General features: G+C 44.7%; 3 protein-coding genes across 3 annotated transcripts; 2 read left to right on the top strand and 1 right to left on the bottom strand.

The window, feature by feature from the left end:
• Nucleotides 1-16,761: 16,761 nt before the first annotated feature.
• ZNF550 (zinc finger protein 550) lies at nucleotides 16,762-24,518 on the bottom strand. Its single transcript, XM_044257493.1, has 4 exons — nucleotides 24,410-24,518; nucleotides 22,041-22,167; nucleotides 19,580-19,675; nucleotides 16,762-18,664 (listed from the first exon to the last, which is right to left on the bottom strand). The coding sequence occupies exons 1-4, from the start codon at nucleotides 24,434-24,436 to the stop codon at nucleotides 17,649-17,651; spliced, it is 1,266 nt and encodes a 421-aa protein (XP_044113428.1). The 5' UTR covers nucleotides 24,437-24,518; the 3' UTR covers nucleotides 16,762-17,648.
• A 12,130-nt stretch (nucleotides 24,519-36,648) lies between these two features.
• On the top strand, nucleotides 36,649-40,457 carry LOC122913385 (zinc finger and SCAN domain-containing protein 4-like). Its single transcript, XM_044260129.1, has 4 exons — nucleotides 36,649-36,662; nucleotides 38,267-38,642; nucleotides 39,479-39,644; nucleotides 39,730-40,457. Exons 1-4 carry the CDS (start codon nucleotides 36,649-36,651, stop codon nucleotides 40,455-40,457), a joined length of 1,284 nt encoding a protein of 427 aa, XP_044116064.1.
• A 20,230-nt stretch (nucleotides 40,458-60,687) lies between these two features.
• Nucleotides 60,688-66,964, top strand: LOC122913384 (zinc finger protein 154-like). Its single transcript, XM_044260127.1, is given in 6 exon segments — nucleotides 60,688-60,763; nucleotides 61,653-61,768; nucleotides 61,868-61,912; nucleotides 64,269-64,395; nucleotides 66,178-66,438; nucleotides 66,441-66,964. Coding segments are annotated over 6 exon segments (1,149 nt in total).
• Nucleotides 66,965-71,620: the final 4,656 nt, after the last annotated feature.

The following is a 71,620-nucleotide window of genomic DNA, read 5'->3' as shown; positions in this document are numbered from 1 at the left end:
AAATGAATTTAATTCTCCAACAAAGATGTCATTTTATGTGGAGAATTTCTACAATTACTATAAATCAGAGATAACTTTGAGGAGTCTCTGACTTATTAACAGCTGTGATCACTAGTCATTCCTATGCTCAAAGTGTAGTCATTCAAGGGCAAAAATAAGAGACTCATTTTATTCCCTTAATCAAACAGAATGGTGGCTGTGGAGCCATGGTTAGGGGCTAAATTATGTGCACTTTGCTTTCAGAGAAAAAATATTGAAAGTATATCATTATGTACTTGGGTAGAACTTTATATGTCAGAACAAACCAACCTGTCAATGCTACAGGTGTAAGGGGGTGAACACACTAGTATTTCATATTGATCAGAAAGGACAATGAAGTTCTGTTGAGGTAGAAAGATTTAATAGATAATTATAATTTCACATTGATTTTGAAATCTGGTTGTAGGTCAGGATAAAATTGAGAATCTGAGAATAATGAAGTCCCTGATGATCTCTGCTCTCTTAAATGTGGAATTTTTAGTCACTTTTCTCTTAAAAGAGCATATCTCCGGGATTTGGAGGTTTATACTCTTCCACCAATCATAGACTCCTTTAAACATACAGGCTCTCAGTGATTAAAAACGAAATCCTATGGCATAAATCTGCAGTTGCCACCCAATAACCAAGTGTCCATTCCCAGATGAGAACTAAAAATCATCATCTTACTGTTCTTTACTTCTGCTTAGAGATAAGCCTTTGCCCTGAATGTCATGAGGATTCTGCATGTCTGTTTATTCAGAGGCAAGAGGTGAAGATGTCAGGGTAATAGGGAAGAAGGAAGTACATGCTTGGGAGCCCTGAAGCAGACAAAGGAACACAACAGTGTATCTGGATCCCTCAGAAAACTCCCTGATGCTTTTTTTTTCAGCATAACAGTATTCATTATTTTTTCACCACACCCAGTGCTCCATGCAATCCGTGTCCTCTATAATACCCACCACCTGGTACCCCAACCTCCCACCTTCCTGCTACTTCAAACCCCTCAGACTGTTTTTCAGAGTCCATAGTCTCTCATGGTTCACCTCCCCTTCCAATTTCCCCCAACTCCGTTCTCCTCTCTAATTCCCCTTGTCCTCCATGCTATTTGTTATGCTCCACAAATAAGTGAAACCATATGATAATTGACTCTCTCTGCTTGACTTATTTCACTCAGCATAATCTCTTCCAGTCCCATCCATGTTGCTACAAAAGTTGGGTAATGGATAAGGAAAATGTGGTCTATATACACTATGGAGTATTATGCCTCCCTGATGCTTTTAATCGTAAGATCACTTGTTTGAATCCCATGAGTTTCTTACTAGGTTTTATGGAATACATTCTATTTCCTCAGAGTTTCTGACCCTTGTTTTTTGAAATAGCCACCTACCAAACAGATTGTATTTGCTGCCAACACCGTAGCTGCAGTGGCGACATCTGTATACATCTGTGGAGATGGGGACTCTGAAGCCTGAGATGATGATTGGGGATTCCATGATTTCACTTCTTGCTAGGCAGTGATTACCTCTTCACTTGTAATTGCTAGGAGAAGGTCTGTATGGGATTTAAGATTACATCTGAAAAGCATTTGTGAGTTGAGCAAATTATTTAAGGCTATTGATGTTAATTAACAAATTTATACAAGGAGGGGACGCCTGGATAGCTCAGTGGGTTAAAGCCTCTGCCTTTGGCTTGGGTAGTGATCCCAGGGTGCTGGGATCAAGCCCCCAATCAGGCTCTCTGCTCAGCAGGGAGCCTGCTTCCCTTCCTCTCTCTCTGCTTGCCTCTCTGCCTGCTTGTGATCTCTGTCTGTCAAATAAATAAATAAAATCTTTTAAAAAATTTATACAAGGAGAATGACTAAAGAAATAGAGAAGTTGGTGAAGTTGGCGGTTGGCTAAGTCTCGGTGGGGCACTGTAGACCTTTGTAAATAATTTGGAATTTCTCTAAGTGAAATGGTGAGCCAGTGTATACATAGTATTGGAATATAGAGGGGCATGACCCAACCTGTGTATTGAAAGGCTCAGTCTGGTGTCTGTACTGTATATGGACTAGGGGGAAGAGAGGAAGCAGACAGGTCAATGAGTCACTATCACACCATAATTTGAACAAGGAAAGCTTAAAGAAACAGAGAACTAGAGTAACAAAGTATTGGAGGATTAGAAGGATCAAGAACTCTGAATAGTATGGGATTGTCAGATATAAGGAACTCCAGGCTGGAGATAGAGTTGTCACACAGCCTATCCCAGGATGAAATCTGTACCCTGTGGGCGAGTGCACAGCTGGACCACGGAATGACAGAGAAATCTCCGGGAGTCTCCAGCTCTCAGGTCCGGCCGTGCATGCTAGCCAGCAGCTTTCCCAACACCACCATTCCCAAGAACTTTTAAAGCGGCTTACCTCTGACCCTCAAGAATAGTTTTCCCAGACACTCCCAACTTCCAGAGGACAGTTCCCAGAAGTATGGCTGGCGAGGCATCAAAGCAACTCTGTCATTCCATAAGTCACCACCTGCCCTCTTGGACAAGATCTTATAAAGGACAAGCTCTCTGGTAGGGTTGAGGGTATCTCAACCCCACCTGGACACACAGTCTCAGCCCAAAGGGTGGTCGCTTCTAATACTTGCTCTTCCTGTATGTTTTGGGGCTCTTTTTGTTTTTACTGACCAGTCTGTCATTATAGCAATCTCCTATTGGTCTTTTTTTTTTTTTTCCTATTGGTCTTTTATATTAAACTCTCACTGTGCAAATTCTGGTGTGGTTTCTCTAGTTGGCCCTGACTGACATTCACTTTGCAAGCAATTAAATATGAACTATAGCACCCTTTGTTGGTGTGTGTGTGTTGGTGTGTGTGTACACTGATGCGCTTGTCACATTTGCATGTGCCTGTGTGTGTGTTGATCAGAAGCCAATGCACTTTGAGGATTTACCTTTGAGTTCCATCCATCTAGAGAAATTGAGGGCAGAGCTCATTGGCCTGAAAGCCACGGAGGAGGGTGCTAAGGAAAACCCCCTGCCCATTCTGTATTTTAAAAAAAGAAAAAAGGTTTAAATTCTGCATCATCCAGGACACAAATTCTTTCCCAAACTGCCACTGCCTGAAGAATCCCTATAGAGAAAAGAATTAAGGATCTAGCTAGTAATAGTTGATTTAGAATAAGGCTTCTGGGTCTCATCTTGCATCCAGAAAGCAGAATGAAATGATTAAGACAAAGGAGTGAAGAATTACCCATGATGCCAAACCCTGGCAGAGGAAGAAAATCCCCATTTCCAAGTTGACAGAACTCGTCACACCAATATCTAGTGGAGCTTGATCTTAACTGAAGTCAGAAGAATTAAAAATAACAAGTATGTTATCATCATCCTGCCCAGCAGTTCTAGTGTTAAGCTCAACACAGGTTTCTCACTGTAAACGAGCATTAAGAGTATGTGTGTGAGGGTCACTTACTAATGTTGTGCTTTGGAAATAACGTAAACGTCGAGCAGAACAGGCCCTGGTTCACTGCAGCTGTAGACAAGGAGGAACTCCTCACTCCAAGTATGGAGTTACCTCCAGAATATATTCTTACATGGGAAAAAAGTGAGATGCAGACGAGCAGATGAAGTAAGGTCTATTTTTCTAAGAATTCAAAGAATACTAGTATAAATATAAGTATGAATATAAAGAAATATAGTTTGAAGAGGACTATGGGAGGATTAACAAAAACATAAAAATGATGTCCTCATGGACAGAGAAAGTTGGAGGCTAGACTTCTCTGAACTGACCTTGTATTATGTTATGACTGTTATAAAACTGGAAATACTTTGGGGCACCTGGGTGGCTCAATGGCTTAAGCCACTGCCTCCGGCTCAGGTCATGATCCCAGGGTTCTGGGATCAAGCCCCACATCGGGCTCTCTGCTCAGCAGGGAGCCTACTTCCCCCTCTCTCTCTCTGCCTGCTACTCTGCCTACTTGTGATCGCTCTCTCTCTGTCAAATAAAAAATTAAATCTTCTTAAAAAAAACTGGAAATACTTTGCATCTTTACCAAACAACATAAAACAAATGTATAATAGAATAACCCATTACTTGCAATGTCAAATGAATTTTAAGACATATGTTTGTGTGTATGTGTGCAAACCTTGTTATGTGTGAAGTTTGGGGCCAATCCACATAAATAATAACTTTTGAGAAACTTAAAAAAATAATTTTGTCTGTTTATTTTTATTGGGATATATTCAGACAAAACACCAGCCAAGAAATTGTGAACTGGTATCTAGTATCATATTCTTTAGTAAAATCATAGTTTTTTAAAATGATGGAATAAGAATACTAATATACTTGAGAACCAAGTCTTTTAGGAAAAAATAAAAGAAATAGAAAACCAAACTGTTTTAAGATGCTATATTTTTTCATTTCCTTGAAAAAAAATCAACATTAACCAATCTGTATTTGATGTAAAATATACAGAGAGACATGAACAAGTCTAGCTATTATGACCAACTCCTGAGCACCTCCATTCTACAGATTGTGACCTCTAAATGCAGTTTCTCACTAAAAAGGTATAAGACATCTTGACGAAAATTTGACAATTCCTAATCCACTGGGAAAAATGAAACATCTTGTTAAACCATCAAGCAAGAACGCTGTGAAAAACTTCTAGTGGGAGGCAGTAAGAAGGAACTATATTACCTCTGAAGTATCCTTCACAATAAATGACTATAATTTGAGTAAGCCATTAGCAAAAATCACACATTTCATGGCTGTCAGGGACAGTGTGTGAAACAGTATCAGTGGAATGCAATAAATTAATAGAATGTATTAAATTATTCTAGATCAATGATCCATTTATTTTTTATTAAAAATGAGGGGGAAAATAGGAGGACTTACTATTTGCCAGACTCCTAATAGAAAAACACAAATTAGAGAGGCTTTGGTGGCTCAGTCCATTAAGCATCTGCCTTTGGCTCAGGTCATGATCCCAGCGTCCTGGACTGGAGTCCTGCACTGCGCTCCTTGCTCAGCAGAGAGCCTGCTTCTCCCTTTGCCTGCTCCGTCTGCAGCTCCCCCTGCTTGTGCTCTCTCATTCTCTCTCTGATAAATAAAATCTTAAAAAAAAAAAAAAAACATGAATTATATGGGGATATTAGATCCTGATTTAAATGATTATTAGTGGGGTGTGGTTTTTTTGAGGGAATAAGGAAAACATGAGCTATTATTGTTATTTAATGGTTAAATGGTTAAATAATAATGTTAATTATTGTTTTGGTTATTGTACAATAATTATGAAGGTACTCAGGTCCTCCTTGTGAATGGAAACCATCTTTAGATCCCATATCATTGTGTTGAAGTATGTTCTTGATTATTTACTCAAGAATATAATGACATATATGAATTTATTTGTTAAGTAATCCAGTGTGGATAATGTGAATAGCAGTGTAGATGAAATGAAATGACTGTGTTGAAAGTGGTACTCAGTCTATGAGCCTAATGCTATTATCTTTCACACATATTTGGAATTTTCCATTGTGACAGTTTTCAAAAGCATTTTATTCTCAATAATATTTTCTAAGTTTTATGTCTTCAAGGCAATGTTTTTCAACCTGAGACAAAGTGCTTTTTATTCTTATTGTTTCATTGTTAAATTATGTTATTCTGACTATATTGAAATGTTTTTCTATCTTTAGACAGGACTCGAAAAATCAGATGATGTCTGTATCCAGAGGGACCAGATAAATGAGCAGTTTGGAAACTAAAGAAAGTAAAACCTGCCTAATATACAGGTGCTTGTGTGCTCATCAGTTAATGAAATGTGTCAGATTTTTACATAATTCTAAAAATAAGGAATCTAGGTTAATAAATAAGTTACCAAACTATTTAAAAGAAAGAAATAATCACGTTAAGAAAACTCTTTGGGGGCAGGTATCCAAACCAAGTCTGATTTGTATGAGCCTTTGTGGCAAGTCAGTGATTTCACTCAGATAAAAAACCTTATCGCTGATGGAAAAAGAAGCCAAGATCTAAAATATATTAATATAAGATGAAATTCAACAAGATTTTAAGGGGAGGCTTCCCAAGAATGGGTTTTCTTTAAGAAATACTCTGTTCGGTACTGAATGGAGAAATACGGAAATATTCCCAAATTGATCACAAATAAGAGGACTCTGCTGGTCCCTTATTTACTCACCAATTTCCTGGCATTTCAACAAGGCAGGGAAAATAGCTGTGAGATATATTTATTTTAAATGGAAATAGACTGAGAGCTGAAATTCCTGAGTATCTCAGAGGCACTATCGGACCACATAAAAGGTTAGAATTAACAACATAGTTTAACATTTACGTATATGCTATAAAAATAATCAGAAATCAACCAGTTTTCTGTATGTAGGAAATATTGTCTCTATAATTATAAATATAAATACACTAAATACAGTTTTGTAAAATACCAAATAGTCTACTAAAATATTCTTTAAAGGAAATAATTTAAGCTAAATAATGTGAAATATTAAAGCAAAATTAAAGCCCTATTAAAAGCTTAAAATCAGTACTAAAGGACTATTAAAGTCCTGATTATTCCTTTTGTCTGTCCCCCACAAACTTTTTGCTACCTTTGTGTATGTGTGTGTGTGTGTGTGTGTGTGTGTATTAAGATTTTATTTATTTGAAAGAGAGCATAAGCGAGGCAGCACAAGCAAGGGAAGCAGCCAAGGGAGAGGAAGATACAGACTCCCCACTGAGCAAGGAGCCTGACACGGGGCTTTATCTCAGGACCCTGAGATCATGACCTGAGCCCAAGGCAGCTGCTTACCCAACTGAGCCACCCAGGCGCCCTTGCCACATTTTTCTTACCATAAAAATTTTGTTTCTATCATGCAAACAAATGAGACAGTATTTTCTGTAAATGAGATATGAATGTTTACAAATGAGAGAAATTTCTAAACATGCTAGACTTTAGTTAGCACGACATGCTGCCTCCCTGATGCACCACATAGAGCAGCGTCTCCAGAAGCCCTTGGGCATCTACCGGGTGGCACTCAGACACTCACCATCTGGGGCTCCTGTTCTCTTACTGCTGACCACGCGCCCGCATGTTAAGTCTCTAGAGGGGAACCTGTGAGGTGCGGTGTGCTGTGGGCAAGTGAGAGAGAGTTTCACAAGGGCTGTAACTGAGGGAGAGGGGGCAGCTGGGGTGGCCCTGAGCCGGGTGGACAAGGGTGGCAAGAGCCTCTGGTTTCCTCAGCTGGGTTCCAAGAGCAGATGTCTCCTATGCCCCTCAGTCTTTTATGTTCGATTTCAGAAAGCCTCATGCTTTTAAGAGAATGGATATTCCTGGATCTCCGGAGATAAATTCCTTACTATAATGAAGAACTGGAAAAAAAAATAGCTACTCACCCAGTTGGTGTGTGCTGTGAGGCCAGTGGCTGCAGTGATGGTACCTGTGTGGGTGTGGAAATGGGGCTTTTGAACCCTGAGGTTAAGGTTTTGAGATGCCATGACCTCATCTGGTTTCTGAAGGTGATTATCATTTCACCTGTAATTGCACTGACAGTGTCTATGGGGGATTTAAGATTACTTCTGGAAAATATTTATGAATTGTGCGTATCACTGAACTATTAAAAGTGATTGATGGAGGTATCCAACAGGATACCATGCACAACAGCATGGGGAGAGCAAAAATCCTAATGTAATTGAACAGAAGACACTGAAATCCCCTAAGTGAAAGAACGAAGCTGAGCACATCTTACCCACTTAGTTCGGTATTTATATCCAAAATATTTCTCTTCCTTCCTCAGAGCCCTGAAGGTACTGAAATTGAAGGGAGAGACCCTAATGGATGTGTAGAGTTAGAAACAACATATGACGTTGCAAATGACGGGAACTCTGCTTTGTTCAGTGCTTCAGCAGATACTTAACAGTGTCCCTTATGTGGGTCAGGCACATTTCTAGGTATATGGTATGAGTGCACAGAACATAAACAAGGAGTGTTTCCTTATGGAAATTGCCTTGTGGTGAAGAGAAACAGACAAGCAATGGGTCTTGTTGAATTACTTGGTGTCTTGGAAGGTAATAGGTCTCATGGAAGGAGAAAAGAACCAGACTGCTTAAAGAAAGTGAGGGGGTGGGGAAGCATTATGATAGTAAATTGGGTCTCCGTAGTAGGATTCAGCGAAGATGAAATTTGGAGGAAAATGTTAAGGTGGCTAGCGATAAATTCCTCATTTATTCCTGCCCAAATGGTACATACCCATTTTCCTGTTTTACTGCACTAGACAAGAACACCAGTATTAATACTGGACACAAGTGTGGAGAGTAGGCATCCTGGTTTTGCTCACAATCTCAGGAGCATGTTTTATAGTGGACAAAGAGGTATGGCAGTTAACCGCATTTGCAATAGCACTTTTGTACAAGCTCCTTAAGAGGATCCCTTCTAAGTTTAATGATTCTCTCTGTCCTTGTCACACACGCATCCCAAATTTTTTCTTAAAAAATTGCTTTGGAGAAAAGTATTTTGTACAGAATGGGGAAAAACCCTCAACATAAGAAAATTTGTGGAAGGCTTCTTTTTTTTCTTTTTCTTTATTTTTATATTTTTTTAATTTTTTTTTTAAGATTTTATTTATTTATTTGACAGAGAGAGATCACAAGTAGTCAGAGAGGCAGGCAGAGAGAGAGAGGAGGAAGCAGGCTCCCCGCCGAGCAGAGAGCCCGACGCGGGACTCGATCCCAGGACCCCAAGATCATGACCCGAGCCGAAGGCAGCGGCTCAACCCACTGAGCCACCCAGGCGCCCCTATTTTTATTTTTTTAAACATTATTTATTTCACAGACAGAGATCACAAGTCAGACAGAGATCACAAATAGGCAGAGAGGCAGGCAGAGAGAGGGGGAAGCAGGCTCCCTGCTGAGCAGAGAGCCTGATGTGGGGCTCGATCCCAGGACCCTGGAATCATGACCTGAGCCGAAGGCAGAGGCTTTAACCCACTGAGCCACCCAGGCACCCCTTTTTTTTTCTTTTTAAATATTTTATTTATTTATTGACAGACAGAGATCACAAGTAGGCAGAGAGACAGGAGGGGAAGCAGGCTCCCCGATGAGCAGAGACCCCAACACGGGGCTCGATCCCAGGACCCTGGGATCATGACCTGAGCCGAAGGCAGAGGCTTTAACCCACTGAGCCACCCAGGTGCCCTTGTGGGAGGCTTCTAAAGCAGTAGTTCAAGGAAAATTTATCACATTAAACACTTACAGGGAAAAAAAAAAGGTCTCTGGGCGCCTGGCTGGCTCATTCTGTGAAGCATGTGACTCTTGATCTCAGGGTGGTGAGTTCGAGCCCCACATTGGGTGTGGTCAGCGGGTTGGGCCTCTGCCTTCACTCGGGTCATGATCCCGGAGTCCTGGGATCGAGCCCCACATCGGGCTCTCTGCTTAGTGGGGAGCCTGCTTCCTCCTCTCTCTCTGCCTGCCTCTCTGCCCACTTGGGATCTCTGTCAAATAAATAAATAAAATCTTTAAAAAAAAAAAAAAGAGAAAGGTCTCAAATCAAGGATCTCACCTTTAGAAACCAGAAAAAGAGAACTGAAATCCAGAGAAAGCAGAAGGAAATAATAAAGACCAAAACAAAAATGAATGCAATAGACAATGAAGAACTGTACAGAAAATTCATGAAACCCGAAGCTTTAAGATCAATACACTGATGAACCTCTATCCAAACTGATCATATAAAAAGAGGGGAATATACAAACTTCCAATGTTGGAAATGTTAGAATAAATAAATATATATTAGAAGTGATATCACTAGAGATTCTACAGGTATTAAAAAGATAATAAGGTGGGGCGCCTGGGTAGCTCAGTGGGTTGGGCTGCTGCCTTCGGCTTGAGTCGTGATCTCAGGGTCCTGGGATCGAGCCCCACATCGGGCTCTCTGCTCAGCAGGGAGCCTGCTTCCTCCTCTCTCTCTGCCTGCCTCTCTGCCTACTTGTGATCTCTGTCGGATAAATAAAATCTTAAAAAAAAAAAAAAAAAGATAACGAGGGGGTTGCCTGGGTGGTTCAGTGGGTTAAAGCCTCTGCCTTCGGCTCAGGTCATGATCCCAGGGTCCTGGGATCGAGGCTCTGCACCGCATCTGGCTCTCTGCTCAGCAGGAAGCCTGCTTCCCGCCCCGCCACCTGCCTCTCTGCCTACTTGTGATCTGTGTCTGTCAAATGAATAAATAAAATCTTAAAAAAAAAAAAAAAACCAGCAGCCCACACTGGGGCTCCAACCCCCGACCCTGAGATCAGGGCCTGAACCAAAAACAAGAGTCTGAGACTTAACCAACTGTGCCAGGCGCCCTGATGTCACAGCATTTTTGCATAAATACATTACCCTTATATTTCTGTATCTTTTCTTTGTTGGCGAAATTCCTGATTCCAGTTACATAAATACATGTACTTAATTTGTTTCAGTATTTAACAATAATATGATGAGTCATGAAATTTTAAGGCCCTTGCAGATATTTCTACCTTTATATATCACTAGTAATATACAGTCAGAACTTCTTTTTTTCTGTGTTGTTTGAATTATTACTCCTTTGTAGGGAAGCTCTACACTTATTGCACAATTAAGTTTATATACCTTTTTTGCCTTTGAATTTTATGGATTTTGATTTCATTTTAACATGGTTTGATAATGTTATTTCCAAAAATATTTATAGTTTTCCCAAAATCAAACATATAACATCTGGTCAGTTCATAACTAGTTTCTGTTCCTGTCTTTAAACCCTGGTCAGTGACTTTTCTAAAGCAGTCACACTCCTTTTAAAAAATTTTATTATTGGGGCGCCTGGGTGGCTCAGTGGTTAAAGCCTCTGCCTTTGGCTCAGGTCATGATCCCAGGGTCCTGGGATCGGGCCCCACATTGGGCTCTCTGCTCAGCAGGGAGCCTGCCTCCTCCTCCTCTCTCTCTCTGCCTGCCTCTCTGCCTACTTGTGATGTGTCAAATAAACAAATAAAAATCTTTTAAAAAATTATTATTATTTTTTTATTTGACAGAGAGAGACACAGTGAGAGAGGGGACACAAGCAGGGGGAGTGGGAGAGGAAGCAGCAGCCTTCCCGCTGAGCAGGGAGCCCAATGTGGGGCTCAATCCCAGGACCCTGGGATCATGACCTGAGCCAAAGACAGACGCTTAATAACTGAGCCACCCAGGTGCCCCAGGAGTCACACTTCTTACAATGGCTCACCCTTAAACAGTCTTTAAAGGCGACTGAATATGTAAGTACAAATGTACACATACACAAATATATTTGTGTGCACATGCATTTCTTTACATTTTTCTAAATTAAAAAAATCAGGATATGAGAGAGTATACTGAACCTTGACTTTTTTTCATCTAACAAAATATTTCCTATTTTCTCATTTCACATATAGCATTTAGAGATTTTTTTCATTCCATTTTAGCACTGTAGTTACTATGTAAATTATGAGTTCAGACTGTTAATTCAATCATTCCCAATTAATTAATTAATTTGGCATAAAGAGAGCAGAATTATTCAGAGCAGCAGGCAGGAGGAGAGGGAGAGGCAGACTCACTGCTGAGGGAAGAGCCCTGCTGAGGGGAGAGCCAGACTCAGGGCTGGGTCCTAAGACCCCAGGATCATGACCAGCACCAAAGGCAGACACTCAAACGACTGAGCTACCCAGGTGCCCCTTAACTAGGACAGATGTTTACTGATTATTTTTTACGTGGAAAACTAGATGCCATGTTATTTTCTGTATTTTCTGGGCATGAGGCTGCTTATGTAATTCAGTTGTCTTCAGATTCCTGTGACTGCTGTTAAAATGTGTTTGCTGTAAAGTTAATACCATGGGTTCTGTCAAGTTGGAAATAAGTCTCTTATACCAGAAAGTTGTGTTCACAGTAGGATGGTGACGTTAAAAGGGTACAAAGAAGTAAAGTGGAAGGAGCTCCCCTAAGCTAGGCCTGGAGAGTCAAGCATCACAATGCATGGCCCACTTATATGTTTAAGCATGCATCATTCCATAATATTAATTCCATGAATTAATAAAAATGAGTGAACAATCCATTGGGAAACTTACTTCCAAAGTCGAATGCCAACTAATAAATGTGGGAAGACTGATGGGACTTGATCATCAGTGGTGGCTGAAGCTATGGGCTGAAACACTGATGTGGATCAGTATAGTCACGCAGTTTCAGAACATCTTCTGAGTAACTACATACTACAAATAAAGGGAAATAAAACAACAGGCCCGACACAGAGTCCCTTATGTTAAGCCCTATATCACCAAACCAAAACTTAATTTTTTTTATAGATTTTATTTATTTATTTGACACAGAGAGAGAGATTGCAAGCAGGCAGAGAGGCAGGCAAAGAGAGGAGGAAGCAGGCTTCCCGCTGAGCAGAGAGCCGGGGATGCCGGGCTCCACCCCAGGACCCTGGGATCATGACCTGAGCCAAAGGCAGAGGCTTTAACCCACTGAGCCACCCAGGCGCCCCCAAGACTTAATTTAATTACAGTTTGGCCCTCCCAAAAATGGAACCATAAACCATCAGGATCTCCTGATCAGCACTAGTCAGGTACTTTGCCTGAGGGCCTCCAGCCATCTCCTAAAGGAAAGTGACCTTGTATGAACCAACCCATCTTTTGCCTAGGATCACTTCTTTTTTCCTACTTCCTTCTCCCTTATCAAAGTATTTCATTTTGTACAGCTCCTTGGAGTCCCCTTCTATCGGCTAGATTAGATGCTGCCCTGATTTGAATCACCTTTTGCTCAAATAAACTCTTAAAATGTTACAAAAAATAAAGGAAAATAGTAATTCTTGAGTCAAGAACACAAACTTACAGAAGTGACTGAAGTTACTATCCGTATTGGTAAATACGGATACCACGTACCTCCCGATATGAAGTACTATGAAAGATACAGCACCATTTCTGTGATTTCAGTGTAAAACAATGCAAGAGCAAAATATCACCATTAGGAAACATTAGAGAAACAGAGGGAAATTCTACAAACTATATGACGTGTCATGTCCATGGAACTCAAAGCCTGATTAACTGTTTCATTAAGTAGTGGAGAACAGTGACAACCAAATGCCTCATGCTGTTCTGGGTTTGCTCACAGACCCGTAGAAACCAAGGGGCAGAATTAGGACCAATGGTAACATCTGGACATGCCCTGTGGATTACTTAATAGTATTTTACCAATACTGAATATCCTGATTATAATATTCTGATCATATAAAATGTTCCCTTAAGAAACACGCACAAAGCATCCACTTGTACGGAGGCAATATATCTCCCCATTAATTTGGATTGTTCAGAAACCCACACATGTACATGTGTGGGGAGAGACTGATAAAACAAAAGACACAGAACAAACAACTGTTTAATCTGGGCAGAATTTATACATGAGTATCTCTTTTTTTAAAATATTTTATTTATTTATCAGAGGGGGGGGGAGAGAGAGCAAGCACAGGCAGACAGAATGGCAGGCAGAGGCAGAGGGAGAAGCAGGCTCCCTGCCAAGCAAGGAGCCCGATGTGGGACTTGATCCCAGGACGCTGGGATCATGACCTGAGCCGAAGGCAGCTGCTTAACCAACTGAGCCACCCAGGCGTCCCTATACATGAGTATCTTGTACTATTTTTGTACTAGAAGTTGAAAACTAGAATTTTTAAAAATTCAAAAATCAACACATTTTACCACTTCATACAAAATGTATGTATCATAATCAACTCAGATGACGCAAAAGATATCATTTGATGCTAATTCACCCATTTTTGGCTTTTTTTTTTAAAGTGTAGGATGGGTTTTCCTTAAACATTGAAAATATTCTACAACACACGCCATATGTATGATGTTAATATTTCACCTAAGATCAGAGACAAAAGAAAAAAAATTGGGATCACTTGGCCTTCAGCATTACTCCACAGAAACTACCTCATGCTGTACGGCCAGGAAAAACATACACATACACATTAGAAAGGAAGAAATAGATGGTTCTTTCACCATCTAAAATAAATGCCAGAACGCATCATCTGTACCAGCCCTAATGCAAACATCCTAATGTCAGGACTCCTCCCTTTTTCTTCACTGCCGTCCTGCTCTCCTCTTTTCCACAGAACCCATCCCCTTCTCACGTGCTATGGGAGTTAGGAACATGGCATTTCCTCACCCAGAAAGTAGGTTCCATGAGGGCAAAATTCCTTTGTTTTAACTGTCCCTCAGAACAATGTACTACTTAAAATAAAACCCATGAGCCTGGGTGGCTCAGTGGGTTAAGCCGCTGCCTTCAGCTCAGGTCATGATCTCGGGGTCCCAGGATCGAGTCCCGCATCGGGCTCTCTGCTCAGCAGGGAGCCTGCTTCCTCCTCTCTCTCTCTCTCTGCCTGCCTCTCTCTACCTACTTGTGATCTCTGTCAAATAAATAAATAAAATCTTTAAAAAAAAAAAAAAACAAACCATGAGAAATCAGTTACCAAGCATGTTTAGATGCAGCCTTAAGAAAAACATATACTGGCAACAGGCCTCTGGGGGAAGGGGCCATATACGGCTTTGAAGCCAAGCAGCAGGGGACGCCTGGGGCCACTCAGGCCGGAATGCCGCCTGCTTCATCCTCCCATATCTCCCCTTCCCCTGAGAGCACCCGTGGCTAATTTGATGAGCTATTTGAATGTGCTCCTCAACTATAAACTTTATACTGCTTGACCAGACGTATTTTGCCTTTCTTCTTGTTTATCTACAAGGCATATGATTAATATGTGGCCTTCTTCAGCCCTTCTGTTGATTACTGTCTATACCTAATAAAAACGGGACTGAGTTGTTCCGGGGCAACAGTCTTTTCTGCTATTGTCCCCTGCTCCCTTGCTCTTGCAGCTGACTTGTTTGTGCCTCATTCTTCTCCCGTGCACCGTCTACAAGCGGCAGTTTTGTGCAACTCATATATCTAAAAGAGTCCAAGACACTCATAAGATATACAATAAATTATTTCTTGGAGCACTAAATGTCACCTTCACTTTCTTTTTTTTTCATTTATTTATTTATTTATTTGACAGAGAGAAATCACAAGTAGACAGAGAGGCAGGCAGAGAGAGAGAGAGGGAAGCAGGCTCCCTGCTGAGCAGAGAGCCCGATGCGGGACTCGATCCCAGGACCCTGAGATCATGGCCCTGAGCCGAAGGCAGCGGCTTAACCCACTGAGCCACCCAGGCGCCCCACCTTCACTTTCTTATCCATTTATAAGAATCCACTCTGCTGCTTATCCTAACTTTACTAAGTTAGTAAAGTTGAGAATCCTGAGTACACTCACCAATGGAGAAGAATCCTGTTTTGGAGACAAAATTTTCAAGGTGGTTAAGAATCCGGCAAAGCCATGTGCTCAACTTCCTTGTCTTTTTAGATTCCAGTGTACTCTGCTCACCTACCCTAGGCATCAAGCTCCCTCTGTGCTCAAGGACAGGACTGCCACCTCAGTCACCCAGGCACCCCACTCCTCAGTGTGCCCAGAACACAGAAGTGGTCATGTGGAGGAAGGATGGAGATCTCAGGAGACCCCTGCCGAGCCAGCAGCAAATATATAGTAGGTCCTGGCACTGAACATGTTAAGACTATATGGGATGACCTTGGAGTTGAGGGAACCAATCCTCAGATGTCCATCTAGTGGAAAATGCATCACTCCTGCTTTGGAACAAACTGGGGTCAGCATTCCATGCATGCAAAGAAGAACCTTTGATAAAAACCATGATGTTTCCAAAGGGGTTTCTCCAACTCTCTTGAAGTAAGGCTCAGCCACAAGTACAACCACAGCTACAACATACACCATCCTCCAGAGAGAGGACAGAAGAGGGCAGGGGTCTTCTGAGTCAAATGTCCTTTCCAAAGAACAAAAAACCATGCACACTATCAAACAAAAACTCTTACGAACTCACAAAGAAGGCAATCATACTATGTGTGTCACAAAAAAGGCGCAGGCCCACTATGAACATGTGAACTGTGTATGTAGTCTTTTAAAATGATGTGAGGAAAGCTCCAAGTGAGGAAATGATCACTTTTTATTTTTTCTGTACATTTTTAACCCATTAACATTGATTACTTTGTGTACCTTGAAAACTAGTGTTGAAGGACAGTCCACAGGATGAATTTCAAATGACCACCTCCAATGCTGGCACCCAGGGAACAGGATGTCCACGGTGGCAACTGTGAAGCCCCCACAAACCCAACCCCTGCATGTACACAACTGGAGTCTCCTCTTCAAATCCCTGACACTTTACTTGAAACCAAACTTCACATTTATAAGATCAGACAATGAGAATACTGTTTTTCTGGGCATATCATGACTTTGCCTCAGCTGAGTGTTTCATTTCACTGATTTTAGCAATAATGTGAGCCCCAGAAGGCTGTGGAGAGGGCCTGGGGAATGCATAGTCCTCCCCACGGGATTAACCTGTGAAACCCCAACAACACAAAGGAATTAGGCCCTGGCTGAGAAATCCACATCCATATTTGTCAGGGGAAAATGAAGAAAACAGCAGAATGGAATCAAGAAATAGGGAGGGGGAGAGAACACTGGGCATTTAAAAACCACAGAAACAGGAGTTTTACTTATAAATACCAAAGCCTTAAGCAGTCCCAAGGGAGCATGTTTTAATGCGGCTGTTGTATGCGGACCCTGCTCTCAGACATCAGAGGCAAGTGGCAGGTGATGTTACTTTCAGACTTCTAACCTTCTAAGTTCAAGTACCTCATGACTCAGACTTGACATTTCTCACAAAGAATGATGCTCCTTGTGGGTAGAGATGGGTGCAACAAGGCTTCCAGCAAACGTCTCTAGAGTTGTCCTCACGACAGCTTCCTGACACAGAAGAGCCATAAACACACATAAAAATGAAGGGCTGAGACCCTTTCTCTCCAACATTCCCCACAACCAAAATAATAAAACTGATGAAAAACTGTAAGAGGTTTGGCAGGGAAATCTGACAGTTTGTGAAGACATTTGTTTTTTCCATTTATAGTCTAGATTTCCATCCCCTTTTCCTCCTCCTTTAAAAAAAAAAAAAAATGCTGAGATGGCTTTCTAAGCAACAACCAAGGGGAAAATGTGTGGTTGGAGGTCTTTGTAAGTGCACAGTACCCACTGCCTGTCTCCCACATCCTTCTCACAGTAAGGCCTACGCTGTGTCCCATTCCATCTGACTCTTAAGTGCTGAACTGTCACAGGTTTTCTCACAGTAATGACAAGGATGTGGTTCCCGTTTGTTACACATTCTCAGATGGTTAAGTAAGTATCTTCTTCCTGCTAAAATGACTCCTCAGTAGTTGCATTCAGAATGTGTTTCCCTGAGGCTTTCTCTGGCACAGACAGAGGTGGACCCATGAGTGACCTGCCTTCTCAAAATTCTTTCCGGTGTGAACCCCATGGTGAGTGGGCGGAGAGCAGTGGCTGGAGGCTTTCTCATGTTCACTGCATCACAGGCCTCCTTTCCAGTATGACCACTCATGTGCCTGAAGACCCAAAAACAACCTCTCTGACATTCTTTATACTAAGAGGGTTTTTGTTTGGTTTTTGTTTCCTCCACTGTGCTCCCCTCATGATGGACAGAAGAGCAGCAGCAGGCGAAGGCCTTTCTACATTCACGGCACCAAGAGCACTTCTCTCAAGTATGAACTCGCTGGTGCTGCAGGAGGTGTGACCTGCGTTTGAAGGCCTTCCCACACTCGAGGCACTTGTACGGTGTCTCCCCCGTGTGGATGACAGAGTGCTGAAGGAGGTACGTGCTCCGGTGAAAGGCTTTCCCACACTGGGCACACTCATAGGGCTTCTCCCCGGTGTGAATCCGCTGGTGCTGCGTGAGTTCTGAGCTGCATCTGAAGGCCTTCCCACACTCCATGCAATCGTAGGGCTTTTCTCCCGTGTGGATGATGTAGTGCTGAATCAGATGTGCTCTGTTGCTGAAGGATTTCTCACATTCTTTGCACTCAAAGGGTTTTTCTCCAGTGTGGGTCCTGTTATGCCGAATAAAAGTAGAGCGGTGGGTGAAGGCCTTTCGACACTGGCTGCACTCGTAGGGCTTCTCCCCAGTGTGAACTGGATGGTGCTGCATGAGGTAGGACCTGCGTTTGAAGGCCTTCCCGCACTCCACGCACTTGTATGGTTTCTCCCCCGTATGAATGAGGTAGTGGCGAATAAGGGTTGAGCTCTGGCTAAAGGCTTTCCCACATGCATTGCATTCATATGGCTTCATTCCAGTGTGAACCCGCTGATGTCGAACAAGGTACCACTTCCGGTTAAAACCCTTCCCACACTGCTTGCATTTGTAGACAATATTCCCGGCATGAATCGTACGGCCTTTACTGCATCCCTGTGGGTCACATTCATGGAGAACATGTCCCTGAGACACTCTTTCCTGTAACACCCAGGAGTGCAGATTATCCTCTGTCCCCAAACCACCATCTTCAAGGCTCATTTTCCCAAGATGGGTCTCTTTTTGAGCATCTGTCCCAGGCTTCAACTGACCTTTCTGCATTTGCACAAGCCCTTCCCAATCCTTGTCGTGCGCCAACCTGGAGTCCTTTGAAGATCCCTGAGTCAGGCTTCCCTGGAGCAAGACTCCCTCAGACAAAACCAGCTGAGGAGTGCTTGGGTCCCTCGTCTGAAGTCTCATGCTGTCACCTGCAGAGAAGCCAACACACAGACGGGAACTTCTAGTGATTCAATACGGAAGAAACAAACTCAACACTTCAGTGGGAAAGTGAGAGTGAAACAGCGCCCCGGGACTGCTGTGTTCCCCACCTCTGGATCCTGGGTCTCCCATGACTGTCTATGGTCCTTGTAGCCTTGACACCATTCAAGGGAAAAACCCGAGGACAGGCTGGACCAAGGAACCAAGGATCTGGAGTGGAGACCCCTCCTCACAGTCCAGAGAAGAGGAGGGAGGACAATTTTGAGAACACTGTCTGTGGGGTATTTGCTTCAAGAATTGGTATCTCTTGGTGTTAAGAGAGTACACAGAAGTGGCACCACATAGGACTGGGAAGAAAAAGAGGTCATCCTCCCAGAGAAGTGTCCCATGAGCTAAGTCCTAATGGAGAATTAGAATTGCCAGAGAGAGGAAGAGAAAAGGAGCACTGGGTTGGAATGGAAGGAACAAGCATGGGTAGGGTCACTCTTGGGGAGTGCTGAACAGTTAAAGGAAGAGAGGGCCCCAGATGCCTGGTGAAGCCAACACTGAAGGGTGATCATGAAAGGAAGAGAATTAAGACTGAAGAAGAGGGATGGAGGGACACTCCGAGACCAATGGTATACATGACAAGCTTCTGCTCTGCTGGGAGGCATCACGTGGTAGTTAAGAGCATTCTGCAGCCAGAAAGCCATTGTTCCAGTCCTGCCTCTACCAAGTGAGTGGTCTTGGATGGGTTACTTTCTTCTTCAAAGCACAATTTCCTCATCTGAGAGACTAGCAGACTCCATTCTCATTCAGTTCTCCAGGAATGTGACCAAGAGCTCACAAGTTCAGAGGCACTGGTTCCTCGCCTGCTGAAGGATCCCTAACCACCCCACAACCCCCGACCACCTGTCTGCTCCTACCTGAGCAGGTGCTATGGGAGAGGCCTCCCTTTACTGTCCACAGCTCCTGCCCATGCTCCAGCAGGTGGGCAAACTCTGCTTTGGGAACTGGATGCCCTGTTGATGGATAAAGAAACAGGTCATGGTGTATGAGAAAAAAGCAGTATTTCCATCCCATCTGGGACTTCATGGCAGGGCCAAGACCCGGATGAAGCTGTGAAGAAAATGCTGATGCGTGACCTGGAAACCAAGTGCACAAATCCCATTCTTGGCTTCAACTGCCACAGAAGGTAGTCCTGTCCGTCCAGACAACATCAATGTCTTTGAATCTCATCGGCAAAAGCCATTTCACACACAGCCATGGGACCCCAGGAAGGGGAGCCCCTCCTTCCAGAAGGGATTCTGTAATTAATCTAAGTCACTGTTCTCGAATACCCTGTGCTTCAGAAACACTTAGGGATGCTTGGTTCCAACCTCAAACAGAAAGAAACAAAAGTGCTTGGGCTGAGGCCTAGCCATCAGTATTTCTGGGCTCTCTCGCTAGGGAATTCTCTCTCCCCAAGAGAACTAAAACCTGCCAGGGGAAGAAATCAGTGAATGGCATCTCTGATGGGACTGGTAATCTGAGACAGGCAGGTAACCTGAGCTGAAGACAAAGCCTTTATTCCAGCACAAAAGGAGGCTGAACAAGGGGGCTGCTTCCCCAGTCCTAGCTGCAGCACCCCACAGGCCTGCAAGAGCGCCAGCCTGAGGAACAGGGAGATGCCTGGTCCAGGGAGAGGAGCATAGAGAACCTTCATATCACTGAGGACAGAACTATGTAACTGCAACCTCCAATCCAGGGCAGCCCCATCCTGGGGCTTCCCATTAGGCAAGATGGGGAATTTCCTTCAAGGAAAGCCACTTTCCAGCTTGTTTTTGTTTCATGCAGCCAGATACGGCTCAACACAGCCAGGTGGGTTCCGCACAGCATTTCAAGGGCTGAGGTATCAGGACCCATGGAAGTCTCCACTGGCAGATTCTGACCCTCAGGCTGGGACTCATTCAGGCAGGTCTCAGTAACGGTCACTGATGTGTCCTATGTGCCTGGCACTGAGCTCAGGGAGGGGCAGCAGCGCCTGGGTGGCTCAGTGGGTTAAGCCGCTGCCTTCGGCTCAGGTCATGATCTCTGGATCCTGGGATCGAGTCCCGCATCGGGCTCTCTGCTCAGCGGGGAGCCTGCTTCCTCCTCTCTCTCTCTCTGCCTGCCTCTCTGCCTACTTGTGATCTCTCTCCGTCAAATAAATAAATAAAATCTTTAAAAAAAAAAGAAAAGGTAAACCAGACGTTCCTTTGGCTCTGACAGGAGTTGAGCCCACTCTCCCCTCAGGGCCTTTTCTTATACGGTTCCTCTACCTGGAACCCCTCCTCCACCTCCCCTCCAAGCTTCAATGCTCAGTTCCAATGTCACTCTCTGAGATGCCTTCTTTGCAGCACCCATGATGGGTTATGACCACCTGGCTAAATACTCCTAAGTTCCCCTAATTCTCCTACAACTCATCACAACTCATCTAAGAACTGGCATCCACCTTCCCACCTAACTCAGAGTGACTGGTCTGTATTCTCACACACAGGGCGTCATTGTCACTGATGGCTTCTCTTTAAATGGACCCCATTTAATTTTTGTTAAGTGTTTTGTTCTCAAATGGAACTCTTGTTTTGCTGTGGTAAATGAAAATAGTCAAGTTCACTTTCCACAAATGACAGGTTACCATCAAAACAACAGAATCAAAGTAATGCCATTAGAGCCCAGCAAGTTCATGCAGAGAGCTCCGGACTGTGAGCCAGAGGCTGTTCCTTCTGCTGGAAAAATTACCCACAATTAGGGCACCTGAAATACTCAGCACTGTTCTGAGACTTTCTCTTGACACCAATCAGCATTCTAGACAGAGGCGGTCAAAGGACTGGCTTTCTCAAGGTGTCCACCCCTGGCATTTTGTGACATTCCTGTGCACTTTCTAAAGCATCTCCTGCTCCAGTGGAGGGCTGTGACCTAGGCCTCAGGAGAACATGTGATGATCATGAAGACACCACGGGTCTTTTTACAGAGACCGTGTTGTTCAGGAAAAGCCCTGGGGCACTGATGACAAATATGGGGATGTGCCTGACTTACCTCTCTCCTGAGAACAACACATCACTCATAGCTGTGCTAACTGGGCCCCGGACGCCTAACCCAAGAGACTCCTGTGTAGTCTAGAATATGGACATCAGACCGCAGCCTGAGTGTGCTGAGTCTTGGGGTGAGTCTGCGTTCAGAAGAAGGCTGTTTCTATCCAAATGATCCCTGATGCAGACCTGACACAGGGAGACCAGGTAGAAGGACAAGGACTCAGAAAACTGCAGGGTCTTTGGGGAAGACGGAAGATGGCTCCTGTGACCTTCTTAATCAGCCAGGAATCAAGAAGGCTGGGCTGCCCCACAGGGATGAGAGGTGAGCCCTTACCCAATGAGACCAGAAGCCCACAGGTCTCCAGCATCACCTCCTGGTACAAGGCCCTCTGGTCCAGGTCCAGATGTCCCCACTCTTCCTGGGTGAAGGTCACAGCCACATCCTTGAAGGTCACCAAAACCTGAAAAATCAAACAGAGGTAATGATGTTGACCTTGTGCTGCTGGATGGGGTCAGAACCCTATAACTTAGTCTCTGGTCGAGATATGGAGAGACCCAGGCCTGACTCACTGAGGCCTCCTGAGGGCAGAGCTCTGTGCTGGGCTCAAGGGGGAGATACGTGCAGCCTTTGGACATAATGCAGTCATGGCTGAGAGAAAACCTCCTCTGGGAAGCTGCTGGAGATAACAGATAGTAGCATTCCCAGGAAGACCATGGGGGCAGACAGTAGGTGATCTGGGACATCAGACTGATTGCGATGATAATCCCAACAATGAGAACTGCAGCAACAGTAGCTCAAGTCTCCCTGGTCCTCCCCTTGTGCCCGCCCCAGCTGAGGGCTTCACACGGAGATAAAGTGACTAAAAATCCCCTATTCTGGATCCAGACTCCCAGGTACTTTATTAAGACTCTTGAATCAGACACTTGCCAGCTGTGACCATGGGGTGGACATCCCATCACTTCTCTAAGCCTTGACTTCCACATCAGTACAATTAATTGTTCCCACTTCACCAGGCAGTTCTGAGAAGTAAAGAGAAAATGTACACATGGCAAACAGTGGAGTGCCTGGCCTGGAATGTGTTCAATTATTTTGTGACTTTTACTAACCCTCCCACAGCCCACAAGGTGAATGCCACCATTACTTCCAGCAGCCAGAGGCTCAGGAAGCTCTAGAAAGTTTCCCCCCGTCTTACTTTCAAGGAGCAGAGAAAGAATCTGAACATCCAGTAAAAGCATTACCAGAAAACAAGCACCTTAAAAAAGGCTATTCTAAGTGGTGACACGGATGCACAGGAGTAGAGAGTACAGGGCACAGACCTGCAAGGCCGTGGGGACAGGACCTGGGATGAAGGGAAGTGCAAGGGCAACGGCTGCAATATGGGAAGGACTTTGGCAAGTTCAGTACCACCCAACTGGGTGCAGTGAGCACAGGAAGATCCAAAGGGGAGCACTGAGGTAAGTCTCGGGGCAGATGGAACAGAGCCCTGAGGGCCACAGAGGGGGCTGCGTGCATTTGATATAAGTATGATGGGAGCCCCTGAGGGGGAGACCCATTCACTCATTCAACTATTTACTGACTACCTTTTACAAGCCCAGGCCATTCTAGGTCTTGGCATAGGGCAGCAACAGGCGCTCACAATTCAGGGCTGGAAACATATCCAAAATAAGCAACTAAAATCAGCAAGACAATGTCAGAGGGCCCTAAAGAATCTAAAGACAAGAAAATAGAGCAAAGAGACTAAAAAGATTGTAGTCCACTTTACATGGGGCAACACGGAAGGCATCTTTCAGGATGGCACACTGGAGTGGGTCTGAAATAAAGTGAGGGAGGGTGCCCGGTGGATGGGAGTGAGACAAGCGCTCACCATGATCAAGGCTATGAAGAGGGTACAACAGGGCTGACTGCTGGAGACTCACCTGGATCCCCTTGTGCATTTGTGTCCAATGGCACACGCTACTGCACACTATCATCACCGGCCATTTGAATGGACTCATTTTTCAAATCTAACTGAGTGTCTTAAACTGAGCGGAAACAGATTCACTACTGTCAGGGGAAAGCCAGCTCCATTTGCCTGCCTTCCTAGCTCCCCAGCCTGCCCTTCCGTCTTTTCTGCCCTAGCACAGCAGCAATTCCAAAAAACCACTCCTGCAGCTCCTCCACCCCAGCCCTTAGCTTTAGCGGCTACAGGCCAGGAAGGTGAGACTCCCACTGGGCTGAGCCAAGACCAACACAGGCTCAGGAGACATCTCCGAGGAGAGAGGTCCCAGAGTGATGCTCCCGGGACCCTGCGGGACACCGGGGACACACAACACCCACGGACCCTTTCTAGTTCCCTCAACCCAGGACGAGGAACTGTACATACTCCTCCGTTTCACACCTGAGAACACACGAGTCCAGCGCGGGAGAGGACCTCGCTCAAGGTCACGGGGTCGGGAAGGGGCGCGGCCAGAATCCGCGCTGGGCACTACAGGTCTGGACACTCCGGGCGGAGCGGGGCGGGAACCGGGGAGGACTGCAGGAGCCACACCTGTCCCTTCCACACAGCATTCCACCCACTGCCAAAGAGATGGGCGCTCCCCCCACGGGACCCCGACCCGCCTTCAGGAGCGGAGAAGGCCCCACCCCAAGCGCCGGGAAACAGCAGCCGGGGGAGCGGAGAGGCTCGGGGGCGCAGGACACCGCCTGCCCACATGCCCACTCACCTGCGCCGGATCCAGGGACGGCGCCATCCGGCCGCGGGGCTCCTGCGGGCTCGGCCCGCCCACCCCCGCAGGTATGCGGGCGAGGCCAGTCGCCGCCGTTCCCCGCCCACCCGATGAGCCGCCGGTAACTCACAGCCCGCACGCACCCCTGCTACGTCACAAACACGTCCACTCGCGTCGCCGGAAGTCCCGCCTCTGCCAGCGGACCCAGCGACGCCCCCTTTGTGCGGCAAGGCCTTCTGGGTAATGTAGTTTTGTCCTGCCTCCTACCCAATGAGGAATGCTCCTCAGCTCTTTCTAGAACCCGGGCACTGGGAGAGGGTGCGCTGAGGCTCAAGAGAAGAACGGGGCAGCATCGGATACTCGCAAAGGGGACGCAGGCAGACCATGTATAAGATGCATGGGGGAAGGGGCACCTGGGTGGCTCAGTGGGTTAAGCAGCTGCCTTCCGCTCAGGTCATGATCTCAGGGTCCTGGAATCGAGTCCCACATCGGACTCTCTGCTCAGCAGGGAGCCTGCTTCCCTTCCTCTCTCTCTGCCTGCCTCTCTGCCTACTTGTGATCTCTCTCTCTCTCTCTGTCAAATAAATAAATAAATCTTAAAAAAAAAAAAAAAGATGCATGGGGAATTGCTATGGGATAGAAAACACCAGCAACAAGACTGATCACAAAAGAGACACCCATACATTGGAGCAGACTTGAGGCAGTCACAATTTCTCAGCACTGTGTGTAGGGTATTAGGGCCAATTTAATGTTAAAACCTATTTAACTATTAGGGCCTGCTTAGCCAGAGCTACTTCATATTGCCTAGGTAGCCATATTGTTGTTTACATCCACGGACTTCACTCTGGGAATAAATGCCCCAGTAGTTCCTGCTATGGTTCCGGGTATTGATTCCAGGAGTAAACGCCTTAACAATAGAAGCCACGTACCTTAGGTCTGTAGGTATGCCCTACAAAACCAGCCTATGAGATCAGGAGGGGGTCGCTCTCCTCGAATGAAAGGCCTGGACAAACTTTACTCCACCCGAAAGTTGTTTGCGCCCGAAAGTGTTATCAACCGGCTACTTCTGCTTCTGTAAAAGTGCTTGCTCAATGCCCGGGCTAACTGGCTACTTTAGCTTCTGTTCGAATGCTTGCTTGATGGCGCGCGTGGGCTCCCAACACCAATCAACCAACGCCAGGTATGATTTTTTTTTAATATTTTATTTATTGAATTGACAGACAGAGATCACAAGTAGGCAGAGAGGCAGGCAGAGAGAGAGGAGGAAGCAGGCTCCCTGCTGAGCAGAGAGCCCGATGCGGGGCTCGATCCTAGGACCCCGGGATCACGACCTGAGCCGAAGGCAGAGGCTTTAACCCACTGAGCCACCCAGGCGCCCCTATTTTTTAAATTTGTTTGTACCCCACCCAAAACTTGTTTGTGCCTGCTTATAAAAACCCTGCACTTACTCTGCCTGGCACCTCGGCGTCACCGGCAACGAGTGCGCTGAGGTCCGGGTTCGAACTCGTAATAAATGACCCTGGCTGTTTGGCTTTGACTCGTGTCTCTGGTGGTCTTCAGAGGAGGGCATACAATGCACTCGGCATTACAGGAGGGGCCCTGGCTGGTCAGTCTGACTTCTAATGCTTGGCATAGAATAAAGCTTCACATAACTTTCACTTTGTCTCAGTCTCATTCCTTTGATATGGGCCTCAACATTCTAGGGGTTCGTCTGGGATCTACGACTAGAACTGAGTCAGCATCAGAATTTCTGGGAAAAGCCTCCGGAGGTAAGATCTTGAGATTTTATCCTGCAGGATATGGACTGTCTGTCTGATTCCAGAACTCCAGAGTATAGCCCACCAGGGAGAAGCTGGATGCAGCATTGCTCCCCAGTGCTGGAGTGGATGTGGGGATGCCCCAACCCTCCACTGGGAGATTTCCAGGGAGTTCGAATCCCCCTAGGTGGTCAGGGGACCTGCCAGGGGGTTCGAGTCCCCTTAGGCAGTCAGGGGGCCAAGAAAATCCCCACCAGCAGGTTGTATTTTTGAGTTGGGATTATATCTTGCACACCCTTAGACTTGATATCTGGTTGAGGAAGGGCTGCTGGGTCTGGTCTGCGGTTGTCTTTGTCTTGTCTTTTTCTTGTCTGTTGTGTTTGAAGAAATGTGGCAAGTGGAGAGTAAGGGACCTATGAAACCCCTAAGTCTTGTTCTCCAGCATTTCAAGGATTTTCAAGGTAAAACCACCCAGTTGGGTGACAAGGTTTACACAGGAAAACTCTCTAAAACTGGGAATCCTTTCTCTGCCTTCTGACAGCACTCCCCCTTCTGTTTCTGAACTGACTTGGGTGCGGCCTGCATAACTAGCCTCTAGACTATCCCCGGTGCTTCCTGCACCATGGCTCCTTCCCTGTTCACTGTCAAGGAGCAAGAAGAGCAGCCCCTGGACCTAACACCCCCCACTCCAGATCTTCTCACCCGTGTCTCAAGTAAGCATTAAAAGTGGAGTGGATCCAGGTGAAACGTAAATCAGTATTTTAACTAAGTTAAGTTTGTTGGTTTAATTAAGATAGACATGTCTTTAAAGTTACAGCAGTAAATGTAAAACTTCAATCAAAGTTTACTGAAGGTCAAATAAGCTCATGCTATTTGTTAAAAGCTATTAGCAAAGAAATAACTGAACTGATGGTTAATTGTCTATCTCAAAGTTTTAATGGGTAATTGTTAAAGTAAGTTTCAAAGTCTTTGGTAACCTGAAACTTTGAAGTTTTGGTTGGATGACAAATGGAATTAAATTATGGACATCTAGGTCTTAACCAAATGAGATAAAATACTAAAGCATTGAGTACTTGATGTAGGTTCATGCTTTTGACTTCTTACTGCGATTCTGTTGTAACTGTTCACAATTGGTTAATACTTAACCATCACTAGAAACTGAAATGTTTCTAAGAATAGAAAATTCTGCTAACTGTAACTAAGACTGACAGAACTAAGGGAAATAACCCTATATGTAAAAAAGTAGGATACACATAAGAAAGATGAGGAATGGGAATAGATTTTGTTAAAGAAAAAGGTAATTTTGTCCTAATTGAGATGGTTTGTTTGTAAGGAAATGGCTTGGGACAAAACCTGGATACAAAAGAAAGCTGTAAAAGATTTGTGAAGGGAAATTTTCAGAAAAAAAAAATTTAGGTATGATCAGGATGGATAACCAAAAGAAAAACGCCATAAGGTTTTTATTAAAAGTTTTAATGTTTTCTGAAAAACCAGAGAAAAGGCAGTTGACTGATAGTAAGTTTAAAAAAACTGTACACACAAATAAAGAGGGCCTAAGAGAGTAAATAGTTTTGTCTAAAAGTAAAAATGTCTGGTTGCACCAGAACATGAAAGGAGATAATAAAAACTAAACTTGAGGGTATATAGTAAGTCGTAGAAGGCTTGGGGAAAGTGACTTTTATTTGCCTTGGCTTATAGGTTTAAAAGGAAACAATGAAATATTTTGAAAATTTGACCTTATTAGATCAGTTTTGATGGATTTATTCACAAGAAGGAAAAAAATACTAATAAATCTTTTCCTGTAAAATGTTTCTGTTCAAATGAGGCATAGTATTTAAGGAAGGAAGACTAAAGCCCTCTGTCATGACAAATCTATATTGGTGATCCACTCAAGTAAATATGGATTAATTGATTTGCTGTTTAAAAAAGAGTGTAAATGGTTTTCTCTTTGCCTTCCCAGAGAAACCAGTTTCTGTTTTGTTTTATCAGATCTTAAACATCCATAATCCTATTTAAGCATGTGCTTTAAAACTTAGATTTTAACAGTTGCCAACAAAATTTAAATTATAAATGAGATCTCTTTGACTCATAAGGCTTTTCATTGGTATGCTAAGTTACTCAGGAAGTACTGCTAAACCAATGATAAACCTTGGGTTACATTTAGGTAAATGCTATAACTATTTTAGAGATTCTATGCATTTCCTAAAGTTTTAATGTTTTGATAAGGGTCATCACTTGATATTTAACCATATCTATTCTGAGTTTTTGTCATTTGTAATTGTTTTAATTCTCTTGTAAAATGAATTCCACCTTAAAGGAAATTCATATGGGAGACTTTCAGGACAAATACAGGTCTTTGATATGTTGAAATCCTGGAACTGAAATGGGTAAAAAATTCCAGAAATAAGAGCTGCATTCTAACTAAACCAGAATTAGTAACATGGGACTAGATGAAACTGAAAGATTGTAATGTTATGTCTCTTAATGTTGTATCTGTTATTTTAAACATCGCTGGTTCTCTAATGTTTACTTTTCCAGACTAAGGAAACTTTTTTTTCTTAAGATGTCTGTGACTTACAGAAAGGTAAAAATATTCATTTGTAAACAAATCAGAGCATTCACTTTTCTCTCAAACTGAACCCTCTGAAACTCAAAAGGTCTCAGCAAGTATTCTTTCTTCCATGACAATTGGTCATTTGCATAAGTTCAATAAGAATCTGTTCTTCTTGTAACAGAATACCATTGGAAACACTGATTATTTTACCAAGGCTTAGACTGGAATATCATATTTCAGAAAGACTCGGATATGACCAGACAGCTTAAAGGAACTAAGGTTGACTTTATAAAACCTGGAGCCATAAAGCCCTTTGAAACTGTTGGCCTGCAGAGTTCCCAGCAGCCTCACCAGGTGAGTAAAGAATGTCACTTCCTGGCAGGTGCAGGAACCTCAGGATACTTTGGGGACCTCAGGAAGATGAATTCTCCCAAATTGACTGGTATTGCAGGCATGTCTGATGACAAGTATATGGCTTGGCTTCTGGCCTGGAGAGGCTATTACAAGTTCAACCGAGAGATTCCTTATAAGAAGTTCCAGCAAAGCAGATTCTAAAAGATCTATATGATCACTTACTGTTCTTGCTGCGCTTATGTAAATAATTAGGCCAAGTTTGTTAAATCTGGACTTGTTTTTCAAATAAATTAGTCCTGATTTGGCTATCTCTGGAAATGAGGGTTATTCTAGAGAGAAAAATTATGTTTCAGTAACACACCTTTGTGGATATTAAGTTCTAGATTTTGTTGTCTTTAATTGTTTGTTTACCTAAACTAGACAACTTGAGGAGAACTTAAGAGAAATTGCACAACAGCTCATTTAGACAATCTTGCCTTTGCCAGTCAGTCAGCCCCAGACATAAGGCGGGAACTTCAGAAAATTGAAGGATTTAAAGGAAGAACCTGGCTTAGTTAGTGGGAATAGCAGAGATAGCTGCTGAGGACTATGATTCATGCTTTCAGGGGACGAGAGCTCTCTTACAGACTCTGCAGGAGAAAGAGTATTGGGTGTCAACAACAAAAGCACAGCTTTGTCAGAGCCATGCCACTTATTTTGGCTTTGATCTCCATGAAGGAGTGCGTTCACTGTCTGAGTCCAGAAAATAGGTGATCACCCGATACCCCAGCTCCACCACGCCCCAATAAGTGAGGGAGTTTCTTGGGACAGTGCGCTACTGTAGGCCTTGGATACTGTGGTTTGCGGAGAGTGCCTGACCTTTCTACAAACTGAGGGAGGACTCACTACAGTAGAGTGGACAGCTGAGGCAGAAGGAGCATTTTGGGAATTACAAACAGCCTTACTGAGTGTCCCAGCACTGGCCATCCCAGATGTTACTAAGCCCTTCCACTTGTATGTGGATGAAAAGGCAAGGATGGCCAAAGGAGTTTTAACTCAGACTCTGGGGCCTTGGCAAAGGCCAGTAGCCTATCTTAGCAAGAAACTAGATTCAGTAGTGGCTGGGTTCCCCCCTTGCCTCCGCATAATTGCTGTCACGGCCCTCCTTGTCAAGGATGCAAGTATATTTACAGAAATGGACTAAATCAGACTATGAAGGGGATTGGGCTAAGACTAGGGCAGGAAAGCTAATTTTTCCTCAAAGACTAGGAAAAAAATTAGTAAGCCAAATGTGGGAGGCCCCAATAAGGCTTGAGATGAGGACCAAACCAGGCCCTGACTTGTGTCTCCTTTAAAGTCTGAATAACCTAACAAAAGGTTTAGGACAGGAAAAGTTGAGTAGCACTGAGAAAGGGTCTGTGCTATGTGTTGTGCACTTGCCTACTTGACTTCCCACATGCTTGCTAAACAAATGAGAACAATTCGGTTGGGGTCATAGTTCATGGCTGGTCCTTGCTACCCTTGTACAGCCCATAAATTACTTTCAGGTTTGCTGTATCAATATAGAACAATTGTACTGGCATCAGCCATTTGGCGTCACGAGGTCTGTTTACAGTTAAATGTGAAACTTATTATGGGAACTCGTGTTTGTTTAACTAGACACAGATGTATTGCTTCTCCTATTATCACTATATATATGGCCTTAATGCTTTGAATAAACTTAGCACTGTTGGACATCCTCCTCAGTGCTCCTCCTGCCCCCATCTTTTTGTCTCTTAATTTCTTTTCACCATCCTCTTACCCTCACATTCCTGATCAATTTGTTACGCCGGCTACGACAGCAAAATACATCAGGGCACTCATTTGGGGGCACACAAGCTTAAGGAGCCTATGGGCAAGCAGTTCCAGGTTTCTAAATTAGGGTGTATGGCCCAGGATGTGGTTGGTAGATGTGCTCAATGTCAGGTGGTCAATGCGAGAGAATCTAGAATGGGAAGAGGAAAAAGAGGAAGAGGTAAGGAACCAGGAATTTATTGGGAAATGGATTTTACAGAGACGAAACCGGGAAAGTATGGACACAAGTATATGTTAGTTTTTGTGGATACCTTTTCAGGCTGGGTAGAGACTTTTTCTGCCAAACATGAGATGGCAGGAATAGTAGCCAAAAAGCTACTAGAAAAAAAAATATTCTAGGTTTGGGTTGCCTGTCATAATTGGGTCAAACAACGGCCCTGCATTTGTGAGTTCAGTCTCACAGGCATTGGCCAAGGCCGTGGGCACTAATTGAAAACTACACTGTGCCTACCAGTCCCAGAACTCTGGACAAATAAAAAATAAACTGGACTCTTAAAGAGACCTTGACAAAGTTAATTCTGAAGACTGGCGATGGAGGCGTGGAACTTCTTCCCTTCACCCTCCTTAGGGCATGGTATACACCCTACTTAAACAAGGTTACCCCTTTTAAAATAATGTTCAGGAGAACCCCTCCACTCTGCCCATGGCTACAATAGGTTGCCCTAATGGAAATGACTGATCAGTCTGTACTCCAGTCCCTGTAGGCTCTACAGTCTGTCTTAAAAAGAGCACATGCAGGGATCTGAGCTGCCTACACTGAGACAGAGATGGAAATAAAACTGCATCCTTACCAACCCAGAGACTTGGTTTGGATACATTGCTACCGAATGAAAAACTTGGAGCCTCGCTGAAAGGGACCATTCACTGTCATCCTGACCACCCCCACGGCAGTAAAAGTAGAAGGCATCAGGGCCTGGATTCACAAGTGTCATGTCAAACGAGCTGAAAACAAGGACACCCTCCGGAAATGGGAGCCACTGCTGGTGGACCCCACTAACTGTGGACTAAAACTAAGACTCAAAAGGGTTTCATAAATTGGTCACTTTAAACCCTGTTCCTACTCAGCAGCAGCCAGAGGACACCTCATTGGCTTAAAACAACCCAATAGAAAATCAGAAAAACAGTGGATGGAACAACACTCAAGGTTAACGACACCTTAGGTCAGCCTGTTTTCACCCTCAAGAACTGGCTGAAGAGTCAAAGAACTGACTAATCTCCGAAGAAAAGGGGGGGAATGTTAGGGCCAATTTAATGTTAAAACCTGTTTAACTATTAGGGCCTGCTTAGCCAGAGCGACTCCTTATTGCCTAGGTAGCCATATTGTTGTTTACATCCACGGACTTCATTCTGGGAATAAATGCCCCAGTAGTTCCTGGTATGGTTCCGGGTATTGATTCCAGGAGTAAACGCCTTAACAATAGAAGCCACGTACCGTGGGTCTGTGGGTATGCCCTATAAAACCAGCCTGTGAGATCGGGGGGCGTGGTCGCTCTCTTCAGAGGTGGCCCTGGCTGGTCAGTCTGACTTCTAATGCTTGGCATAGAATAAAGCTCTACATAACTTTCACTTTGTCTCAGTCTCATTCCCCTGGCCAGTCAATCTAACTTCTAATGCTTGGCATAGAATAAGGCTTTGCATAGCCTTCACTTTGTCTCTGTCTCTTTCCTTTGATAATGGACCCCAACATAGGGTATTATGGCCAAAGATTGAATCTGGGTTTCAAAGTTGTTTGGATGGCAAGACTATTAACTGAAGTTGAGGGTGTTGGAATATGAGCTCAAGGTGCATTTGAGACATTCATGTGGAGACACTGGATTGAGGAGTTAGGAGGGCATTTGGAGTAGACTCAGGATTTTAGCTGAGATTGGGCACTTACTGGCTGGTCAGTTAGCCTGAAGGATGACTAGAGAAGGAAGAGGCCACAAGGTGATGGTGAAGCCAGTCCACTTACTTGATGGCTGCAGCTGCTTCTGCCGTCAGATGTGAAATAGACAAGGCTAAATGTTATGTTCATATTTCAAGGACAGGGAGGTAAGAGAGACACAGTGCAAAGGAATTCCTTTAAGTCTGATAGACAAAGAGGAGGACAAATAAATGAATGGAGAATGTGGGAAAGGGTGGGATTCAGAGTATAATACAGACAGTAATTTCAAGGGGAAGAAATATCTTTTTTCCTGAGTCACAAAGACAATCTATAAGAAAGTATATGATATTATTATTTGTTATGGTTAATACAATTGCATGAATAATTCTAAAATCTATTTTGTCTAAGTGTTGCTAGCCTTGTTTCATTTTCACTTCCATTTGCACGGCAAATGCTTTTTCATCTCTTCGCCCCAGTCTGCAGACATCTTTAGGTCTGAAGAGGCTCTTATAGGGAGCATAGACATGGCTCTTGCTTTTTAATCCATTCTGTCACCCTACTTTTGACTGGAACATTTAGACCATTTACATTAATTATTGCTAGGTATGTACTTATTCCCATTCTGTTACTTGTTTTATGGTTGTTTTGTTGTTTTTCTCTGTTCCTTTCTCCTCTTGCTCTCTTTTATCATGGTTTGCTGGCTTTCCTTACTGATATATGGTGATACATATTTCTGTTGTGTGTGTATATATATATCACATATATATCACTATATATATATGTATCACATATATATCACTATATAGATCTATATAGTGATATATATGGATCCCTTTCTCTTTACCTTTTGCATACATACTATCAGAGGTAGCTGGTGCCTGCCAGTTGATTTAAGTGAGCAATTAGAGTGATTTTCTCAACTCTTCCCTTCCCTGAAGTCTTTAATTTGGATCCAGCCAAATCTAAGATAGGCCTTGATTGCCCCCAGTGTTTTCCCCCTGGGCTTTGTAATTTCTAGAATCTGAGTTTCCTCTAACTTTTAATTTCTCTGTGGTGATTTTGGGATAGAGTCTGCTGCCCATCTTTCAGTTCCCTGAAACTGTCTTGAGATAGCTACTCCATAATTCCCTCTAGTCCAGTCTGATCCTGCCCCCGCCTCCACTGCTGCCACAGCATTTTGGGGAGGCTTTTCACCTTGTCTTGCTGGAAAATCTATTTCAATTTGACACATACTGAGGAAGACCTTCCAAGTGCTGGGTTCCATGTAGACTGCTGTGGGCAACCTAACAGATGAAAATCCTGGCCCTCCATTTGATTAAGTTCCATGATGGAAGCAGGGGAGTGATAAATGAAAAATAAGTAGGTAGAATGTTGAGCTTGCTCAATGGCGATGTATCTCTTATCTTCTATGGAATGGTCTCACTCCTCATGAGAGAGGCAGCAGAAGTGCTGAGTTTCATAGAATCTCTTCCTGTTGCCTTTCTTCCTACTCAGTGCAGGACAGTCCCCCACTAGCCAGATTTTCAAACCAGGAGCCTCACACCACTGTAACTTCACTGTCCTTATATTAAGTGTCTCAGGTCTGATGTACTTTCTCAACATAAAGATAAACATGGATTTCTCTCTTCCATTGAGATGATCTTTGCTCTAATCCCTGTGGGCTCTTTGCTGAACTGGGGTCCTGGGGATTGCTCCGATTCACCAGCCTGGGACTGACACAGGAAGAGAGAACATTAGCCTGGTTCTCTGCCACACTTGCAATCCAACAATCTCAGGAAATTAGAAAGTACTAGCAAGTTTGTGTGAGACTCACTCAAGACAAAACTTGGCCAGAATTTATGGGAGACTAACGCTAATCTTGTATTCTCCCTCAGTGTGAGTGTTGTCACATCTCACTGCAGAAATATTAGTGTGTTTGATTGTGGCCAATTGCTCCCCGCCACCAGGGATGTTATCTCATGTGTTGGAGAGCTGAAGCTGGAGCAAAATGGACATGCCATCAGGGATTCAGTCAACAGGAAGATTTTATCCAATCACGTCTGTTAAACGCATCATCGACCCCACACCCTATAAAAGGGAGGAGCCTTAGGCAGTCAGAAAAGGCTGTGGAGATTTTGGCCCAGGAGTACCCAGTTGGAAGGTCAGTCTTCTTGAGTAGGTGAGTTTCCAGAACAAAAGGGAAATTTCCAGTTTTGTTGCTCCTGTTTTGTGCATGCTTATGTGGGTATAATCATTGCGGGGAAACACCTAGTTGCAAAAATATGGGGCTTATTCAGGCATTAGGTGTAGTGTGTCTCTCAGTTGAATGCGGGCCCCCAAAGGTAGGTCGGCCAGATCGGGTAGAAATCGGTGTCCTAGCAGGTGAAAGGATTCACTGACGCAGAAAGAAATTGATAGAAATTTACCGAATACACCGCAAGGCAGCTGGCAGCTCCACAGAGAGACTGCTTGTAATGAATGGGCAATGGGCTGGGGGCTGTTTTTAAAGAAGGAAGGTGGGGAGGTATGGTGACATAAGGAATTTTTCAGTTTTTTTGGTAGCTATTCCTGCTTGTAAGTAGCTCATTGATTAGTTAGGGCCTCTGGATGATTTGAGGTGGGTCACCTGATGGGGATCGCTGTGGTCCTTTCCGCATTCCACTGCTCAAGCCTGTTGCCTAAAAGCGGCCCCTGCTCTGCTGGGGATGGTCTATTCTGATTGATGCTCTGGCTCCATAGGTATTGATGTTGTGGGCTTTGTAAAATCCTGGCCAGACTGAAAGAGTTCTCCATTTGGAAGCATTTTTGTATAGCTGTGTTGTCTTGTTGATTTTGTTTCTTGTAAGACTTTTAAAATAGATTGTATTTTTTTTTAGATTTTTTAAAATTTATTTATTTGATAGACAGAGAGAGATCACAAGTAGGCGGGGGGGGGGGGAAGCAGGCTCCCTGCTGAGCAGAGAGCCCGATGTGGGGCTCGATCCCAGGACCCTGAGATCATGACCTGAGCCGAAGGCAGAGGCTTAAACCACTGAGCCACCCAGGTGCCCTAGATTGTATTTATTTACTTGCCAGAGAGAGAGCTGGAGCACAAGCAGAGGGGAGGAGCAAAAGGAGAGGGAGAAGCAGACTTCCTGCTAAGCAGGGAGGCGGGTGAGAAACTAGATCCCCGGACCCTGGGATCAAGACTGAGCCACCAGGCGCCCTTCTAGTAGGACATTGTTACGGTATCTTGTTAAGAGTGTTGGTCCAGAGTGGATTGGGGTAGGAACAGGGGCCAAGAGTCAAAGGGTAAGTACCAGCCATTCAGCACACCCTTACGAAGGCTTACCTTGTGCTAGGGTCTGTCCATGTGCTTTACATATGTTAACTCATTGAGTTTCAGTGACAACTCTAAAAGCTCAGTGTTTTTAAGAATTCTGTGATGGGGCGCTTGGGTGGCTCAGTTGTTAAGCATCTAAGCATCAGGTCATGATCCCAGGGTCCTGGGATCGAGCTCCACATCAGGCTTGCTACTTCGTGGGGAACCCTGCCCCTCCCTCTCCCACTCCCTCTGCTGTGTTCCCTCTTGCTGTGTCTATCTCTGTCAAATAAATAAATAAATAAAATCTTAAAAAAAAAAAAAAAAAAGAATTCTGTGGCAGATGAAGACCTTATTGGTAACTTGCTGGGGTTGAACAGCTTGTTCCACATCGAACCTAGCAGTCGGATTTTGAATTCCAAGGTCTTAATCATGATGCTCTACAGTGGTATCCCTGTGGGATTGAGTACTTGTGACTGTGTGGTCTGTGTGTGCCTGGGGTGGTCCTGAAGAAGAGAACTTGTGGGGAGACACAGATGAAGAGAGCTGCACGGGGGAGAAAAAGACGAGTGTACCTGGATGTAGACACCTAAGATGGGGGTAGAAGGGTGAGATGGCCCAGGCAAGGCCTCCAGAGACCAGGAAGGACTTAGTACTTTTTCCTGACGGCAAGGGAAAGTAACATAGGGGTGACTAGAGGAGATTAGCATTGTATACCAAAGTCATCTGGATTAGGGAGAGGAAAAAATGTATTCCATTTTCTTCTGTGTGGTTCATCTTTATTTCATTTCTAGATGGGATTGGGATGGCTAATCCTGTCAGACTTACCAGATGAGGATGACACTGAAATATCTTCTAAAAAAAACCCAGTTCATTTTCTGTGCCCACGTAATACACCGATTCCTCATCTTTTTGTTTTATAATATGACATTTTTTTTTAAGATTTTATTTATTTATTTGACAGAGATCACAAGCAGGCAGAGAGGCAGGCAGAGAGAGAGGAAGGGAAGCAAGTTCCCCGCTGAGCAGAGAGCCCTATGCGGGGCTCAATCCCAGGACTCTGGGAACATGACCTGAGCTGAAGGCAGAGACTTTAATCCACTGAGCCACCCAGGCACCCCTATAATATGACAATTCTTAAAATGATGTTATTTTTCAGTAATCTCTATACCCAACATGGGGCTCAAACTCACAACCCTTAGATCGAGTTGCATGCTCTACCAACTGAAACAGCCAGGCACCCCAATAGGAAATTTCTTAAAAATACAGATCCTGGGCACCTGGGTTGCTCAGTGGGTCAAGCCTCTGCCTTAAGCTCAGGTCACGATATCAGGGTCCTAGGATCGAGCCCAGCATTGGGCTCTCTGCTCTCTCGGGGGAATCGTTAAAAAAAAAAAAAGGTTTATCATCAGTAAGGTTGATTAATTAATTAACCTCATTAACTAAAAGAGGAGTGTCTTTTTATATGCTCTTGTGTAACACTAACATTCTTTCTTTCTTTTTTTAAAAAAATATTTTATTTATTTATTTGACAGACAGAGATCACAAGTAGGCAGAGAGGCAGGTAGAGAGAGGGGGAGGTAGGCTCCCTGCTGAGCAGAGAGCCAAATGCAGGGCTTGATCTCAGAATCCTGAGATTATGACCAGAGCCCAAGGCAGAGGCTTAACCCACTGAGCCGCCCAGGCGCCCACATTATTTCATTCTTAAATGTCTCATAAAATTCACTAGTGGAGTAATATGGGCCTGAAATTTATATTTTCTTTTTGTTTTTTAAAATTATTACAGTGATATAATTAAATACACATTTCTTCTATTTTTAGATTGTAGTTTTTTTTTAATTTTATTTATTTATTTATTTGAGAGAGATTGAGGGTAAAGAACAGAGGGAAAGTGAGTGGGAGACGCAGACCCCCCACTGAGCAAGAGCCCTAGGTGGGACTTGATCCCAGGACCCTGAGATCATGACCTGAGCTGAAGGCAGAGGCTTAAACCACTGAGCCCCCCAGGCACCCATAACTTATAGTTTTTAAGGATCCACCACTATCAGTGCTATGCAATATTTGACTATTATTTTAACTAGTAAAATAAGATTAAAAAATACATCCAATATTATTTATAGATGTCCTGATTTTGTTTTGAAACAGATCTCCAGAAACACTGGACTTCACAAACTGAATCCAGGAAGTTGAATCTATGATAAATATTCCTAAGAATAGATTCATTTCTGTGTGAACCATCTATGGATGACCCTGGATCAAAACACTTTACACCCCGCCAAGGACCTGCTTTCCAAAAGGCAGAGGACATTTCTGAGTTCCAGGATGCTCAGCACAACTTATTTCAAAATGGTAATGGCTCCCATGCAAAGCAGGAACTGCAAAGACTCTATAAATCATTTTACTCATGGCTGCAGCCAGAAAAACACAGCAAGGATGAAATCATTTTTCAAGTGGTCCTAGAACAGTTCATGATCAACAGGCACTGGAGTGATCGGTCTACATTGAAAAGGAAATGGGAATCCAGTGGCAGAAACCTGGAGAAATTCATGGAAGATCTGACTGATAGTTCTGTGAAGCTACCTAACCTAGTGAGTAGAAGGTTCTTTTTCCCCTGGAGTGAAGGGCCGAAAGGAGTAAGGAATAAGTAGTCAGTAGGAGGCAGCTGGAAGAGAAAGAAGTTATCGCAGATGCCGTTATTTGTCAGATCACACTCTTCCTCACAAGGGGAATCTTTAGCAACCAAAGTGAGCAGAAGTAAAGTGTTCTACCCATTCTTTCAGTGGGACGTAATATACAAACCAACATATTAATTTAGTTCATTGAGATTCGTTGGAGAGGGACGCCTGGGTGGCTCAGTGGTTTAAAGCCTCTGTCTTCAGCTCAGGTCATGATCCCAGGGTCCTGGGATCAAGCCCTGCATCAGGCTTTCTGCATGATGGGGAGCTTGCTTCCTCCTCTCTCTCTGCCTGCCTCTCTGCCTACTTGTGGTCTCTCTCTCTGTGTCAAATGAATAAATAAAATCTTTAAAAATAAAAGAGAGAGATTCATTGGAGAGATGGTGGAAAAACTCACTGAAAAATTGTTGGTTGGGCAAAACTTCAAGGATGAGATGAAATGCCTTGACAAGAGCTGGATCTTCCCTCAGAAAACTGTAGTATTCATTCTTTATTTTTAAAGATTTAATGTATTTGAGAGAGGGTGTGTGCCCGAGCAGGAGCAAGGGGTGCAGAGGGAGAGGGAGAAGCAGATTCTCCACTGAGGAGGGATCCTGATGTGGGCTCAATCCCCGGACCTTGGGATCATGACCTGAGCAAAAGGCAGATGCTTAATGCCAGAGCCATCCAGGCTCCCCTTCATCTTTTTTCATTAGAAAAGACACATTAGTGAAGAGTATGTAACAGTTATCACTGTTTGTTTATAACAGGTCCGTGTCCACATGCAGGGACAGGAAGCCCTCTTTACTGAGAATATGGCTTTAAAAGAAGTCATTGTCCATCTAACAAAACAGCTGTTAATAGGATCCCCAGCAGGGACGTCCATGAGGACACCTTCCTGGACTCCCCAAGATACTTCCCTGGAAACAGGACAAGGTGAGTGGGGTAAGCCGAGGTACCAGAGGGATTCATGCGGCTCCTTCTTGGGCACGACTTCACCGAGTCACTTTATCCCCCACAGGAGAGAAAGCTAAAGAAAATGGCGACAACATTTATCCCATAAATGACAGTATTACCAGTCAAAGCAGTGAAATACCTTCCCTTCTCATTATCCGGGAAGAGGACAGTGTTTCTTTGAAGAGTCCGCTTAGCTCCAGAAGAGCAGCTCTAGGCACATCCGGGTCCCAGGAAGGGGCCCTGGAAGGACCCTTCTATCAAGATGTCCTTACAGAGGGGGGACCAGGGTTTCTCTCTCAGCCAGTCAAGGTCACCCCTGAGGCTGTTCCTACACACCAGAGAACAGAGGGGAAATCCCCACGTGGAGGACAGCAAGGAGGATGCCGTGAAACCCAAAAGTCATACAGATGTGAAAAGTGTCCTAGGTTCTTCAGGTATCTCTCTCAGCTACAAGCCCATCAGAGAAGACATAAGAACGAGAGGACATTTACTTGTGCTGAGTGTGACAAAGGCTTCTTCCAAGCGTCAGACCTACACGTGCATCAGAAGATTCATGCAGGAGAGAAGCCTTTCACGTGCAGCATGTGTGAAAAATCCTTCAGCCACAAAACCAACCTTCTGGCCCATGAGAGAATTCACACAGGAGAGAAGCCCTACGAGTGCTCCCTCTGCCACAGAAGCTACCGCCAGTCATCGACCTACCACCGCCATCTGAAGACTCACCAAAAGAGGGCCTCCAGAGGGCTTCCTTCCACACCAGGAGCTTCCTCAGGGGCAGCCCCAGTGGAATGACGTAGAAATACGAATGCAGATGCGTGTATTTCCATGGCACTTCCCTGTTTAGAACGTGTCATTTCCTGATTATATTGTCCGTGTACTGTCTTCACTAAAATGTGAGGTGAGGGAGGAATTTCTCAGTTTGCTCACTAGAGTATCTCATGTGCCTAGAAAGGTGGCTTACAGATTTCAGGTAGCCAACAAAGAGTCTGCTGCATGAATGCACGAATGTGTAATGTTGGTGCTTATTCCTAAAACCCAGCAATGTTCAACCATACGACACCAAGAGCAGCTCCCAGTGGTCAAGGGATGCTTTCCCTCCTGCTCCCCTGTCCTTTGTCCACACTTTAAAAAAATAAATTTATTTATTTATTTATTTATTTATTTGACAAAGATCACAAGTAGACAGAGAGGCAGGCAGAGGGAAATAGGGTCCCCGCTGAGCCGAAAGCCAGATGCAGGGCTCGAGTCCAGGACCCTGAGATCATGACCTGAGCGGAAGGCAGAGGCTTTAACCCACCGAGCCACCCAGGCACCCCTGGAAACTTGTTTTAATTTGGTTGTATACACATTTGGATATAAACATGCACAGTTTATTTAATCATCTTGTAATTTTTCTCCCCCTGTATGTAAGGGTATGTTTTCAAATCAATAAGTAATTTATAGCTAGCATTATGCCAGCCACACCTGCGTTGGGTAAGTATCTGGGGTGTAAAGTTCTTTTTTTCCCCCATGCTCCTGGAGCAGCAGGCTCTTCCCACCCACCCCCGCCCTAGGCTTTTCTCCTGTCTTTGGTTGATAAGCTGAAAAGGCGCGGGGTGGGGGGTTTTGCTGCTGGCCTCTCCAGGCAGTAGCCACCCCTGGAAAGGCCCCAACCGCAAGATAATCAGACTTTTCACCTTTGTTCTTTTTCTTTACTTTCCCCTCTCTTTTAGCAAAACCTTTTAGAATGGCTCTTATCTGTAGACAGTTAATTGTCGTTGTCGTGTCTCCCCCCCCCACCCCGCGCTGACCACTGGACCATCTCTTCTAGCGGTGGGCTCCCTTTCCAGGGTGTCCCGCTCAGCCTCAGAGGGCTGGGACTACGAGCCACCCCGGGAGGGATGCGGGGTGGGGTGGGGGCAGCCAGGACCCTTAGCATGAGTCTGAGAGGACTATGCTGGGAACCTGCTGCCTGCCCCCACAGGGAGGGGTGCAGGGGTGATCTTTCCCAACCGCTACTGAAAAGCACTGAGCGCTGCGCAGGGGTCTCCCTCTCAGCCCTCAGCACGTAGCGGGGTTCCTCCAGGGAGGTGTGCGGCTCGGTGGCTGGAGACCTCCTGAAATCCCCGTTACCAGAGGTGCTCGGAGAAGAGAAGTATCGCATCTGGGAGCTGGAGGATAATTCCTCCTCCTGGTCGGGATCGTAGCCGGGAGAGCGGTGTCCCGGGTGCATTGCTGGCCTGGGAACAGGGTTTGTACTTGAACAGGGAGCCTTCCAGGACGGCGCAGACAGTAGGCTCAGTAAGCAAGCCAGGCAGTAAATGCTCAAAGGCATCTCTGGGGGCCTTTCCCCAGAGTTCAGAATCGTCCCATTCCCCTTGCAGAGTCTTTAAGGATCCAACAGAGCAGCAGAAATTACACTCGGAGAGGCATATGAAAGTAAGTAATTTATTGTACTCACAGGTCCTAGAAAACCGAGGCCAGGTGCAGACTCAAGGGGCCAGATGGGAGGAGAGCCCAGGAAGGCGGTTCAACAAGCAGGAGAGGACCAGAGAGAGACAGAGAAACAATAAACACCAACAGAAGTCAGAGATGGGAAAGCAAGGAGGGGAACTTGTGTCAGGGAACAGCCTTCTCACACTGGTGTATTTGGTCTCCTGGTCTTCACACGCTGTTTGTGGGGATGCTGAAGCATCAGGGAAGTAAAAAGTTTAAAAAATTTTGGCATACTGAGTGTGTCTGTGTGTTTGATTGTTGTTTGATTGTTTGTGTCCCTAATAGCATCTCTATAAAAATAGTAATAAGCATTAGGCTGAAAATCTCCATGCTCTTCTCTTTTGGGCATGGGTTTGTTAGGGTACAGAGTCAACCACCCCTCAATTAGAGAGCACTCTCAATAACGCAAGTCACACAGCGAGGTTTATTTCCAGCTAGCTGGGGTCCAAGTATCTGCCCGGCGCAGCGGGTTTCAACAAGGACCCCGAACACTCAAAGCCAAGGGTTTATATAGCATTTTTTTAAAACATCCAACTCACAGTAGTTTTCCATCACTTCAGAGACCATACATACTTTTGGCTTCTGCCCCCCTGGTGGTTTAGTAAGATAAGCTCTCTTCAACATCTGGTCCCCCGTGGTGCATCCGCCTAGCCCCCCTGGTGGTTTACGCTGATTAACTGCTGCTGGGGTGTTGTAGTGTGGGGTACTTTCTTGGAACTAAAGCAGTGAGGGGGTCCCAGGAACTAAAGTAAAGTAGGGGAAAGTTTAGCCCTTGGGCCTGAGATGGCTGCCCAAGCTAAGATGGCTGTACTTATGCTAACCCACTCTTACATTCCCCCTATTAGTTGTTCATAATGAGGAATCTTGCTCATTTGTAGGGCAGTCATGAGGGCCCTCAGGAGTAGGCAACTTTTTGTACTGCTGTCCCTGAGCTGAACGGTATTAACATGATCTTTTACAAAATTAATAAGCTTATTCAGAATGCAAGGGCCAAAAGTTAGAATGAGCACAAGCAAAACAAATGGGCCAACTAAAGTAGAAACTAGGGTGGTGAACCAGGGAGTCCTATTAAACCAAGCCTCAAACCAGTTCTCCTGTGCTTCCCTCTCCTTTTTCTCTTGACTAATCCTTCTCTCACCTTAGCCATGGATTCTTTCACTACCCCAGTATGGTTGGCATAAAAGTGAAAGATCCTAGGAGACCCGCACCCAAGGACGCACACACGGACCACTGGATGCAATAAGCAAGAGGATTTATTTTTCACAGACGCACCTGAGGGCGGTCAGCAGCACCAGCTAGCTGAGCGCGCGGGCTTCAGGCTTACAAGCTTTTTTATAGGGCAAGAAGGGGTACAGGAGCAACAGCTAAGCAACAGGTTTTCTATTGGATGTTTTAAAACATAAGGTGGGTTATCTGAGGTCACAGCTGTTAGTTCCTTCAGAATTCCTCGAGACGACCGGGCCCTAGAGACGACTGGGCGGGACTCTAGAGACTTTCTGTCCTTGTTCTCTCCTGGTTTTTGCGATAAGGTGGCAGGTGGTGGGAGGATGTTTTTCAGCCAAGCAGTTACAGAAAAGCAAAAGAGCGGTTAGTTAATCTATGGCTGGGGGAAGGGTGTCTATATGCGGGGTCCTTCATTCCCCCCTTTTTCTTTTTCATGGATAGAATCTTATATCCATTTGTCCTGTTCCTCAATTGAGTCCTTCTGGGACTCCACTTGTTTAAGTAGTTGGTATCGCTGAGTCAAGACCATAGCCTGAACAACAGACAGGCGATCTTTAATGAATTGTACTAACCTGTTTAAGATACAAGGACCAAAAGTTAGAATTAATAACAGGATAATGAGAGGGCCCGTTATGGATGACAACAAAGTAGTAAGCCAAGGCGAGCTGTTGAACCAGTTCTCGAACCATCCCTGCTGGGACTGAAAATCCCTTTTTCTTTGAGCAAGTCTTTCTCTGAGTTTATCCACAGTTTCTCTGACTATTCCAGTTTGATCTGCATAAAAGCAACATTTTTCCTTTAAGGCGGCGCATAATCCCCCTTCCTGCAGAAAGAGTAGATCTAACCCCCTTCTATTTTGTAACACTACTTCTGATAGAGATGTTAAGGATTTTTCTAAGGCTGAAATAGATTTTTCAATAGCTTCCTGATCAGCAGTCATGGCGGCCTGCAAATGCAGAAGTTCGGTACTTTGGAGTAGGGCAGAGGTCCCTGTTCCAATCCCTGCTGCTATAACAAGAGAGCCTTTTCTTGCTGTTTCTAACCTCTGCTGTGATCTCTGCAAGATAACCATTTGCTTTTCTTTTAGGGCAGTCAGGGGTGCCTGTGAAATGTCACATATTATTACCAAGGGGAGTGGGTGGAGAGGGGGTGCAAGGCGCCAGCCCTTGCTCCCTCCTCAGCCAGCCTCCTGCTCCCTCATCATTCCCCTCTGAACAATTTTGACCCTTAAATCTTTAAGGTGGTTGAAGGTGGAAGGTCTCATCTTCTGGAACTTTTTCCTGCTGAATAGGGGCGTAGAGCTGTCTCTACCTACTCAGGTCAACATTGATCAGTGGAGGAATGTATAGGGGAGTTACGAAAGGCGGAGGCAGCTGAATCCAGCGCTGACAGTAAAGAAGTATCTTTGCGCGTGGTAAGGATCATCGGCCATGGTGAAGTCATTGCAGCAATGGAGTCTCGGCACCAAGTAGAGAAACACTGAACAAAGCAACATATTAAGGTTAATAAGGCGATAAGAATGAGAAGCCTGAAAAGATTTGGCCATAGCCCTCTCTCAAACCAGGAACTTAACTATTCACTGAGAGAGACTTAGCTAAAGCATCTGTTTGCAATTGCACCTCAACAGAGGTAGCTTCTAGGATATATATGACTAAGGGATGAAACCATTAAGTAGCCCTTTTAGTGGTCCAGCCTTAACAATATCCTGATTACAGAGGATCACTGGCAAGTGGGAGAAAACTTGTCAAGAGATAAGGGGAGTTCCCCATGCATCATCCGATCCAATCATAAAGAAAGTGGGGTCATCCATTATCTCCACAAGTCCATAGTTAATCCTATGGAGTGCAATAGGCTGGCTTTGAGGCAATTTCATTATCCCAGCCACAAACAAGGTATTAGTTAAGTTCCCCTGGGGAATCAATCCCATTTTCCAGTTGTTTAATCATGTGCCGTGGGGTCTTGCTAATATCCCCACAAAATAAGATCGACTAAAGAAGCTATTGTGTAGCTATCTGAAGTTTACCTCAAATTGTTTAGCTTAGGTAAACATTTAAAGACAATCAAATCTAGAATTTAACATCCATAAAGGTGTGTTACTAAAACATAATTTTTCTCTCTAAAATAACCCTCATTTCCAGAGATAGCCAAATCAGGACTAATTCACTTGTGAAACAAGTCCAGTTTTAACAAACTTGGCCTAATTATTTACATAAGCTCAGCAAGAACAGTGAGTGTGATCAATAGATCTTTTAGAGTCTGCTCTGCTGGAACTTTTTATAAGGAATCTCCAGGTTGAACTTTTAGTAGTCTCTCCAGGCCAGAAGCCAAGCCCTGTACTTGCCATCAGGCGTGCCTGCAATACCTGTCGATTTGGGCAAATTCCTCTTCTGAGACTCTGCACCTACCAAGGAGTGACATTCTTTACTCACCTGGTGAGGCTGCTGGGAACTCTGTAAGCAAGGTATCAGGCCAACAGTCCCAAGGGGCTTTATGGCTCCAGGTTTCATAAAGTCAACCTTAGTTCCTTTAAACTGTCTGGTCATATCTGAATCTTTTTAAATATGACATCCCAGTCAAAGCCTTGGTAAAATAACCAGTTTCCAATGCTGTCCTGTTACAAGGAGAACAGATTCTTATTGAACTTATGTAAATGACTGATTGCCATGGAAGAAAGAATACTTACTGAGACCTTTTGGTTTCAGAGGGTTCAGATAGAGAGAAAAGTTGAATGCCTTGATTCGTTTACAAATGAGCACTTTTACATCTCTATGAGTTACAGATAACTTAAGAAAAAGTATCCCTAGTCTGGAAGAGCAAACATTAGAGAAGCTGCAATGTCTAAAACAAGACAAAACATTAAGAGACATAACACTATAATCTTGTAGTTCATTTAGTCCCATGTTATTAATTCTGGTGAATGCACCTTTAGTTAGTTTTGGAAATTCTTACCCATTTCAGTTTTAGGATTTTCAAATATATCAAGTATCTGTATTTATCCTGAAAGTCCTTTATATGAATCTTAAGATAAAACTCATTTTACAAGAGAATTAAAACAATTATAAATGACAAAACTCAGAATGGATATGGTTAGAGCTGATGAGACAAGAGTTTACAATTTAGCTGGCAAGGAAATCAGGTTACTTCTGTGACACATAACATTTCCATAATTACAATATTAAGTGATGATCTCTCAAAACATTAAAACTTTAGGAAATGCACAGAATCTCTAGAATAATTATAGCATTTTCCCAAATGTATTTCAAGGTTTATCATTGGTTTAAATCTTGTCAACAATTGCTAAAACCTTAGAAAGTTTTAAAACACATGCCTAAGTATAATTAGGGATGTTAAACACCTGATAAAACAGAACATAGAAGTTGGGTTTTCTGGGCTGGCAAAGAGAAAACCATTTACATTCTCTTAACAGATCAATTAATCTAAGAAAACTTTGCCCTTTTAAACAGAAAGAAAACCAGCTTTTTATGCCAGTGTCTTTCCCTTTTTTATTTTATTTCTAAGTGTTCAGTCTTAAGATAGAAGTTTTCTGGGTTTCCCTCCCATCATGAATGATGTCGCAGACAAGGGAGGGGGATCTTTCCCCTGCTGTCCTGCTCGCATCCCTCACAGGAACTTAGGAGCGTTTTAGCTAAGGCCTGTCCATATAAACCTCGGACCATCTACTCCGTGGAGTAGATGACCATTATGCTGTATGACGCCCTGCGAGACTCAGGGTGCAGCCCACTCAGACTCCGTAGCCAAAGCAGTGGAGCCATACAGACACATTCACACAGTCAGGCACTCTTCAGATTCAAACAGGTTGGATACCCTCCCCTTCTGGGTATCTCTGGCTAATGGGAGGTGATCAGTCTCCCCTTTCACTCTTTACAGATTAGAGTGAATTTCTATGGTTACAGGCAATGGAGGATGGCAACAGGGTGTTTTCGCAGTCTCTCAAGGTTGGGCTGCTTCCTTAATCTCTCAAGGCCAAATGGCCCTTATACTTGGAAGTATAATCTATGTGGAGGCAGGTCAGGAGAGTATTAAATCACCTTGGAGTCTGTTTTTTTTTTCTTTTTAGTCTGTCCTGACCATATCTAAAATTCCTTTTATGAAGATTTCCCTTTACAAATCTTTTTTATATATCATCTACTTTCCTACAGAGTTTCCTTTATTTTAATCAGTCTTAGTTATACTAAGCAGAATTTTTTACTCTTAGAAACTCCTTAATCTCTAGTGAAGACTAAGTATTAACCAATTGTGAACTGTTAGAACAGAATTCTTTAGATGACAGATTTATGAATCAGTTAAGCGCAAAACACGTTTACCAACATATTTAAATACTCTTAGTTTCTTTGCAGTTAAGAAGTCAAAAGCACAAACCTACATCCAGTAATTAATGACTTAGCATTTTATTCTTTAAGACCTAGATGTCCACAATTTAATTCCATTTGTCATCTAAGCAAAACTTTAATAAAACTTTCAGGTTACCAAAGACTTTGAAAGCTACTTCAGCAATTACCCATTAAAACTTTGAGACAGAGGGGGGGACAAGATGGCGGGGTAGTAGGAAGAGGCGTCTTTTCAGCTGGTACCCCAAAGTGAGCTGATTACCTACCAAAGAACTCCGATCACCCATGAAATCAGCCTGAGATTAGAATTATACACGTCTTGATCTCTACAGGGGCATAAGACGCCAGTGAGCAGGTAAAGCGGAATGGGAATGGCGGACTGATATCGGAAGATAAACAAAAGGGGGAGGGAGCCACCAGTGGCGACCCGTGGGAAAGTAATACCCCAATACGAGCGAGAGTGCCCTGCGTCTGGGGACCAGCAGTAACTCGGAGACTGGTTGAAAGCACTTCAAAAGAGCAAAGGATCGCGGGGGGGAAATTGTGGGAATCGGGGCGGCTAGGGACAGGGGCTTAAGTCCCTGGTCCCAGACGGCCTCCCCGGCGCTGAGGCAGAGAGAGTGCGGCGGAAAAACCAGCTCCTGGTCCCTAAGCCGCCAGCGCACCCCAGAGCGCGTGGGTTCCGGCTCCTGTGAGGGGATGGGAGCCGCGGCGGTCTGCGGAACACGCGCTAGCCCTACCACAAAGCTTGAGATACGCGCGCACGTCCCTCACGCTCCCCTGAATTACTGAGGCCCGGCTGGCGCTCCTTGACCCGCGCCATTGTTTCAAAGCCTAAGCCGCGCGCGCGCGCGCGAAACTATTCCCCGGACAGAGGCACGCAAAAGCCCAGCCTGGGGCTCACGGACCCGCGCCCCGTTCTCAGTGCCCCAGACGCGCGCCCGACCCATAGCTGCCTCTGAAAAGAGGTGTGCGCAAGCCGGGCACTCCCAGCCCAGGCCAGCGGCAAAATCTCAGTGTGCGATCGCTGCTTGGAACCTCTCTGGCGGTCGGGAGCTCCCAGACAGCCGCCACTGCCTTGGCTTTGGGGATGAGCAAAAGATCCTGCACCCCCAGGGTCTGCAACTTGGAACCTGCGCTGCCAGCGGCCAAGGGGAAATTTATTCAGCTTCTGCACCCAGACTGAGACTTCTCTCTGAGACGGAAATCAGGGTGCGGTTTGATTTCTTCTAATACTACAAAAACCATCAAAGGCGGTCAAGGTGAGAGGGAAAAAAGTGAACAAGCAAAAAAACCGCCAGAGAACAAAAGCCTGAAAAAAACCAGTTTCCCCAGAGCCCACCCCCATGAGGGGGGCGGGGGGACTCAACTCAGGAAACATCATTGACTGACAACCCACGTGGCAGGCCCCTCCCCCAGAAAACAAACCAAGAAAGAAAAAAAAAAAAGGACAAGAGAACCACCACTACTTCATAGGAAAACTTGTATTTTTCACTCGTTTCCACTATTCCTGTTCATTTTTTTTTTTTACACATAGGTAATTTTTTTAACCTATTTACCATCACAGCGAGCTGTACAGTACATCAAATTCCATAATACCTTTCTAACCTGAACTTTTTGATACATACACCTATGTTTTTCTTTTGCATTATTTTTTGAATTCCTTTTTTTAAAAAAATTTTAGTTTAGTTTAGTCTAGTGTATTCCTTTTTGTTTTTATCCTCTAATATTCATATAGAGTTAACTTCAAAGTAATCCCCTTTCCCCAATCAATACTACCCCTATAGGTAAACCAATTTTTAATCCCCTTTATTTTAGGAAAGTTGAGTCCTTTAACAAAGGTATCAAGATACATCCAGGAAGAATCAAAACAACCTTCCTCGCACACACTGAGAATTTGTAAGAACTCTCCCATCTTCTTCCACCAGTGTTTCTGTGTTTTTTGTGTTTGTCCTGATAGCATATAAATTTTACACTTGTTCTTTTTGACGAGGTTCTTTCTTTACTTGCATATATATATATTTTTTTCTCTTGCCATATACTTGTATCAGTCTTTTTATCTCTTTTTGTTTGTCTACTTCATAAATCTTACCTTGGGGCCCATCTGGGCTGAACCTTCTCTTTCATCTTCCTTTTCTTTCCTGTCTCTCTCTCTTTTCTTTTTTGTCTACAGCCATACCACCCTGAACGCGCCCGATCTCGTCTGTTTTTCTTTTTCTTCTTTTCCTTTTTCTTTTCTTTTGTCTCTCGTTTGGGTGGGGAATCCTGATTGCTCAGAAGTGTTCCAGGGTGCACCTTGACTGCACCAGAGTTGATACATCCAGCTACATCTGTTCAGTCTTCTCCCACCAAAATGACTAGGAGGAGGAATACCCAACAGAAGAAAAATACAGAGGATGGACCTTCTGCAACAGAGCTAACGGCTATCAACATAGACAATATGTCGGAAAGAGAATTCAGGCTAACAATTATCCAGGCAATAGCTAGGTTGGAGAAAGCCATGGATGACCAAACAGAATTGATAGGGCCGATCTGAAAGCGACCAGACAGGATGTTCACAATGTTAGGGCGGAGCTTAAAGCTACCAGGGAGGAGGTCCACAATGCTCTCAATGAGTTCCAATCTAATCTAAACTCTCTCAAAGCTAGGGTAACTGAGACAGAAGATAGAATTAGTGATCTGGAAGACAAGCAGATAGAGAGAAAGGATCAGGAGGAAGCCTGGAACAAAAAGCTTAATTCCCACGAAAGCAGAATCAGGGAAATAAATGATGCCATGAAGCGTTCCAACGTCAGAATTATTGGAATCCCTGAAGGGGAGGAGAAAGAAAGAAGTCTAGAAGATACCGTGGAACAAGTCCTTCATGAAAACTTTCCGAATCTCGCGAATGAAACCAGCGTTCATGTACTAGAGGCTGAACGGTCTCCACCCAAGATTATACATTCCAAAAAAACACCACGACACCTGATAGTCAAATTGAGGAATTATAATTGTAGGTATAATCTCTTGAAAGCCGCCAGGGCAAAGAGGCTCCTTACTTACAGAGGGAAGCCCATCAGAATAACGTCAGACCTGTCCACAGAGACCTGGCAAGCCAGAAGAGGCTGGCAAGATATATTCAGGGCACTAAATGAGAAGAACATGCAGCCAAGAATACTTTATCCAGCAAGACTGACATTCAAAATGGATGGAGAGATAAAGAGTTTCCAAGACCGGCAAGGCTTAAAAGACTATGCAACCACCAAGCCGATACTGCAGGAAATATTAAGGGGGGTTCTATAAAAGAGGAAAAATCCCAAGAATAGCATTGAACAGAAATATAGAGACAGTCTACAGAAAGAAAGACTTCAAAGGTAACTCGATGTCAATAAAAACGTATCTATCAATAATCACTCTCAATGTGAATGGCCTAAATGCACCCATAAAATGGCACAGGGTTGCAGATTGGATAAAACGACAGGACCCATCCATATGCTGTCTACAAGAGACCCATTTTGAACCTAAAGATACACGCAGACTGAAAGTGAAGGGGTGGAGAAGCATCTTTCATGCTAATGGGACTCAAAAGAAGGCTGGGGTAGCGATTCTCATATCAGATAAATTAGACTTCAAACTAAAGACTGTAGTCAGAGATACAGAAGGACACTACATAATCCTTAAAGGGACTATCCACCAAGATGATCTAACAATTGTAAATATCTATGCTCCCAATATGGGAGCAGCCAATTACTTAAGAAAACTGTTAATCAAGATAAAGAGTCATATCGATATGAATACACTAATCGTAGGAGATCTTAACACGCCTCTTTCAGAATTAGACAGATCATCGAAGCAGAAAATCAATAAAGAAACAAGAGCACTGAATGACACATTGGACCAGATGGACCTCATAGATATATACAGAACATTCCACCCTAAAACAGCAGAATACTCATTCTTCTCAAGTGCACACGGAACCTTCTCCAGAATAGACCACATACTGGGTCACAAATCAGGACTCAACCGATAGCAAAAGACTGAGATTATTCCCTGCATATTCTCAGATCACAATGCTTTGAAACTGGAACTCAATCACAAGGAAAAGTTCAGAAGGAACTCAAACACCTGGAAGCTAAAGACCACCTTGCTTAAGAATGCTTGGATCAACCAGGCGATCAAAGAAGAACTGAAACAATTCATGGAAACCAATGAGAATGAAGACACTTCTGTCCAAAACCTATGGGATACAGCAAAGGCGGTCCTAAGGGGAAAATATATAGCCATCCAAGCCTCGCTCAAAAAAATTGAAAAATCCAGAACACACCAGCTGTCTCTACACCTTAAAGAACTGGAGGATCAACAACAAATCAAACCAACTCCACACATAAGAAGGGAAATCATCAAGATTAGAGCTGAGATCAATGAGGGAGAAACCAGAGATACAGTAGAATGTATCAATGAAACATATAAACTACCAAAAAATGGAAAAATACAAACTACCAAAATTGAACCAGGAAGAAATCGACAACCTGAATAGACCGATATCTAATAACGAGATTGAATCAGTGATCAAAAACCTCCCAAAAAACAAGAGCCCAGGACCTGACGGATTCCCTGGGGAATTCTACCAAACCTTCAATGAAGAAATAACACCTATTCTCCTGAAGCTGTTTCAAAAAACTGAAGCAGAAGGAAAACTTCCAGACTCTTTCTATGAAGCCAGCATTACCCTGATCCCCAAACCAGGCAAGGACCCTACCAAAAAGGAGAATTTCAGACCAGTATCACTGATGAATATGGATGCTAAGATTCTCAACAAGATCCTAGCCAACAGGATCCAACAGCACATTAAAAAGATTATTCACCATGATCAGGTGGGATTCATCCCTGGGCTACAAGGATGGTTCAACATTCGCAAATCAATCAATGTGATACAACAAATTAATATGAGAAGAGAGAAGAACCACATGGTCCTCTCAATTGATGCAGAAAAAGCATTTGACAAAATCCAGCATCCGTTCCTGATTAAAACGCTTCAAAGTATAGGGATAGAGGGAATATTCCTGAACCTCATCAAATCTATCTATGAAAGACCCACAGCAAATATCATCCTCAATGGGAATAAGCTTGCAGCCTTCCCATTGAGATCAGGAACAAGACAAGGATGCCCACTTTCACCACTCTTGTTCAACATAGTATTAGAAGTCCTAGCAACAGCAATCAGACAACAGAGAGAAATAAAAGGTATCCAAATTGGTAATGAAGAAGTCAATCTCTCTCTCTTTGCAGATGACATGATTCTTTATATGGAAAACCCAAAAGACTCCACCCCCAAACTACTAGAACTCATACAGCAATTCAGCAACGTGGCAGGATACAAAGTCAATGTGCAGAAATCAGTGGCTTTCTTATACACTAACAATGAAAATACAGAAAGGGAAATTAGAGAATCGATTCCATTTACTATAGCACCAAGAACCATAAGATACCTGAGAATAAACCTAACTAAAGAAGTAAAGGATCTGTACTTGAGGAACTACAGAACACTCATGAAAGAAATTGAAGAAGACACAAATAGATGGAAGACCATTCCATGCTCTTGGATCGGAAGAATAAACATTGTTAAAATGTCTATACTGCCTAGAGCAATCTATACTTTTAATGCCATTCCGATCAAAATTCCACCGGCATTCTTCAAAGAGCTGGAGCAAATAATCCTAAAATTTGTATGGAATCAGAAGAGACCCCGAATCGCTAAGGAAATATTGAAAAACAAAAATAAAGCTGGCGGCATCACTTTACCTGATTTCAAGCTTTATTACAAAGCTGTGATCACCAAGACAGCATGGTACTGGCATAAAAACAGACACATAGACCAGTGGAACAGAGTAGAGAGCCCAGATATGGACTCTCAACTCTATAGTCAATTAATCTTTGACAAAACAGGAAAAAATATACAGTGGAAAAAAGACAGTCTCTTCAATAAATGGTGCTGGGAAAACTGGACAGCTATATGTAGAAAAATGAAACTCGACCATTCTCTTACACCGTACACAAAGATGAACTCAAAATGGATAAAAGACCTCAACGTGAGACAGGAATCCATCAGAATCTTAGAGGAGAACATAGGCAGTAATCTCTTTGATATCAGCCACAGCAACTTCTTTCAAGATACGTCTCCAAAGGCAAAGGAAACAAAAGCGAAAATAAACTTCTGGGACTTCATCAAAATCAAAAGCTTCTGCACAGCAAAGGAAACAGTCAAAAAAACAAAGAGGCAACCCACGGAATGGGAGAAGATATTTGCAAATGACAGTACAGACAAAAGGTTGATATCCAGGATCTATAATGAACTCCTCAAACTCAACCCACACGAAACAGACAAACACATCAAAAAATGGGCAGAAGGGGGCGCCTGGGTGGCTCAGTGGGTTAAGCCGCTGCCTTCGGCTCAGGTCATGATCTCGGGGTCCTGGGATCGAGTCCCACATCGGGCTCTCTGCTCAGCGGGGAGCCTGCTTCCTCCTCTCTCTCTGTCTGCCTGCCTCTCTGCCTACTTGTGATCTCTCTCTGTCAAATAAATAAATAAAATCTTTAAAAAAAAATGGGCAGAAGATATGAACAGACACTTCTCCAATCAAGACATACAAATGGCTATCAGACACATGAAAAAATGCTCATCATCATTAGCCCTCAGGGAGATTCAAATTAAAACCACATTGAGATATCACCTTACACCAGTTAGAATGGCCAAAATTAACAAAACAGGAAACAACATATGTTGGAGAGGATGTGGAGAAAGGGGAACCCTCTTACACTGTTGGTGGGAATGCAAGTTGGTGCAGCCTCTTTGGAGAACAGTGTGGAGATTCCTCAAGAAATTAAAAATAGAGCTTCCCTATGACCCTGCAATTGCACTCCTGGGTATTTACCCCAAAGACACAGATGTCGTGAAAAGAAGGGCCATCTGTACCCCAATGTTTATAGCAGCAATGGCCACAGTCACCAAACTATGGAAAGAACCAAGATGCCCTTCAACGGATGAATGGATAAGGAAGATGTGGTCCATATACACTATGGAGTATTATGCCTCCATCAGAAAGGATGAATACCCAACTTTTGTAGCAACATGGACGGGACTGGAAGAGATTATGCTGAGTGAAATAAGTCAAGCAGAGAGAGTCAATTATCATATGGTTTCACTTATTTGTGGAGCATAACAAATAGCATGGAGGACAAGGGGTGTTAGAGAGGAGTAGGGAATTTGGGTAAATTGGAAGGGGAGGTGAACCATGAGAGACTATGGACTCTGAAAAACAATCTGAGGGGTTTGAAGTGGCAGGGGGGTGGGGTGGGAGGTTGGGGTACCAGGTGGTGGGTATTATAGAGGGCACGGCTTGCATGGAGCACTGGGTGTGGTGAAAAGACAATGAATAATGTTTTTCTGAAAATAAATAAATTGAAGAACAAAAAAAAATTAAAAATTTAAAAAAAAAAAAACTTTGAGACAGACAATTAACCATCAGTTTAGTCATCTCTTTGCTAACAAATTTTAACAAATAACACGAGCTTATTTGACCTTCAGTAAACTTCTAAGTTTCACATTTACTGCTGATAACTTAAAAGACACATCTTACCTTAACAACAAACTTAACTTAGTTCCAGTACTGATTTACATTTCACCTGGACCCACTCCACATTGAATGTTTACCTGAGACACAAGTGCGAAGATCTGGAGTGGGGGGTGTTAGGTCCAGGGGGTGCTTTTCTTGCTCCTTGACCGTGAAAAGGGACGGAGCCGTGGTGCATGATCTAGAGGCTAGTAGTCATGCAGGCTGCACGCACGTTGGTGCACAGAAATAGGAGAAGGGGGAAACAGAAGAAACAAAGTGCTGCCAGGAGGCAGAGAAAGGATTCCTGGTTTTGGAGTTCATAAGCCTCAAGAAAGGAGCAGATGCCATGCTCTCCCACCAGCAAGGGGGGAGGGGTTAAGCAGTCCAAGTTGAGCCAGAGAACACAGGGAAACTTCCCCGAAACAAAGGGAGTTTCGGCAGCTGCTTGGGAATATTCCTTATAGTCTCTGTCTTGAGTTAGACTAACCCCAGTTGGCTCCAGTTACAGCCATTAACATGGGAAGTGAGTGAGGGAGAAGCCCCCACAAATATTGGGAGAAACAGAGAAATAAAGCCAGAGTCCCCTCTCTGGGTCAGCCAACACTGAATGTTGGCCATTCGGAGGTGCAGAATGTTTGCCACCTCCTTTTCTTGACTTCAACCGACTGATTGTGAGCTCGGCTTTGCACATCCTGCCAATGGTCAAGGGTTAGACTTAAAGGGGTAGTTACAGACTGTCCCATTTTAGATTCTGAATAAAGCAAGTAACAAATAGGCACAACACTGAACAAGACAAATAGACCGGTCACAAGATGTGCCTTGCAGCTTTGGCGCCAAACCGAAACCGATTCCGACGGTCGGGGGGAAAGCAAAAGCTGTTCCCTCGGCCAAAAAGTGAACGTATCCCTCGGATACGTTTGGAGCACCGAAAATTCGGGCTCCCCGAATCCCTGGGACGTCTCCCAGGGTGTCAGGGGAGAAGTCTGAGTCTGTCAACTCCTTCTCAAGCTGCCCCGAACACCGGTCTATTACGCGTAATAGCACAATTCCGATACCGAACACTGAACAAGACACAAACAACAAGCAGGCAGACAAGGCAGCAGACAAGACGACAGAGACAATGGCCGGCCAGCTTACCTCCCGGTGGGACCGGTGGTCATTGGGCTGGGGTCCACAGTGGATCTCGGTGGAACCTCCAAATGAAAGATCCTAGGAGACCCGCACCCAAGGACGCACACACGGACCACTGGATGCAATAAGCAAGAGGATTTATTTTTCACAGACGCGCCTGAGGGCGGTCAGCAGCACCAGCTAGCTGAGCACGCGGGCTTCGGGCTTACAAGCTTTTTTATAGGGCAAGAAGGGGTACAGGAGCAACGGCTAAGCAACAGGTTTTCTATTGGATGTTTTAAAACATAAGGTGGGTTATCTGAGGTCACAGCTGTTAGTTCCTTCAGAATTCCTCGAGACGACCGGGCGGGACCCTCTAGAGACTTTCTGTCCTTGTTCTCTCCCGGTTTTTGCAATAAGGTGGCAGGTGGTGGGAGGATGTTTTTCAGCCAAGCAGTTACAGAAAAGCAAAAGAGCGGTTAGTTAATCTATGGCTGGGGGGAGGGTGTCTATATGCGGGGTCCTTCAAAAGCAGCATTCTTCTCCTAATGTGGCACATAGTCCCCCTTGTTGGAGGAACAACAAATTAAGCCCCCTTCTATTCTGGAGTACTACCTCAGACAGGGAGGTAAGAGATAAAGGAATGGTTAAAGTAGACTTACAGGATCTTGGTAGGATATGCTGGGGTAGGGGGTTGGTCAGGCTAGGATTGTCCTTAGCAAAACCTCAAGGTGAGGGCAGTTAAGTCCCCAGGGGAGAGCCACTCTGTCTGTTTCAGGGGCTTGTCAGTAGGTAAGGAATTTTAATGAGTTTCTTCGGCCTCTGTTTCCCACATCAGCTAAACTTGAGGTGGGATGGCCTTAATATTCTTGGCCTCCACAAGTTCAGGATTCTCTATTGTGCCTCTGACATTACATTTCCAGCAAGTATCTGTGGCCCATGGAAAGTAGATGCGACGTCATCTTCTATTTAGAGAAGTAGAAGTAATATTAAATAAAAAGTGATAACAAGGTTGCAAAAGTTGGAGAGCAGGAATGACCAGGAATTGTAGATGCCTGAAGGTCTACATGTGACCCTGATGTGTAAAAAGACATAGAAGTGCTTTGGTAGACTCTGAACTCAGCACTCACTTTGGATCTGTTAAATTTGTTGGAATTTCTAAAGCTTTCGCCCCTCTTAGCCTTTGATTAGTGGTAACTTAGTCTAATTGCTTAATTTCTGGCTAGGAAGCCAGAAAAACTGTGGGGTGGGCATTTTCCTATTACTGTCCATGAAAGTGAGACATACCCAGCTTAGTCCCTAATTGTGCCTGCACAAAGACATGAGGTAGGACTTTGTTGTCCGTGAATGACTGCAGTTCTTCAATGGCATGTTAATCTAGGATTCACTGAGATTCACAGAATATTTTCAGTTTGCCTATTTTATTTTTTAAAAAATTGTAAACTTTTACATACTCTCATTTAATTAAGTTATTTTTAGCTTCTCTTTTTGACATTGTTTATGAAGTACTTGCCATAATTCTTGGAAGAAATACATTTCTAAGTGGTTTATTTATGTGCTCAATACACACTTTTAGAGCAGTGAGTAAACGTGACACCACAGATTCCCTGTTTACATTTACTCTTCCAGCTACTCTAATGTCCTCTTCAACTCTCTCCCCAAGCTGGTATTGCTCAATGTGCTCATGAATGAAAAGGAATCCCCTTGTGGAGACAATACATTCGAGTGACCAAGGTTCCAACACAGACTTGTGCTCAGTGGGTTCTCTCATACCTAAATGACTTCTCAAATTCACTGCAGTCTTATAAATTTTTTCACCCTTCCCTGATGTTTCCCCAGAGCTTCCTGCCACTATCTTTAAAGAACTACATAAACACCATCAATAACTCTGTCATTTCTATTTCACTACTGTCTTTCAGAGATAATCTGCTGCTGCCCCTCGGAACAATTTGTTACTTAAAATGTAACCCCTGGAGGATTTTACTAGTTGCCAAGCACATTTAGATATGGCCTTAAAAAATACTGATACTGACAACAGCTCTTTGGGGAGAAGGACAATGTACGACCGTGAAGCTGGGCAGCTGGGGATGCCTGGCTCGCTCTGGGCGGAAGGCCGCCCCTTCACCATAGCCTGGCAGCCGGGAATGCCTGGCCTGCCCAGGGCGGAACGCTGCCTGCTTCAGGGAAGCCGAGCACCCGGGAATACCGGGTCAGCTCAGGGTGGAACGAAAACCGCCTGCTTCCCTTTTTCATTGTCACTCCTTTCTCTTCCCAGAAGTGCTCTTTGTTAGTTAGATGAGTCCTTTGAATGTGCTTGGTTAACTATAAACCTTACCCTCCTCCTTGCCTGCCTGCAAGATGTGACTAACGTTAGACCTTCATCAATCCTTCTGTTGGCTATTGTTTCCTATCAATAAAAGTGAGACTGTGGAGTTGCTCGTGGCAGCAGTCCTTTTCGGCTGTTGGCCCCTGCTCCCAGTCTTTTGCAGCTGACTTGTTTGTGCCTAATTCTTCTCTCGTCGCCGACTGGAAGTGGCAATAATCTGAATTCCTCTTGCAGAAATTTCCCTTCAGTAACAAGAGAAATAATCATTTCCCAGCAAGCTGATGGGACCATGCAGTTCGGGTGCTCCCTTCCTCTTGAGATTCAGGTACCCCTTTAATATTGGGATTCTGTGCTCCTTTTGCACTTACGCTGAGTGTGAAGTCTGCAGCCACTGTCCCGTACCAAAATAGCATTTGTTTGGGGCACCTGGTGGCTCAGTCGGTTAAACTTCCGCTTTCCGCTTGGGCCATGATCCCAAGCTCCTGGGATCAAGCCTCACCTCAGGCTCTCAGCTCAGTGAGGAGAAGGAAGCTCCATCTTCCTCTCTGCTCTCCCTCTCAAATAAAATCTTTTTTTTTTTTTTTTTAAGTAGCGTTTGTTTAGTTTCTCTCCACTTGAGATACATGTCTGATTGCTGAAAGGAGTTGGATATCTTGGAACATAGGGAAAGAAATACCCTATGGATTAAGCTGTTCCTCAATGGGTAGGACTCAGTCACAATATATAGGGAGGAGAGACATTTTCTGTGGGAACTAGAGGCAAAGCTTCACCCTTGTGCAGTTGCTTCAGGGCAATCACACTTCCCTCTTCTATCTTCCTGTCATGAACCTATCTAGTCTTTTCCTCTTGTTCCTGACTGAACATAATGAAACTCAACAACTCACTTCGGACTCTTGAAGTTTCATGGCATGTGACGTGTAAGGGCCTGGTTGGCCAGAGGGAGCCATTTTGTTGCAGTGAACTTAGATTGACCCTATGCAGTGAAATTAGATTGACCCTGCCCCTCCCAGAGGAATTTACCTACGCCTAGATACAAGGGCGAGTTAGGCCAGGTGAAGACATCCAATCAGAGAGGCGCGCATATATTTACTGAGGTGGGTCTAAATTGTAGTGAGTGTGAACCTTTAATTAATAAATGCAATAAATAAATAAAAAACGGAGTAAGCCTCCCCTACTCCAACTAAATATAAACAAGTAAAAAACATTTATAGCAGATAAACAAGCATAGCAAGTAAGCCTAGACCAATGTGTATATAGTGATAAGACTAATGTGTGTGTAGTGATAAAGATGAACGTAGAGCAATAAGCTGCAAATATTTTGACCAGTGAAATGATATTGCAAAAATGTTGCAAAAACATGTTTTCATGTTTGTGTGTGTTTTGATGTATAAGCATGAGAAAAACAAGTGATGTAATATGTTTATGAAGGAGACTTAGCACAGTACATAAAAAGAGGCATCTCGTTGGACTGAGCAAAGCGAGTTCCCTGTCGGGAGAATGTCATCGCCGGTGTTACCGACACCCCGACAGTCTCATTGCCAACCATTCGCTGGTTCCTAGTCTCAACTTCTGCGGTGACCTCTCTGTCTAGATTGTGAGGCGACTTCTCCTTATCCTGACAACTTGAGGAGCTGCCAAACCGCGACGATTGTGGTGCGGACCTCGTCCCAATAAAGATAAAGTGAGTTACATCATATCCGTCTCTCTCTCGCTCCCTTTCTTTCATTTACGTTGCGACCCCCTGGCGGGACGCAGGGGTTTTGCTCGCATCATAAATCCCATTGGCCACCTGTGTGGGGGGGTACTCAACCACCCCTATAAAGGTTAGTCTGCGAGGCTGGGGAGGCGTAGAAGAGCTGTGGGAGGAGTAGTAGAGTCGTCAGAGCTCGGAGAGCTGTCAGAGCTGGAAGAGCCGTCAGAGCACTCCTGTCAGAGCTGTCAGAGCAATGAGAGCCTCCAGCAGCCCCACCGCCCTGAGCCGTGGCCTCAGGGAGCAGCCTCGCTGGAGCAGCCCCTATCCAGGTAGAGGCCCTGTCTGGGGAGCAGCCTCATCCAGAGCAGCCACGTTGGGAGCAGCCTTGCTGGGGTCGTGGTTGTCACCTTTTTTGTAAGAGACAGCCCTGACCGGTCAGTTTGGTTCTTGATGCTTGGCATGAAATAAAGCTATGCTTGACCTTCGCTTTGTATCAGTCTCGTTCCTTTGATCAAGGATCCCAACACCAAGAACAATAAGATAATGTTTATTCATGTACAGCTAAGAATGTACATGTTTTATATTGAAATAACTTAATGGAATATGTCTATTTGTATCAGTAGCCTTGAGGGGCACCTAAAGTACTGGTTTTATGCTCTGGGAGCCTGCTGAGCTTCAGGGGGTCTGAAATCATGTTCCTAAGAACTTTTTCGACTTGTAGACAGCACCCCTATAAATCTGCGCGAATCCCTTAAGGAAGCCTCCAGAACCTCACTAGACCCTTCGCAAAAGCTCCAAGCCCTTGGGACGGTTCTGGTGAGAACGTTTTCGCCCGGGCTCCTACTATGTTACCCAGAGGGCGGGGCGCTGACGGGCTGTGGGTAAGAGAAGAGTTTTTCTGCGCGTTTGACAGTTCTTGGGGAGGGACCTCCAGCGTCCTCGCTGTGGCGGCGGTTTGGGGCGCTCCTCGCTTTGTTGCGGCACCGTCGGGCGGTTGGCACCGTTGGGACTAACCAGACCGAGAAGGCGCAAGGGGAGAGGCTGCCCCGCCGCACAGACTGAGACCCGCGGCAGGCGACGCCACCCGGGCTGCCCAGCGCGGGGGCCAGGACGGGGATCGCCGGCCCGGGTGTCCGCTCCGTCACTGAGTCCGATGGCGGCGGCCGCGCCCAGGGACCCGGCTGAGGTAAACGCTCGTCTCCCGGGGCCTCCCCTTAGCCACCGACCCAGACCCCAAAGGCCCGAGCGCGGAGCGCCTGCTCGCGGCCCTGCGGCCCTGCGGCCCAGGCCCGGGTGTCCGCGACAGGGAGGCGCCGGTGGGCGGGGGCGCGTGTGTAAGCATCGGTGGGCGGCGTGCGGGAGCCGGCTCCCGGCTGAGGGGCCACCGGGGCGGGGGCTGCAGGGGGCCTGAGAGTGGAGGATTCTGCCCTCAGGGGACGGAGCGTAAGGCGGATCCACGCCTGCGCTGGCAGGCCCAGGTGCGGTTTCTCTGCCCGGAGAACCATGGGAGCCGTGGATGGTTGTGAAGAGAAGAGGGACACCGTCTGATTCAGGGTTTTAAAAGTTTTTCCAAGGGCTGCTCAGAGGGAGAACATGCTGGAGCGACAGTGAGGATACTGAAGCACTGGGAGGTGGGTCTAAGTTACGGAACTGGGAAGAGTAAGTCCAGAGAACTGGAATCCCGAGTTTATTTAGCCTTTCAGCCCAAGGTCTGGCCTCCAGGGTTGGAGGTCCAAGCCCTCTGGAATGCACCGTGGCTCCCAGCGTCTGTGACGTGCTTCTACCCTCGGGTCCCGAGGCTGCAGTAGCACTTACGGAACCTGCACAGTGAAGTGGAGGGTGTCCCTCCCGCGCTGGTGTGGATCCATCCCCCGTATCAACTTTGAGATGCGATGTCCGAGGACTCTTCACCCGCTTTTCTGCCGGCCCTTTAGTTTGGGGACGTGGGAGTGATCCAAAGGCCAGGGCGTAATCTAGACTCATTTTGAGTCCAGGCTGAGGATGATAGGGAGTTCTTCTGGCCACCAACGGAAAGAGGTGTAGACGCTGACCTCAGAATAGGTACAAGCAAGTGCAAACACTTGCAGTGTGGGAAGAGGGAGCAGCAGGTCTCCGTTCTCTCAGGAACAAAGAGCAGGGGATGGAGTTCGTTTGGCAACGGTTGCCTGAGAAGTCAGGCAGCTGTAATGAATGAAATGGGAGATTTGGAACGGAGGAGGAAGATGGTCTTACCTAGGTCTGAATAGGCTCCATCTGGTTGCAGAGTGGAAAACAGACTTTGGGATTGAGGGAGGAGGTAGGATGACCAGGGAAGAGGCTACTGCTGCGATCGTGCAGGTGAGTGTTCATGGACCAGAGTGCTGGCTGTGGAGGTGGGAAAAGTGTTTGGATTCTGGATCTCTGTTTCCAGAAGGGCTGATTTTGAGGGTGAGAGAGAAAAGAAGGAGTCGGATATGACACTAAAGTTTTGGTTTTAGCAGCAAGTAGGGTAGAAGGTAGATCAACTGAGATGGGAAGGTCAGTAGCAGGAGTGATTCTCACTGGGGATATCAGGCTTTGTGTGGGGCCATGTTAAGATTCTGAGATACTCCAGAGGAAAAAAATGAGTAGTGGCATCAAGTGGGCAGCTGCACACAGGTCTGGAATCTGGAGTGAGGTTTAGGATGGAGGCATCTGGAAGTGGTGGCTGCTGTGTGCACCAGGGTGGAGCTGAGGGTCCTATTTAGAAAGTGGGAGTCCGCTCACCGCAGTAACGTTATTAGCAGCTCAGAAAGAAGAGTAAAAGTTCCAAGGGCTGGATCTATTTCTTGGGCTTGTGGCTGGGGGCAATGGGTATTATAAATACCGAGGTAGGAGAGAACCACGAAGGGAGTATGTGGAGAGCCTGGTCGTGGCAGGTGGCTAAGACTTCCAAGGGAAGAGTGGACGAGAAGTAGATGAGGAGGACTGCTTGATATAAGATGGGTTTACTACAGTTTTGTGGTGAGCTTTGGTGGGTTCTGGGGCATTTGCCGGTGTGTATGGTCTGGGGCAAGCATAGCCATCTGTGAAAACCACTGTGCTTGGTATGGCTGCCAGTATGGCTGAGATTTGAATGAGGTTTTGGTGGAAAGAGGAGGGTTGTGGCTCCTGATGGGGCAGCAAGTGCAGGACAGAACTGGGAGAGGGGTCATGGGCATCAGAAATTCATGTGTGGTTCCATATGACTAATGTTGAAGCAAGGATTAGAGACAGGCAGAGAGGCCTTTGCAGGAGCATCCAGGGCTACCCCTGGTGTGCGACCCATCAGAGATCTGGGGGAGTACTGGATCCTGTTTGAATTTGCCAAGTTCTCTCTGGATGCCGTGTTCCAGGTAGCATGGAGCAAGTCCCGGAAGATGTATGTGGTGTGGGGCAGGGAATCGGCAGGGGCTGTGGGGATGCACGTGTTGGGTCTGAGGATGTGAGAGGTGCATGTGCATGTGGAGAGAAGGAGTGGGAATTGATGGTCTTGGGTCCTGGTACTGGAGACTTAAGGGTGATGGGTGACCCCAACTTTTATTGTGAGGCATGATATGGAGGACTCCAGGGAAATTGCCTGTCAGGAAGAGATGCAGCCCTGTAATCCAGTTCCTGAGTGTAGATGGTGTCTCTGCCTGCTTGCCTGCGGTTGCTGAGGGCTGGACACATTGATTAATAGAACCATGAGGAAAGAGGAATACCAGTGGCATCAGGTCCTGGTTTCTCCTCTAAAGTGGAGAGCTTGAGAAGGGGATGGGTGTGGGATAAATGTGTGGGGTGGATTGTCGGTCCTCAGTAGGGAGGCTGTGATTTCATCTGTCCCCAACATGACAGGACAATGTGACTTTGGAGGATATGGCCATGTACTTCTCCTGGGAGGAATGGGGTCTCCTTGATGATGCTCAGAGACGCCTGTACCATGATGTGATTCTGGAGAACTTGGCACTGATGGCCTCCCTGGGTAAGGCCCTCACACCCATCACAGTGACCTAGGTAGCAAGTTTGCCTTTCTGCTTTTCCCTAGTGGCTGTTCTGTCCTTCCATCCAGACCATGGGCACTACGACCTTTCCTAGTTCCCTGGGTAGGTGCTATTGTTGCTTGGATTGGACTGTTAGCACTGCCCTCTGCTCTCCCTGCTACCTCAACACCTGCTGCCCTGAAGTCTAGCCGCAAAGGATTCTGGGCCGTCCTTCTAGGTAGTCTTGACAGTCAGCTGGATGGATCCCACCTTGCTTGACCCCTTCCTGGCTGGGTGATTTCTGCAGATCCATGGTACATACTTGCTTCGGGTTTTGCTCCCTTCTTCGGATAGTTCTACATGTCTGCATGTGCCGGGAATTGCCATCGTTGAAACAGACACTACTTACGTCTACTATGCGCTGTTCTTGGAGACCTTTGTGTGAGGTTTTTTGTAACGTTTAGTTTTCTACAATTTGTCATGGCAGGCTGGTACTGGCCACCTATATGTCCTGTCTTAACTTTAGGACTTACATTATCTAAGTCCCATGTAGTTGCTCAACTTGGGTTGTGGGGGAGACTTCTGAACATGTCACAGAATGATACCACTCCTGCCATGGCAGGAGGGGCCAGAGGGGACCTGATCTTGCTGATTGGCAGCTGAGACAGGACATGACGTCAGGGCTGTGTTCACATAATACCAGGAACTTGTTCAAACTAGTGTTTTGGTGCCATTTAAATGGCCACACCTCATTTTCACCTTTTCTTCCCTATTCTTGATACTTGACTAGTTTGTCATTTTTACTCTGACCTCTAGTCCCTGGCTGCTGGCAACTTCTTACATCTGTCAGTTACCCATTCCTTTCCACTGCTGCCTTCGCAGTGTTCCCAGCATTGGCTCATGCATAATAGCTGGTGAACACATATCCCCAGTAGTCCTTGAACACGAGCTACTCACCAGCAGTCATTTTCCTGTTTCTTCATGATACTCACATGTGAGCAACAACCTTCCTGGAGGTCATTCTCAAAGGAGTAAGTCAGAAACTCTGCCTGCTTCTCCTTACTGTGCTGCGTCCCATTCTGATCTACTTTCATCTTGTGATCCTGCTTCTTAGAGAGCCTTTTAGAATCACAGTACTGCAAAGAAGCCCCTTCCTCATCTTGCCTCCCAACTCCTCCATCCTGAGAACAGTCTCATGTATTCATTCTTTTGTATGTCAGGCACATATTTATAATGTGGCTGCCACTTGTCTCCTGAGACAACATGTACATGACTAGCATTTCTGCTTTCAGATTGTTTGTGTGGCAGAGAGAGTGAGGAGACACCTTTCGGACAGAATGTTTCTCTGGGAAGAATGCCACAGATCAGGATCTCAGAGCCAAATCTAACCACCCAGAAGATTCATCTCTGTGAGAAGCATGTTCCTGTCATGAAAGATACTTTGTACCTGGATAGGCATCAAGGAACACATCCTGGGCAGAAATCATACACATGTGTGGCATGTGGAAAACAATTCTGTTTCAGTGTAAATCTTCACCAACACCAGAATGAGCACAGTGGGAGAAAACCCAATAGCAAGAACATGGACAGGACTTCCTTTGTGAAGACCTATAGACACCATTCATTAGGGAAGCCTTTCACCTGTGAGGATGTTGAAAAGGACTTCTTGGCCAGTTTGGGACTTCTCCAGCATCAGGCCACTCCCAAAGCGATACTGAGTATACACAGCAATACTAAGTGTGAGGGGTCCTTTCATAGTGGAAAAAGTTCTTACAAATGTGGTTAATGTGGAAAAGCCTTCTATCGTAAATGTAAACTTGTTCAGCACCAAAGAATTCACACTGGAGAAGGACTGCTTGAGTGCAGTGAATGTGGGAAAACCTTCAGCTATAAGCATACATTTGTTCAGCATAAGACAGTCCACACTGGAGAAAAGCCTTCTGAGTGCAGTGAGTGTGGAAAGGCCTTCAGGTTCAAATATAAACATGTTCAGCACCTATGTACTCACACTAGAGAAAGGCCTTACATGTGTAGTGAATGTGAGAAAACTTTTGGATGATATCCAAACTTGTTCGGCACCAGAGAATTCACACAGGAGCACGACCTTATGAGTGTGCTGAATGTGACAAATTCTCTAGACAAAGTTCCAGCCTCTTTCAACATCAGAGAATTCACACTGGAGCAAGGCCTTATGAATGTGACAAATGTGGGAAGTCTTGTAGCCAAAGTTCTGTCCTCATCCAGCATCAGAGAGTTCTCACTGGAGAAAGGCCATATGAGTGCAATGAATATGGGAAATCCTTTAGACAAACCTCCAGCCTCATTCAACACCAGAGAGTTCACACAGGAGCAAGGCCTTACGAGTGTAGTGAATGTGGGAAATCCTTTAGCCAAAGTTTTAGCCTCATTCTACATCAGAGAATTCACACTGGAGAAAGGCCTTATGAATGCAGTGAATGTGGGAAATTCTTTAGCCAAAACTATAGCCTCATTCAACACCATAAACTTCACACTAGAAAAAGGCATCAGGACTTCAGCCAACCTGAGAAAGTTTTCCAACATCTGCTCTGATTCAACACCAAAAACTTAACGACTCAAATCAGTTTTATGAATCAGTAGATGTGGAAAAACCTTCAGCCAAGATCTAAGCCCATTCAGCATGAAAAAGAAATTCCACATAAGAGAATGGCATTAAACATTTAGGAAATATGCTCTTTCTTTGTTCAAGGTAACAGCACTAGAGAGCCTCTGTGAGGAGCCATCTACCACACATTCCAGTTACAAGAAGTTTTCAGGAGCTGCATTTCATATTCTGACCTGCTCAGACCTTGCCGGAATTCTCACTGCCAGTGGTGGTAGAAGGTATCTCACCTCTGACACCCAGGAGGTCCTCCTCATGGCATGCGAGTCACCTTAGCATGCTCAGAGAAGACAGATGTTTGTGTTCTTCTGCTCTGTAGTGGAAATCATGGTCTGAACCCCTGGGGTGGGAACCTTTCCTCTGACTAGCTATGGCATGGACCTGATCCACTTTTTGCCACAGAACCCAATCCAGGAACCACTGATATTTTGCCAGTTTTACCCTCTTCATGGCATTGTTGATCTTATGCCATACTTTTTATGGATTTTCCAGCCTCTAAGTCACTGAGGTGGGACCTGTCTTCCTCAAATTTGCTCTGATTTGTGCAATAATAAACATCTTATTAAATCACATTTAATCTTAAGATTTTTATTCATTGTGTGGGGTGGGTTGAAAACATTGGGCTCTGCCATTGTGGAGAAGTGGACAGCTTTCTTGGACATCAAGGAGACAGTATAATGTCAGAGACTACCTCTCACTATAGTTTTTACCTAATCATCATTCCTACCTGGTTTAAAAAAGAATTATTTGATGTTTGTCCCTAGTTCCTGGCATAGAACTTCTGAAACCCTTGGGATTTCCTGGATAAGAGTCTTTTGTATGAGGGTGAAATGACTCAAGATGGAGGCCAATAAAGGAACTTCAGGATGGGAGCTGGTGACTAGACATTAGAGAGTTCTAAATGTAAGCCCTATCTGTAACTGTCCCTCAGAATAACATACTGCTTAAGATATAACCCATAAGAAATTATACTAGCCACTAAACATGCTTAGATACAGCCTTAAGAAAAATATGCACTAGCAACAGGCCTCTGAGGGAGAGGACCATAGACGTCCTTGAAGCCGAGCTGCTGGGGATGCCCGGCCCGCTCAGGCCGGAAGGCCACCTGCTTCATTCTCCCGTTACCTCCCCTTCCTGCTCCTGCAGGAGCACCTGCAGCTCATCAGACGATCCTTCTGTTTGGGCTTGCTCACTCTAGATCACAGGCTACAGGACCAGATGTATTTTGCCTTTCTTCTTACTTATCTGCAAGACTCATGGTCAGTGTGTAACCTACTCTGGCTTCTTTGTTGGTTGTTACCAACTTTCCAATAAATATGAGACTAAGGAGTTGTTTGGAGAGACAGTCTTTTCTGCTGTCATCCCCTGCTCCCTTTCTCTTGCAGCTGACTTGTTTGTGCCTCATTCGTCTCCTGTGCGCTGTCGGGAAGCAGCACTATCCTTGATATCTGGGGAGGGGAAGGAGCTAGACATTGGGTTCACTCACCAATGGCCAACGATTTAGTCAATCATGCCTATGGAATGGCAAAAACCCCTAAAAAATCAGGACTTAACACCAGCTGGCCAGGAGGGGGTGCATACTGATTCCACTGTGACAAGAATTCTTGCTCTTGGGGCTCTTATGGAGCTCACCCTATGTACCTCTTCATCTCTTTGTTGATTTGTGTCCATTATAGTAAACTAATAGTAAGCATAGCATTTCCCTGAGTTCTGTGAGTTATTGTAGCAAATTATTAAACATGAGTGGAGACTCGAGGCAACTCCAGATTTATAGTCAACTTGGTAGAAGTGAGGTAAGTCTAGGGACCCCATCTGCAGCTGGCATTTTAAGAGACAGTTGGAGGACTGAATCCTAACCTGTGGGGTCTGCCAAGTAGCTAGTGTCAGAATTGCATTGAACACCCAGTTGGTGTTGGAATGACACATTTGGGATCAGAAAAGGCCATATACTGCGTAAGGCCTTCTAGGAAAGACTACAGGTATCTGTAGTCCTAATTTGTGGCCTGAATGTCAGATGTTTGTAGGCCCAAAGATCACCTGGAGGAGGGTATAGCTGCGACAACCAACAACGCTTTTGGTAAAGGCTAGGATGGGGTAATTTCTCCCAGGTGTAGTGATGGGAATCAGCAGCACTTGAATTATGCTTGGACATGACATTATTAAGGCCTGATTGTCTAAATGAATTAGGAAAATACAAAGTGCTTAATTTTTCTCTGACTGAAATTATTGAGATACCTGAGTATTAAGACCAGGTTTTTTAAAAGATTTGTTTGTTTATTTATTTGAGAGAGCATGTGCACACATGCACATGATTGGGATGGGGGCAGAGGTAGAGGAAGAAAGAATCCAAGCAGACTCCCCTCTGAGCAAGGAGCCTGACATGAGGCTCAGTCTCAAGACCCTGAGATCATGACCTGAGCCGAAATCAAGTTGGACACTTAATATACCACCCAGGCATCCCTTAGAACAAATTTTAAAAGGACTCATCAGGGGTCGGGGGTGCTTGAGAGGCTCAGTCTGTTAAGCATCTGCCTTCAGCTCAGGTCATGATCCTGGGGTCCTGGGGTCCTGGGATTGAGCCTTGTGCCTGGCTCCCTGTTCATCAAGGAGTCCTCTTCTCCTCTTTTTTTTTTTTTTTAAAGATTTTATTTATTTATTTGACAGAGAGAGATCACAGCAGGCAGAGAGGCAGCAGAGAGAGAGGAGGAAGCAGGCTCCCTGCCGAGCAGAGAGCCCGATGCGGGCCTCGATCCCAGGACCCTGAGATCATGACCTGAGCCGAAGGCAGCAGCTTAACCCACTGAGCCACTCAGGTGCCCTCCTCTTCTCCTCTTTATGCTCCTTCCCCACAATTGAGCTCTCTGTCTCTCTCTCTCACTTTCAAATAAATGAATAAAATATTTGGGGGAGGGACGCCTGGGTGGCGCAGTTGGTTGGACGACTGCCTTCGGCTCAGGGCGTGATCCTGGAGTCCCGGGATCGAGTCCCACATCAGGCTCCCAGCTCCATGGGGAGTCTGCTTCGCTCTCTGACCTTCTCCTCGCTCATGCTCTCTCTCACTGTCTCTCTTTCAAATAAATAAATAAAATCTTAAAAAAAAAAAAATATTTGGGGGAAAAAAAAAAGGTCTCATGAGTAATAGAAATGTTACCAACACCAGTGATGGTGACCTCCTCATTGCACAATGTCCACTTACATTTTTATCATCCCAGAGAATCTTTGCTGCATTCTCCATGTTCCATTTGCTTAGTCATCATCTAAAAAAACAAAAAAACAAAACAACAACAACAACAAAAAACCTCACTTGCAAAGCTGAGTTACAATTCTAAGGTGTTTTGCTTATACCCCAAATCTGCGATCTTTGATCTGATATTCAGATGCTAAGGGCTTCTTGAAATGTTATTTTTGCTTTGTACACTAACCCCACTTCAATTCTCATATGGCTTCATGGTGTGTCATAGGCTATTTGTAGCAGAATACATAATTCATATTTATGATTCTAACGAGAACTTTCCTTACAGCAAAACCACTAGATCCAACCAATTAGGGAGTTGTACTTGCACCTTACCCCAGTAACCCTTGGCCCAGTGGCACATGGCTGCCATTATAGCATGGAGCATAAACTAGTCTCAGATAGAGGGAAAAGCCAGATCCACCAACCGGGGTCACAAACACATTCTCTATTTGAGCCGTTTAACTCCCTGTGCTCAACAGTTACTGCTCTAACATTCCACTGGTGCCATTGGCCAAAAAAGACTATTTTGGTAGTCTAATTGATTAGTAATTTTGATTACTAATTGGGCTTGTTGCCACCAACTTCAAACCTCCCATTGTTTACTTGGAGAATCCAGACCTCTCTTCTATCCTGAATTGTCCTAATAATTATCTATAAAGAAGTCAGTCCATCTACTCGAAGAGCTGTCATCACTGATCTGTCACTTAGAAGCTTCCCAAATCCTGGTCAAGGACCTTACTTGAATCCTCCAGCTGTCTTCTACTCCCGCAGCCTCTTCCACTCTTCTGTTACTTGCTTGTCCATCTTGGTGTTCCTAGCTCAATATATTCACTAAAATCTCAAGAATGCCAAATCTGTTTTTTACTTTATAAATTTCCTCCAGTATTACTTTTGTCTATGTTAATATTCTGCCACCTTTATACAGAGAATAAAATATCATTGTTTGATATTGTCTGAAAACATCCTCTGCCTCCTAAAACAAATCTCTTCCGGGCTCCCTGTGTTAAAATGGAAATGATGCCTCCCCCCAAATTTAGCATCAATCCCTCCCTCCCACCTATGACTTTCCCATGTCTTAGCTTCCGAGGGGTTTTTTTCTTCATTTATCAAATCTCTTGACTGATAAACCACCCATCACTGACCTTCAGCCTCTTAATTTCCTCGACCAAAAAAAATCAATATGGTTTTTGTACTTCATAAAACAACTACCCTTCCTCTGAGCTAGTACATTTTCTTTTCTGTCATCGCTCTCTCTCACCCTTTATTGCTAAACTTTTTTAAAAAGATATTTATTTATTTATTTATTTGACAGAGAGAGAGATCACAAGTAGGCAGAGACGCAGGCAGAGAG

Source organism: Neovison vison, chromosome 7 (assembly GCF_020171115.1).
Source record: "Neovison vison isolate M4711 chromosome 7, ASM_NN_V1, whole genome shotgun sequence".
NCBI lineage: Eukaryota > Metazoa > Chordata > Mammalia > Carnivora > Mustelidae > Neogale > Neogale vison.
The sequence above is the reverse complement of the archived record's forward strand: the minus strand, read 5'-3'. Positions and strand labels throughout refer to the sequence as shown.

Bases quoted from the DNA above. Each gene is read 5' to 3' on its own strand.
- ZNF550 (XM_044257493.1), bottom strand. From the start codon at position 24,436: ATGGCGCCGTCCCTGGATCCGGCGCAG. The intron at 22,168-24,409 runs GTGAGTGGGCAT...TTGATTTTTCAG, and splicing joins CGTCCCTGGATCCGGCGCAG to GTTTTGGTGACCTTCAAGGA. The intron at 19,676-22,040 runs GTAAGGGCTCAC...ATCCATCAACAG, and splicing joins TGGGCTTCTGGTCTCATTGG to GGCATCCAGTTCCCAAAGCA.
- LOC122913385 (XM_044260129.1), top strand. The intron at 38,643-39,478 runs GTGAGTAGAAGG...TGTTTATAACAG, and splicing joins CTGTGAAGCTACCTAACCTA to GTCCGTGTCCACATGCAGGG. The intron at 39,645-39,729 runs GTGAGTGGGGTA...TATCCCCCACAG, and splicing joins TTCCCTGGAAACAGGACAAG to GAGAGAAAGCTAAAGAAAAT.